We start from the raw sequence: 53,676 nt of genomic DNA, 5'->3' as shown, positions 1-53,676 counted from the left end.
TTCTCTCTCTCTCTCTCTATCTATCCTCCCTCTCCTTCTCCTCTCTCTCTCTTCCCTCTCTCCTCTCTTCCCTCTCTTCTCTCTTCCCTCTCTTCTCTCTTCCCTCTCTATTTTCTCTCTTCTCTCTTTTCTCTCTTTATCTTCCTCTCTTTATCTTCCCTCTTTCTCTATCCCCTCTCTCTCTCTCTTCCCTCTCCCCTCTCTTCTCTCTTTCCTCTCTTCTTCTCTTTTCCCTCCTCTCTTCCCTCTCTCTTTTCCTCCCTTCCCTTTCTTTTTATTTCTTCCCTCTCTTCCCTCTCTTTCTCTCTTCCCTCTCTTCTCTCTTCCCTTTCTTCTCTCTTTCCTCTCTTCTCTCTTCCCTCTCTCTTTTCCCTCTCTCTTTCTCTCTTCCCTCTCTCTCTCTTCCCTCTCTTCTCTCTTCCCTCTCTTCCCTCTCTTCCTCTCTGTCCTCTCTCTTCCTCTCTTCTCTCTTCCCTCTCTTCCTCTCTGTCCCCTCTATTCTCTCTCCCATCTCTTCCCTCTCTCTTTCTCTCTTCCCTCTCTCTTTCCTCTCTCTTCCCTCTCTTCCTCTCTTTCCTCTCTCCCCCCCCTCTCTCTTCTCTTTTCTCTCTCTCCCCCCTCCCTCTTCCCCCCTTTTTCTCTCTCTTACCCCCCCCCTCTCTCTTCCGTATCTCTCCCCCCTCTCTTCCCTCTCCCTCTCTTCCCTCTCCCGCCTCTCTTCTCTTTTCTCCTCTCTCTGTTCGCTCTCCTCTTCCCTCTCCTCTCTTCTCGCATCTCTTTCACTCCTCTCCTCTTTCTCTTCCCCCTCTCTTGTCCCTCTCTCTCTTCCCTCTCTCTCTTCTCTCTTTTCTCTCTCTCTTCTCTCCTTTCTATCTTCCCTCTCTCTCTTCTCTCCTCTTTCTCTTATCTCTTTTTTCTCTTCTCTCCTCCCTCTGTTTCCTCTTTCTCTCCTCCCTCTCTCTTCCCTCTCTCTCTCTTTTCTCTCTTCTCTCTTCTTTCTCTTTCTCTTCTCTCTTCCCTCTCTCTCTCTTCCCTCTCTCTTCCTCTCTTTCCTCTCTCTTCCCTCTCTCTCTCTTCCCTCTCTCTCTCTTCCCTCTTTTCTCTCTTCCCTCTCTTCTCTCTTCCCTCTCTTCTCTCTTCCCTCTCTTCTCTCTTCCCTCTCTTCTCTCTTCCCTCTCTTTCTCTTTTCCCTCCTCTCTTCCCTCTCTCTTTCTCTCCCCCCTCTCTCTCTCACTCTGTATCTCTCTCTTCCCCCCCCTCTTCTCTTCTCTCCTTTTTCTGTTCGCTCTCCTCTTCCCTCTCCTCTCTCTTGTCTCCTCTCTTTCCGCCTCTCTTTCTCTCCTCTCCTCTTTCTCTTCCTTCTCTCTCTCTTCACTCTCTCTTCTCCCCTTTCTCCTCCCCCATAAACCTCTCTCTCTTCTCCCCTCTTCCCTCTCTCTCTCCTCCCTCTCTCTTCCCTCTTTCTCTTTTCTCTCTTCTCTCTTCTCTCTCTCCTCTCTCTCTTCCATCTCTCTCTATCTTCCTTCTTTCTCCCCCCCCTCCTTTCTTTTATCTTCCGTCTCTTTTCTCTTCCCTCTTTTCTCTCTTCCCTCTCTCTTTCTTCCCTCTCTCTTCCTCTTTTTCCTCTTTCTTTCTCTCTTCCCCCTCGCTCTCCCCCTCTCTCTGACCTCTCTCTCTTCCCTTTCTCTCTTCTCTCTCTATCTTCTGTCTCTCTCTCACTTCTCTGTCTCTCTCTCACTTCTCTGTCTCTCTCTGCTCTCTCTTACCCCTCTCTTGCCGCTCTCTCTTCCCCCTCACTCTCTCTTCCCTCTCCTCTCTCTCTCTTTGCTCCCTCTCTTCTTTCCTCTCTCTTCTCTCATCTTCCCCTAACTCTCTTCCCTCTCACTCACTTCCCCTCCCTCTCTTCCTCTCTCTCTCTTACCCCCTCTCTCCCTCTCTCTCTTCCCTACCCCCCTCTCTCTCTTCCCCTCTCTCTCTTCCCTCTATTTCTCTTCCCTCTCTCTCTCCCCCCTCTCTTCTCTCTTCCCTCTCCTCTCTCCTCTCTCTCTTCTCTCCTCTCTCTCTTCTCTCTGTCTCTTCCCTCTTTCTTTCTCTCTTCCCCCTCTCTCTCTTTCCCCTCTCTCTTCCCTCTCTCCCCCCTCTCTTCCCCCCCCCCCTCTCCTCTTTCCTCTCTCTCCTCTTTCCTCTCTCTTCCCTCTCCCCTAACTTTCTTCCCTATCTCTCTTCTCCTCTCTCTCTCTCTCTCCTCTTTCCTCTCTCTCCTCTTTCCTCTCTCTTCCCTCTCTTTTCTATCTCTCTTCCCTATCTCTCTCTTCCCCCTTCCCTCTCTCTTCCTTCTCTCTCTTCCCCCTTCCCTCTCTCTTCCCTATCTCTCTCTTCCCCTTTCCCTCTCTCTTCCTTCTCTCTCCCCTCCCTCTTTCTTCACCCTCTCTCTTTTCTCTCTTCCCTCTTTTTCTTTTCTCTTTTCCATCTCTTCTCTCTTCCCTATCTCTCTCTGACTTCTCTCTCTCTTCCCGCTCTCTCTCTTCACTCTCTAACTTCTGTCTCTTTCTCAATTCTCTCTCTCTCTCTGCTCTCTCTTCTCCCTCTTTTGCCACTCTCTCTTCCCTCTCTTCTCTTCTATCTCTCTCCTCTCATCTCTCTCTCTTCTCTCCCCCCCTCCTCTCTTCCCTCTCTCTCCTCTTTTCTTCCTTCCCTTCTCTCCTCTCTCTCTTTCCTCCCTTCTCTCTTTCCTCTCTTCTCTCTTTCCTCTCTTCTCTCTTTCCTCTCTTCTCTCTTTCCTCTCTTCTCTCTTTCCTCTCTTCTCTCTTTCCTCTCTTCTCTCTTCCCTCTCTCTTCTCTCTTTCCTCTCTTCTCTCTTCCCTCTCTCTTCTCTCTCTCTCTCTCTCTTCTTCTCTCTCTTTCCTCTTCTCTCTCTCCTCTTCTCTCTCTTTACTCTTCTCTCTCTGCTCTCTCTTCCCCCTCTCTTGCCGCTCTCTCTTCCCCCTCACTCTCTCTCCTCTCTTCCCTCTTCCTCTCTCTCTCCTCTCTCCCCTCTTCTCTCTTGACGGCCCTGCATGGCTCTGTCCACCGCTGCTCAAAAGGTCCAAGTCAACCAGTGCGCAGCTTCTAGACTTCTCCAGTGGACTGCTAGCAGCACAGTGTGGTGGGGGCTACCATTACATTAGTCCACCAGGTGTATAGTGCTACTGGTCCCATTTGTGATTTTAAGTTGCTCTTCTGTGGCCCCTATGGAATGTACTGTGGCCATGTTTGGTCAATGTCAGTGACCATACTTGGGCAGTGGTGTCACTGCTATCCCAGTCTCTTGGGTTAGGTAGCCGAGGATTCCCAGCCATGTAGCCCAGTGATGTCCCTGCTATTGCAGCCCCTTTTACTTACGTGGCCTCGAATTCCTAGTGGTTTTTCTGAATTTCTCTCCATAGATCACAAAGAAATTCGAATCCTTGGATATTTGCTATATCAGCAAAATTGCTTATTTCAGATTCCTCATATTTGTCCCGCTCTATTAAGCTTTTCATGTCGATCTCCGATGACAATTTTACCTCCGGGCTCTGTGGAGAGGAGAAAAACTGTTAATGATTTTAGATAATGCCTTATTGTCACTATATTGAATATTATTATTGGGCAGGTTCTATTATTTGCTATGTGCTGAGTTAAAATCCTTTTAATAGGACCAGTCACGATGGACATATTCATCAACATGAATAATCATTATATTGTTATCACTGTACAGGCATGCTTATAAATGATTTTTTAAATACTTCACTGATTCTAAATTCTGTGCAGGAACTTGTCAGTAGAAGCATAAAGCTGCCTATGAAATGTTGATAGGTTTCATGCTTTATAGATGCATGACTTATAAATGGTCCGCTGTGGATTGTTTTTCCATCCAAAAGTGCAATCTATTAGATAACACTTGCACAACCGCAAAATCAATTCAGCTCCTCATTCATGCCAGAGGGGGGCAGAATAGAGAATGCAAACCAGCAGACATTGCAAAATTACAGTCGTGACCCCATTTCCTGGTCATATACTTACAGGTTCCATGATGTATGGTGGACTTATTCTCCCAGCTTCCAGTTCATCCCAGTTTATCGTTGAGAAGAATGCGTGGTGTCGCAGATTTGCGAACGAAGACGTGGGATCAGGAAAGGTTGAAATCTATATATACAAATAAAATAGATCATTAACATCCCAAAAGTAATAACTAAACAATTTAATTTAGCCAATTTTATAGAACAAATAAACTTTTTCTATCTCTGGCTAAAGTAGGGCATTTACTTACCTCTCCTATGAAGTCCCGGAGCTGGAAATTTTTGCCAGTGCATCTATCTACATTGTCAAGGAGCAGACAGCCAAAGTTGAGGTAGTCGCTGCGAAAGGCTCTCGGTGTATTCTGATAGACCTGGAATAGTTAAAAAATATTTTATAGCCCAAAGCATGTTAACATAAATAGAAAAATACAATATTTTTATTTCAATTCCTAAAGCAATTAAAGCGGAATTCAACTCATTACGTTAATAGTTTCCAAAAACAGTTACATTCAAGGCATGCCATGATTGATGACTGTCACAGTTGCTTTTGCTCTCAAGTGAACTGTCAAGCCATCAAATGGCTGGTGTCATAACTGATCTGATGTGCAACACCGTGGCAGCAACAGATCAAACAGAGGCTAAGATGGCAGCTTCCTTGGCTGTAAAGGATAGGAAGGATTAGTTCCCCTTTAATTTATATACATCATAACAGCAGTTGACTGTGTCATAATTCTGCAACACCAAGCAGAGGTCTAGGCAAAGTTTCATTTTTTGTCACTTTTTATTGCATTATTAATCTATTCAGCCCTTTTGATTGTATCTGGTACATCCAAAATCTGAAGAAGTTAAACAAGCTCAAGGCTGTTTCTGTCTTTACCAGCCAGTTTCTGACTTTACTATAAGAATGATCTGGGTGGCTGTAGACCTGCCTGATCACTTTTATGTGGCTCACAGGTGATTTCCAAGGGTGCGCACATGTGCGTAAATATCATTTGCGCAACCCAAGTTGGGTCTCATTGTGCACACCACAGACCAATAATTCTAGGTGCCTCATTTCCATTTAACTCTACACTGATGAGCTGTCTGCACATGATCATGTCGGGCACCGTACTTCTTCACAATTTCAGGGGCACACACAGTTTTTCAGTCCGACATGTTTGATGTCTATTTATTCAACAGAACCTTGTCTTTTTTTCTTTACAAAATAATGAGCATTATCTAGTGTCTGTGTGCATTAAATTCATTTTAGTGTATTTTTTCCTGAAAATATAGATTTTATAACATTTGTGCAGAAAATGAAAAAAAGTTGCTCTATGATGGAAGAGGTTAAGCACCTCTCGGTGGCCAGAAAAATACAGCATAGTCAATTGATGGACAGCGTGTCTCTTACCTCTGATTGCATAAACCTGCCTGGGCAGGGTGCCATTTGTACTATAGATGCCAATCCACAGTCGATAATCTTGATATGTCCGGTGCTATCCATGAGGATGTTGCTAAAATGCAAGTCACTGTAAAGAAGAAGAAAAAAAAAAGTAAGCTGTCTGCTCCAAACCTTTTTATGAGCTAGAATATTAATATCCAAACTTTCAAAACACAGGGCCAGATTACTGTTCTTTACATGCAGGAGGGTGAACCGTGGCTGTGAGAGTATACAATGCCTCAGGCTTCGTTGTCATTGGGAATAAGACTATTACATAGCATCTGTGGTCAGTAAGAGAAGGAATAGGGTCCCTTCATTGGTATTACCAGGAGGAAAAGTACCCTATTGTTGGTATCAATGGAGAGAATAGTGACCTATTGTTTGTGTCAGTGAGAGGAGTAGTGCCCCATCATTGGTGTCAGTGGGAGTAATAGTGCCCCATCATTGGTGTCAGTGGGAGTAATAGTGCCCCATCACTGGTGTTATTGGGAGGAATAGTGCCCAATCATTGGTGTTATTGGGAGGAATAGTGTCCCATCATTGAAGCCAGTGGGAGGAATAGTGCCCCATTATTGATGTCAGTGGGAGGAATAGTGCCCCATCATTGGTGTCAGTGGGAGGGATAGCGCCCCATCATTGAAGCCAGTGGGAGGAATAGTGCCCCATTATTGATGTCAGTGTGAGGAATAGTGCCCCATCATTGGTGTCAGTGGGAGGAATAGCGCCCCATCATTGAAGTCAGTGGGAGGAATAATGTCCTAAAGTTGGTGGCAGTGGGAGGAACAGTGCCCCATAATTGGTGTCAGTGGGAGGAATAATTCCCAATTGTTGGTGTCAGTGGGAGGAATAGTGCCCCAGGGCCTTTATAAAGGCAAGCTAAGGACCACATCTGACCTGCAGGCCACAGTTTGGAGAACATTGAGTTAAAACTATAAAATATAATGGATAATAACTTACTTGTGTGCGAAGCCTCTGGAATGAAGAAATTGAAGGCCACACAGGAGCTCCGCCGCAATAAATCTGATGGAAAAAGAAGAAAAGATTTGTTAGTGATAAACTTACAGTAACTAGATCCCTGATTAATATTACCCCATCCTAATTCTAGAAGAAATAGGTATATTTTTGAATACATCTTGTATATTGTTAAATCATTTTAACAAAACATTGCCATAGGGGGGTCTTTATTTGTTTATATGCATAATGCTTTTTTATTTGGCTATAAGCAAACCCCGATGGGTTTTCATTAAGGTGTTATTGCCGGTTTTAAAGTACTAATGAAACGAATGTTGTCCAGCTAAGGACACAACCAGGAATGTATTCATTATACCAATCTCTTATTAGTTAGATATTCCCGAATCCTATCCCATAGGTAATGTCAGTCTAATGCTACCCATGGATATTCGAGTATATTGTTGGAAAGAGTGAACTACGATCTGAGACGCATGAGTCCCTCCCATTACTTTTGGCAGACTACTATTGTCAGGGTATGAATTCTGGCCCAGTATCTAACTTTTCTTCCCCCTATAAGAGATATAGGAAATGTCTGGCATCTTAGCTATCCTCTTTTCCTATTCCTTCTGCATTGTCTAATTAAAAATGTTGAATCAATCTAAACATGGCATTTAAGAGCAAGGCACCTGACAAGTGTACCTGGGGGTGGTTAGGTAAAGCAGGCACATCCAATCATCCCCTTTAATATGGAGGCCTCATAGCTTAAAGGTGATCTGTCTACAATTGGCATTGATTCTGCCTCCCTCCCCAATCCTAGTGAGCCCCATTATAGTACTTACCTTATGGTGTTAATATGCAGTCGATTCCTCTCTTTGATGAATTCTTCCAGGGTGCCACCATTCACAAACTCCATGACATAGAAAAAGAAATCCTAAAAGATAAAACAGAGAAAAATTATAATGCATTCATTATTCACTATGAGAGTCCATATTCAACCCTTCACCTTTGTCTTCTCTAATTTGGAGACTTTCAGTGAAAAATTAAGCAACATGTCTGTGAAGAGTCTCATTCATTTGGGTTATTTTATAGCTAAAAATAGTCACATTTACTGGGCTTGTTCTGTGATGATGAAGATGTTATGCTCCTTTTACAAGCAGCAAGAACTGAAGAACCTGCTTGGAGGACCATCAAAAACTCTTCAAGGTTACAGAACCAGTCCGGTTAACTAACATTTACCAACATAAGTGATTAAAGAGCTATAAGGGGTCGGAAAATGTCATATTCTAATTGATTTGGACTCTTCTAAAACTGCACCAAATAATTAAAGGATAACGATACTTACTCTTGTCTGGAAAGTAGCAAATAATTGCGGGAAGAACCTGCAACCCTCCGTCGCTACCATGGCTTGGCACTCTATCAAAAGTCTATCGGGAGGCCACAAAAGTTTTTTGGCCATTTTTATTGCCAGCAGCTGATCGACAGCAGGATGTGATGCCAAAAATACCTGAAGAAGAAAGAAGAATAAGATATTAGTATTGTCAATTTAGGGTCAGCTCACCCACCCATGATATTTATTTTTTGGGTTAGATGTAAATAAGCCAATCACCAGGTGACCCTCTAAATCTCACATGGTCTCCGGTGTTGAAATGTACCCACCGGAGCTCCCATCTGCACCCTCCCTTTTTTCTGATGGCTTACAAATTCTGTTCAATAGAAATTCAATGGAAAATCCACCAGGGAGAGTGAAACCCCTTCCTGCCCATGGAAATTCAATAGAAAATCCACCGGGGAGAGTGAAACCCCTTCCCGCCCTTCCCTATCTTGTGTTAAATTAAAACATGGCATCAGTGCTTTTGGCTGGATTCACACTGTTTTAGAGCATTAAATTGCTTTCCATTATAGTGTTTGTAAACCCCAAAAATTTAATTGAATAAATCTTTTCCTTTGTGTATTTCATAAGCATCTATGTTAGCGTGGTCAGTTTGCACCCCCTGTCACTACGTTCTGAGATACAAGCAAGCCGTTCAAGCGCACAGCTTGCCTATATCTCCCATGGTCACTGCAGTTAGGACCAACCCCAACCCCCACCTATCCCTCCTTTAATTGCGGCTTCCCGAGTCAGCAACAAGGGGAAGCTGGAGTATCCAGTGATATGTAATCCTAGGCAGACATGCCCACCTGCAGGTCCGTGATGTGCTCAGCAAGGAAGACCGATCACATGACCTTCAGATTAGAGCAACGGAAAAGTCAGCATAGGTGTTAGGAGGGGCGAGGGGACATTATTAAGGGTACTGAGATTTAAGCTGGAGTTCTACTTTAATGGCACTCAACACACCTTACTAATGCACCTATTATGGCGAATCTTGGAGAATTAGGCTGCCTATTTACATGAATGGGCTGCCTCAACATGATGCACTTCTTGGCACAAATATAACTGGTGGTAAAACACTACAACTGTGTGAATCCAGCCTTGAGTTATCACGCCTCCCTTCTATACAGGATCCCTATCTATTATATGGGTATGAATAAGAACATTTGTGAATCTGATCACTTACTTTTCCATACTCTCCCTCTCCAATAAGTTTATGATAATCGAAGCTTTCTACTGTCAAAGGGACATCAAGCAGGATCTGGCTGACTTCTAAAGAGGAAAAAAATGGGGGTTAGTTTATCTCCACCTACGTTTGTTTCAATGATATTTCTTGAGGTTTTCCAAATATACAATATAAAGTTAACTGAACAAGTGTCTGAAACATCTCTAAATAATGGATCTTGTTCAGCTAACTTACATTGTTCATATTGTTTACAATCCTTACTTTTTGAAGTAGTTTCTTCTTTCTCTCTGTCTTGCTCTTCATTTTTTTCCTCTCTCTCTTCGGTCTCTCTTTCTCTCTCTTCTTTCTTGAAGAAAAAGGCCCAGACCTTGCTGAAGAATGACTGACCATTGCCTGCAGGGGTGGAAGTCTGCTGGGCAGATTGGACAGATTCCTCGCTGGTGGTTGACTTGGAGGTTCTCTCGAAAATGATGATCTGAAAACCACTTGGGCTGCTTGTGGCCTCGGGTTCTATCTTCATTTCCCATTTAAATTTTAGCCACCCTCCTACAGACACCGTCTCTGTGCAGATTCTCATGTTCATCCCATCTTTTATATTAGCCACAGACTTTGCAAGTACAGTTTCAGTGTCATCTGTTGGGGTGTCTTCTGCGTCAGACTCATTGCCTGTAGCAGAAGGGATTTCAATCACAGTATCTGAGATAGACACAGACTCTGTAGGGATGCTGATCCCTATGCCATCTTTTAGCTCAACCACAGTCTCTACAGCTGTGCTAAACTGTTCATCTGCAGAAACATAGGTACTGTCTGAGCTTGGATCCCTCTTTGTTGTGTTTGTGGATTCAGTCCCATCTGCGGGGGTGGGCACAGTCTCCACAACATCTTTGGCATTGGTGGATTGGATCTCACTTCTTTGGTCCAACTCATGGTCCATAGTAGCATTGATCTCAATCCCGCTTTCTGGGATAGATTCAGTCTCTGTAGGGATGCTGATCTCTATACTATCTTTTGGCTCAGCCACAGTCACTACAGTTCTGGTGAATTCCTGTTCACCTGCTGGAACATAGGTAGTGTCTAAGCGGGGATCCTTCTTTGTTATGGTTGTGGATTCAGGTCCATCTTCGGGGCTGGGCACAGTCTCCACAATGTCTGAAGGATCGGTGTATTGGGTTGTGTCTTCTGAGTCAGTTTCCTTGCTTGTAGAAGAAGGGATCTCAATCACCGTATCTGGTACATAGGTACCAGTTGAGCAGGATTCCCTCGTTGTTGTGGATTTAGTCTCATCTGTCAGGATGGACACAGTCTCTGTAGGGATGCTGATTTCTAGCCCATCCATTGGTGCAGCCACAGTCTCTGCAGATGGGTTGAACACCAGCTCTTCTGCGGTCTGTTGGTGGGCACTGTTTGTGCCTCTGGTAGTCTCCGTTTCTGAGACGGTCACATTGTCATCAGTGATAGCCAAAGGGATCACATTTACTTCTGTAGAAAAAAAAATAGATTAGCTTCCATTCATGTCTTTGTTTTCCTAGACTATCAAATAGTACAGAACTAACCAAATAAATCACAAGACTGGCTGAGCAGAATTAAAGCACAAATGTCCAGTTGCCTTTTTTAAAAATCATTTTCTATTGTTTTTTTTATTTTTAGTAAGGTACGGGAAGTGAGAGGAAATCCCTCCAAAGTGAGAAGAAATTCCCATCTTGTGAGTTGTTACTGGAACTAGTATCCCTACTTAACCTCTTCAATAGCGGGCACTTTCACCCCCCTCCTTAACAGGCCATTCTTCAGCTTTCATTGCTTTTGCACTTTGAATGACAATTGCGCAGTTGTGCCACACTGCAGCCATATAAAAATTTTATCATTTTTCTAAAAAAAAATAGAGCTTTGTTTTGGGGTATATAATCAGTACTGGGCTTTTAATTTTTTTGCTAAATAAAAGAACATTTTGAAAAAAACCCAAATTTTTCATTGTTTCTGTTATAATATTTTGCAAATAAATAATCTTTTTCCTAAATTTAAGCCAGAATGTATTGTGTTACATTTTTTTCATTAAAATAATCCAAATCAGTGATCAATATTCTAGTCTGTAGGAAAGATATAGAGTTCACAAACTTTGGTGTACTTATATCTGAAAATCAATCAATTCTGATGTATTGATGACCAATCGAATTTTTTGAGGCCCTAAAATGCCAGGACAATACAAATACCCCCCAAAATGACCTCATATTGGAATGTAAACAATTTGAGGTATTTAGTAAATTTTTGATGTTTTAGTTTTTTGTCATAACTTTTTGAAAAATGTTAATTTTCACTTTTTTTTAAAATATTGTCTCCAGTGCAGTACAGCATCATCCTATAACTAGTGTGGCGGTGATAAGGAGCACTAACTGGTGACAGTATAAAAAAAAAATAAAAAAAGTTTATAATTTTTTTCTTTTGTATTATATATATTTTTCTTTTTTTTATGTCACACTGTTACCAAAGCAATATAATTTGACCATAGTGACATTGTACTACTCTGGGGAAATGATCAGGTTTTTTTTCTTGCGCATTATAATTGCTTATACCAGTGAATTGCACAGGTAAAAACAACCATAATTACTGAATGAAATTGATTCATTCAGTGTCTACTATTATGATTTGCTGTGATTGGCCATAGGTACCATGTGATCAATCTCAATAGTATACATTGGATGGCATGAATGAATGCCATCCATTGTATACCATTGTTATGTGATCTGCTGTGATTGGTCACAGCGATCATATGGAACTGGCAGTGGCTGGTACACTGATCGGCCAGATACAGAGGGCAACAAATCTCACTGCAGTGTGGACTGTGGCGGCGCGCACAAGGCGCATTCCAGAAGGACATCATATGAATTTAATGCCAAATGATGAAAGTCCCACCTGGTCAATTGTCAAGTGACGGCCAGGCGAGACTTTCACCAGTCCGGGTGGATGTCATAGGATGTCCTCCCAGAACGCTCCTCTGGGTTGGTGAGATCTGTTACCCACTGTGTCCGACCGATCAGTATACTGGCTGTTAAAAACCTACCCTGATCCCTAGTTCTGGTGGCAAATACAATAAAGTATTTATGGATGAAATGCCCAGTAATAATATTTTGACGGCTTCTAACCCATCACTGCTCTTTCGTAATAAAAACAAATACGTTTAGGCTCCAAATACGACTAAATCTGCCCAATCTAACAATGCTACATGTAATACGACACTGTCAGAGCTTCAACTAGGAAAGGAAGAAGATGGGATGCTGTCAATAAACCCCTTCTGTGCCACCTTTCCCTTGTTCTAACGATCAGTGCGGCTGGGAATTTAATGAAAAGGAGTGCTACAGCAGCTTACAGTATACAGATTGTGGATTTTTTTCTTATAATGTGAATGCAAAACAAGCTATTTGAAAGGTAAATGTACTTCCAACTGTCACTTCCCCTGTGCAGGTTTTAAATGTATAGGAAGGCTGTGATTGGTTGCTGCTGGAAGGTGTGGACTCAGCTCTGACACCTGCCCCCCCCCCTATGGAACAGAGAAAGCCCTCATGCTCACTTGACGCTTTTACAGCGGCTGTACGTTTTTTTCTACAGCCCGTAACCCCCTAGCATGTTATCCTATGTGTCCATACATACATAGACTGCAATCAGCATTTTTTGGCAGGAAAAAAAACCCAAAACTAGTGGGTTTCTAGAGGAGTTTTTCAGCTGTAAAAACGCTCTATCAGTGAAAAACGCGGTAAAACTCTGCAAACTAGCATTTCGGGACTTTTTTTTAACAAAAAAAAATTTTTTTTTTGCTCAAAAAAAAACGCTAAATAAACACAAAAGCGGGAAAATGCCGCTAACCGCTAATGCAAAAACGCTAAAATAAAGCTGAAAAACTCACGTTTGTAATGTGGCTTTACACAGCTAGATTTTGGAGGATTTTTCCTTATAATGTGAATGCAAAACAAGCTATTTGAAAGGAAGATGTACTTCCAATTCCCCCCCCCGCTTTATGGAACAGAGTAATTGTAACACTTCTGCTAGTTTGGATGACACCTCACTTTCTATATCTGGGGTAATGGCCTCCAGGACACATACAGGGGTCGGGCAATAAAGATACCACAGGGCTTCTAACCCCTCAACATGCTTTCTTAACCTACAAAATACATTTGGGCTTTAGATGCACTTTAACCGCTTGAGTATGAGCCGGAAAATCTCCAGTTTGACTGACAATTACTCCGCCATGCAGCACTGAGCACAAATTAATGTTATATATTTTTTAGACAGATATGCCTCATTTACGCAGGTGGCATGGGGGTTGGTAAAAATCGGCAATTGAGCCACGATCCCCCCTCTCAACTACCAAGCTGCAAATTAACATGGCTAACTGGCAGGAAAAACGTATAGCTGCATTTGGCAGATGGTGCCATTGCCAAGCACAACCCATTAAATGACACCAGGTGGGGGAGGTCAGATAGAAGAGATCACCAGCCCTGGACTGATGGGTTATAGGGTGTCTGATACTTGTGGTGCCCTGGAGAAGATGGGAGCGCTGGGGAGTTGGGTACAATGCCTCGGCCCCTAAACTCCTGCCTTTGTCTCTGATAAAGAGAATAACTTGCAGAGTATAGTCAGTGATCAGTGATTGGGTGTAATATAAGCCACTGGCCACCAATAGGAATAGGGGGATATAATTAGGGGTGTGGTCTGTAATCTGCTTTTCATTAATAGGAAGATACAATGTAACAAAAATAAAATGGATCAGCCAGCTTGTATGTTGTACCGATCATAAATCTTACCTTCTGGATCCCTATCTGCTCTCTTCTTCTTCTTACGACGGAACAGACGACGGAAAAAAGCCCTAACCCGGCCAATAAATGGCCGACGCTTGCCCTCAGGGGTGGGATTCTGATGGGCAGGCTGGGCAGAATCTCTGCTGGGGTCGGGCCTAATTTCCATATCCTGTCTGTTCAATGTTGGTTCCTCTCTGATGGTAAATGGAGTAACAAATGTTTTCTTTTCAATCATGCGGGTCATCATGCGATTTATTCTCCAAAATATGAAGTTCTCTCTGGATACACAAGAATCACAATCTCCTCCTTCCTCCGTAGTCTATAGACTGACTGACCAGTTCAATCACTTGTTAATTCCCCTGCAGCCTGCACTGTGCACTGTGATGTCATCACCTTTCTGGGCATGCTCAGTAGATTTGCACTGTGATGTCATCACCTGGCCAGGCTGGCTAGCCGCACACTTTTCCGCAGCAAGGATTTGAACTGTCTAGGAGAGTGCTTATTGGCTGATCGGTTGCTCTGGATCGATTGCTCAGGTCTGACAACTGCCTGTGATCCCTGATGGACAGGAGAAAGCCTCACACAGAACTGACATCAGCCTATTGATTTGGTCATCATTTCGGTGTTATATAAGATAACAAAACGATTTCTTGTGGTGATATTGTCATAGGATTTTTTTCTAAATGATTTTTATGCAATTTACAGACAAAAAATAAAACAAAATCCTAGAATGATTTATAATTCTGTATTTATTTATTTTTATAAACATCACATTCCCCACAAAGAAGGGGATTTCGATGTCATTCTGTCTATGGATGTCTCTGTGGGGGATATGATTCTCCTATATATGTATTGTACATTCAGTCTGCTGTGTACTATGGGAATGACTTGTGTTGTTGCTAGGAGCTGGGAGCGGTTGCTATGGGCTCTCCATGGTGGGTTTCTAGTATTGGGTCGGTGTCTCTGTAACTTCATCTATATTCAGCACCGGGCCAATGTTCTCCATATGTGTGTGTATACTTCTGTATGATACATGATTGGATTCACACTGGATCTAAGGACTGTCAATGGTTGCTATGGGGTGTGCATTGTTATTATGGGATGTGTAGAGGTGGCTTTCTAGTAATGGGTTGATGTCTATGTAACTGTATATATTGTACAATAACAACTCAGCACTGTTACTATGGAGATATATATATTATTATTTTATTTTTATTATTATCTTTATTATTAGTATTTTTTTTTTCAACACCAGGGCAATGTTGTTCTTATATGTGTGTATATATAGACTGTGTATTGTATTATTTATATATATATATATATATATTAAGCTGTGGACTTATATACAGTATATTCATCACTGGGGCAATGTTGTTTTTATGTGTGTGTATATATATATATATATATATATATATAGTGGTGGCAAGGCGTTTTTTCTGTACCATGACATGTGAGTGGGCATTTTAATTGATTTTATATTTAATAATAAACATGTTACACTATGGAGAATGCTCTGTTTTATCTCTTTGACCGTGTGGCTCTGTGGGGAGTGTGAACCAGCATCCTGTGCAACATCTTGATCTGGACGTGTCCTCGTGGGGGGAGTTTTAAGGCTAGCTGGCCCTTGTGGTCACTTCTTGAAGGTGAGGGGGCATTACAGCCATTAAGGATTCCTATCACCCAGCTTGGAGATCACCTATCACGAGCACCTACGTGTTTGTTTGGAGTTTTTTTCTGCAGTTTGGGACTTTAATATATATATATGTGCAGCTGTATGTCGACCTACGGTGCTGTCTGGACATTTAGTGTTTGTGCATATGTTTACACCTATAGAAGGGAGAGTCTTTCACGGTTTTATTGCACAGTTGTTGTGTTTTTTCCTTTGAGGGGTCACCTATATATATACATTTATTATTAGTCCCCTATGTGGACAGGGGGAGGTTGGCTTGCTCTTCGGTTTTCCATTTGGAAAACGGGTCCATGTTTTTTTTCCACAGGATTCACCTGTTGCACGTTTTGTCACTTTTTGATTGATCTGATTTCAGCAGCACTTATATGTTCACCTCACCTTTTTATATATATATTGTTTGCTTATTAATCTGATTGTTAGCGCTTCACCATGTTTTATTTATTTATATATATATTACGCTGTGGACTTATATATACAGTATATTCATCACTGGGGCAATGTTGTTTGTATGTGTTTATATATATTACACTGTGTGTGGCACCCTGTTGCTATGGACAATGAGTGGTTGCTATGGGCTCTCCATGGAAGTGTAAAGGTAGGTTTCCTAGTAATGGGTTGGGATCTCTGTGACTATATATGATGTACATTGGGGTTATGGGGTATATACTGTATGTTGTACACCGTGGGCCAGGCGGGCGCCATGTTTATGGAGGGCTCTGCTGATGTAGAGGTTGGGGCCTCCTCACTGACAGGACTGATTACAGCTGAACAGAAGATTTGGCGTTGTCATCCCTCCAGCCAGCAGGGGGAGATAGAGAGCCTGTGCTGTGGAGTGAGGGCAGATGCCCTTCTTCCTGTATCTTTTCCCATTGTCAACTGTCAGATGACAGAGGAGAAACTGAAGCTGCCTGCAGAGGACAGGGGTGTTATCTGTGAGTACATGGAGGAAGGTGGGGACAACTCAGCTCCCCAGAGTTCTGCTGACCCCCCCCCCCCTCCTCCACAGACCACCATCTCTATTCTTCAGCCCCCATATCTCCCGTTTTCCTCTGCCCTCCCATATCCTGTTCAGCCCCACCAGATCTCTCCTCCTTAGACCCCCCCCTCTTTCCTCTGTCAAACATGATGGGGGATCATTTTTGCTGCACATGTGTATACCCCATACGGCTTCTTTTGCATCTCGGGAAGTGAGTTGGGGGCAATTGGGAGCCAGTAGAAGTATGGCTCAGCCTCTAGTTTTTACCACCCCAAACTGCAATTGTAAACAAGGCCTTAGTGTTCGTTCTCATAGGCGGATGGAGGGCGGTAAAACCATCTTCCGCCCCCTGACCACCCACGTGTACAAAGAGATGCAGCTGCCCAGTGCTGTACATCCGCCATGGCCTGATACTTTGCTTTACAGCCACATCAATAATGAATTGATATGGAGCCACCCTGTCACTGTGCAACACATTGTGCCATTGGGTTAGTAGTATCTCCTCCCCACTGCCTACCAAACATCCTCTGAAAAGTGATCTGCACTATATACACACAGCGGGTAAAGTAGATGTGAACCCAAAATCTCATGTAGTATGTTTGTCATGGGGCCGTACTGTGTACAGGTTTCCCCAGGATTTTGTTTGATTTTGTGAATCTGGAGATCCTGCCAGTAACAGCACTTCCTGCTTCAGGCTGACAACACCAAGCCAAGGGTTTTGTTGTGTAGTCAGTCCAATAAATGAATGAACCTCCTCAATACAACACATGTCCATGACGGATCAGTGTCCTGTATGCCGGGTGTAATTCTCAGTGTATGTTCTTATTCGGCATGTATGGTCTCTGCACAGTCCCACTTCTCCTGTGACCTCCACATTCCCCGTATCTGTTCTTATTTGCTCGGAGCTCTGCACTCCTTCCTGTATCTCAATACTTCCTTTTCTGATGTCCGCTTTACACGTCTGCATGGAGTTGGCCAGGGATCTGTAGTGCTCTGTTGGCTACATGGAGGAGGTCAGTGGCGGTATTGGAATGTTACACTTCCTCCTCCCACATGCAGCCGCTATAGTGCTACAGTCTCTCATCCCCATCTATGTAGTCTGTCTGGGAAGGGAGAGGCGCTGCCATCTTGGATATGGGAAACAGGAAGCCTGCTCCCTGCTGCGCATGCATGAGCTTGTGTGGTGCTTTGCCAATGGCCTCCTGGCTGTCATGTGACATGTCACATGGTGTGATGATTGGAGAGGAGAGCAGAGATGGACCTTGACAGTTCTTCCCTTTTTATTTGTGGGGGGGGTGAAGAGAGGACTCCACTGTATTCCTTAAAGCTGAAGTTTAATCTGCTATATTTTGCCTTACCTGGTTCCTCCTTTCCCTGCTCATCAACATGCTATTGGAACTAAAAGAAACTTACATATCTTCTTTTTATTATGTCATCACTGGGTCTATGTGCTTCTTTATGCAATGCAAGCAGATCATGGCTGGTGAGAGCCATAGAACGAAAAAAAAGAAATAACATAACACAATTCCGCTTGCTGATGGGGGGGAGGGGAGTGTTAAAGCTGAACAAATCTTTGTAAGTTTATTTCCGCTTTAAAGGCTCCACCTTACACATGACTTCTAATATTTCTCCATTCATTCGTTTTAGGCCTTATACAGGTGCAACGTGTAAAGTCGTACAAAGTGCGGGAACATGACGAACTGTCACCGGAGAAGGCCGACACCCTGATAGTGACATAGAACAGCGATGACGGTAAGTGACGCTGACTTCACAGCACCGTGGTAGTTCATTGAGGACTACAAGCTGACAGTCGTGTGAGCCCCACACGGCCACTTTGTTTTTAAATTTGACAGCTAACGAGGGGAGAGAAGATCCCCCACTAGCTGTCAGTGGGGATCGGGGGGCGGTCTGAACACAACATGTTACACCCCGAATATGGGTGTAATATGTTACGAAAGGTGAACTTAGCCTTCATCCGCTTCCGACCGCCCCATAGGAGAGATACTGCTACAGGGCGACACGGGTGCACAAAATCACTAACAGTTCTCCTCCCTGTCAGCTCGGGTACACTGCTGTGGGCGCCGCCCCCTAGTAAAACACTCCCTGCACACAGTAAACCCTTTGATCGCCTCTCATGTTAACCCCTTCCTGCCCAGTGCCATTAGTACAGTGTCAGTGATGTTTTTTAGCACTGATCACTGTATTGTTGTCACTGGGGATATCAGTGACAGTTAGTCAGTACCTCCCCCCAGTGTCAGAATGCCTGCCGCTGTCCCGCTATAAGTCGCTGATTGCTGCCATTATTAGTAAAAAAAAAAAAAATCCCAGTGTATATATACTGCTATTTGTAATCGGAATCCATTCCATTATGCTCCTCAATCTGCTGATAACTTTCAAGTAAACCAATTAATTTACACATATTGGGATGTTTTTTTTAGCAAAGACATGGAGCCGAATACATTTTGGCGTAAATTGATGAGGAAATTTGATCTTTTAAATTTTTTTACTGGACATGTTTAATAGCAAAAAGTCAAAAATATTGTTTTTTTTCTCAAAATTGTCAGCGTAAGAAAAAACGCACAGGTGATCAACTACCACCGAAAGAAAGCTTTGTTGGTAAAAAAGGACGTAAATTTCATTTGGACGCAGTGTTGCATGACTGCGCAATTGTCAGTTAAAGTAACGCAGCGCTGTAATGCCAAAAATGGCCTGGTCAGGAAGGGGGGTAAATCCTCTGGAGGGCGAGTGATTAATAAGGACACAGGCACAGTTTAAAAAAAAAAAAATATCTGGCCCTTTAAGCCGGGTTCATGGACATGATGGATGAGAGGTAGCCTGATGTATACAGACACAAGTCTGCCAACCATAGATCCAATATGGGTCCACAAAAAGTGACCTCAGTCCTGTTCTGCTCCAGTTCAGCGGGGGATGGGTTCATGGATTCCCTGTGTATCGGATCAGATGACGCCGCTAGAAAGAGCCTTTACAACTTTTATTTGTTTCTCTAATTGGACTTTGTATAAGCGAGACATGATTTTGCTGGGAAAAAAAATGTGTGTGTATATATATATGTATATATATGTGTGTATATGTATTATTTTTTTATAAATAAATTCCACCCATCAAGGCATTTTGATATTTGCATAAATCCTCCCAAGATCCAGCTCAGGGATGTCCATTTCCTATCGCCCAACACCCGGGACATGTAGTTCCAGGCGCCGGGCAGGTAGTTTTTTTTTTTTTCTCCCTTAGCCCTGCTGTGGGCAAGCAGCAGGGCTCACCTGTCAGGTGGAAGTAATCGGACAGCAGCGCTGCTGCCGATAGCTTCCATACAGCCTACAGTGCCAGCCTCTCCCCCGCCCCCGCTATATGTCCCGGGCTCCGCTTGCCCATCTGCAGGCCCGAGACTGGTTCAGCGGGTGCCACGGGATGTGGTATAGGGGAGGTAAGAGGAGCACGGACACATCTGCTCCCCTCCCCTTCTTCTACTGATTCGGAAGTGATGTGACATCACTTCCGGGTCCCGGTGCGATGTGCACTGCATTACATTTGGTGTAGTACAAGGGAGACATGCAGGGTCTTTTAGACCTGGTTTGCCCTTCTATATTATAAAGTTTTGAAAGACAATTGTACAATGTATGGCCAGCGTTAGACTCAATATCAAAAAGTTGAACACCTGAGACAGTAAATCCAGCTGTTAAAGTTAGTGTTCCGGGGCAGGTTAAGATGAGCAATTAAAGTGTTCGCTTACAGCCCCACTCTGGTCTCTGCCCCCTTCCCCAGCAGTGTTTTAGGCATTTTATTATTATTCTAAGCATTTTATTGCTTATTCTTTTTAGATGTTTTTAGGCCGGTCACATGATGTGCGGGGTCTTCTATGCCTTGTCTCTGGGTCGGGTGGTCCTCAGCAGTCCAGTTAGCACTGATCTGCATTATAAGGGCACCATGGTTTTGCACCAAAGCCGTTTTGTAGATAGAGGAGGGCATGACAAATTTGCTTTGCATCTAGGAGCCAGCTAAAAAAGTTAGGAGTCAGTTTTTTTTAACCCCTTGCCTACTGGTTACTTTCACCCCCTTCCTGTCCAGGCCAATTTTCAGCTTTCAGCGTTGTCACACTTTAAGCCCTGGTTCACATCTGTGCGGTCATGCAGGCTGCGATTTGCGCGGGCAGGAGAGCCTATGCATTTGTATGGACTCCTGTACTCCACACAAGAACTGAGGTTCCCAGTACGGTTGCCATTTCCAGTACGGGCGGTGTGCCATTAGAAATAATGGCACCTGCCTGCGGGTCCCGCATTCCTCTGTGTGGGTGGTGCGGCTGCAGGTATTTGTGTGGGTCCGGCAACGGCACCACACACACAGATGTGAAGCGAGGGTAAACGACAGTTTCACAGTCATGCAACACCACACCCAAATTATATTTTTATCTTCTTTTTTTTTAGATAGAGCTTTCTTTTAGTCGATTTTAATCACCAATTGATTTTTTATTTGTTACTAGATACACAAAGAAAAGACTGAAAATAACCCCCAACCCCTTTTTCTTCAAATAAGTAATTTTTTTTCACTGATGTGCGGTGATGAGGCTGCATCGCTGGGGCACTGATGAGGCAGCACTAATGGGGCAATGATGGGGCTGCACTGATGAGGAACTGATGAGGCTGCACTGATGAGGCACTGGTGAAGCTAAAGATGATCATATACTGGGGGATTGTGATGTATTATATCACTAAGGAGATTCGGATCTCTGCTGTATACTGTCACTGTACTAATGACACTGGCTGGGAAGGGGTTATCATCTTGAGTAATCAAGGGGTTAAATGTGTGCCTAACAAGTGTTAATGTGTGTAATATGTGCTGCTTTGTACTAAAAATCTCTTTGTTTCTTATCCCTGAAACAGAGAGATTGTTCCCTCTGTACAGAGCCCAGCGTTGACTGCCAACACAGGGCTCTGGGCTGTGATTGGACACAGCCGATCAACAGGTCCTTGCTATGAATCATTGGCCAGGACCTGTTGAGAAACTCCCACGGAGTCAGCAGGCAGGTGTGCGTACCTGGAAGAGGCCAGCGATGCACAGGTATATCACTGTGCCTGTACGGGCCGCCCGTCTGCAGTACACTTGTGGGCACGTGGTCCTGAAATGGTTCTACAATTGAAAGCCAGTCGAGGTAACTAGAATTGTCACCAATAACACTGAATGTTGTGCTTTTCCCATAGTTCACATTGTCCTCCATCTGAGCTATAGCGACATCTGCTGGCTGAGAGCAAGTGTTACACATTACCAACACAACCCAACAGGTTTGCAGTTGCATTCACCGGTCATTTTAACCACTTGCCCTCCTGAGGATTTACCCCCCTTCCTGACCAGGTCATTTTTTGCGATACGGTGCTGCGTTACTTTATCTGACAATTGCACGGTCATGCAACGCTGCACTTTTCCCACAAATAGAGCTTTCTTTCGGTGGTATTTGATCACCTGTGCAGTTTTTTTTATTTTTTGCGCTATAAACAAAAAAAGACTGACAATTAAAAAAAAAGCAATGTCTTTGCTGAAAAAAAAATCCCAATACGTGTAAATTAATTGGTTTACATGAAAGTTATAGCGTCTACTAATGGCGGTATATATACTGGAATTTTTATTTTTTTTATATATTAGTAATGGCAGCCATCAGCGACTTATAGTGGTATTCAAAACTACTGGGTCTCCGATTTGTAAAAGGAAAAAAAAAAAAGCGCCGGTGACCATGTTATGCTGCTGCTGGCTGCATGTCAGAGGCCCCTGATCACCTGCTAATTTTACACATCAGTCTTGCTGGGCATCATTCAACCAGGAAGATTGAGGACACCTTGTGGGGGAGAAGTGGTACTGCAGGGGATGGAGGTGAGTATTGCAGCCAGAGATTCATTTTTGGTTTTCCAAGCTACTGGGCCTCCGATTTGTAAAAAAAATAGAAAAATTGGCAGAAGAAATGGTTGGGCTTTGAACATAACTGCTTTAACCATTTGTCTACTGAGGAAATTTTTACATTTTTTGTATACAGGCTTGTAGGTAGGTGTGGTTTGTTTTCTCCATTGCAGGTGGCACTCAAATTGAGTGCCACCTCAGCTTGGAAAGGAAGTCCATGAGAAATGATGTTCTATGGTTTCCTGAGTCAATGGATCTGCTTTCTGGTTGCCTACGCTGTGTCCATGTGACCCTCGGCGGCCATCTTGGGTCAGTAGGGTCTTTTTAAGTCTCTGCCCCTGGGTTTTGGAGTGCTTCTGGCGTGTGGCTAGTACAGGGAGAGAAACCCCCGCTTGTTAGGGAAAGTAACTACTGGTAGGGAGAGGTTCCTGATTAGAAGGGAAAGGAGCTTCCCTTTTGGGACTGGACCGCCAGGCCATGCTTCATCCTCTGAGACAGACGCTGTCAGCACCTCTCTACCGCCACATCTGACTACAATGAACTGTAATTTCCCAGCAGTAAATTCTTCCAACTGGGTGTTTGTAACGTTGGCATTCTGTTTAATACAAGTACCAAGTTTTACTGGAACTCTGTGTATTTACTAGCTGCACAATGCTGCACCTCCTCACATGCTAAAATCTTTTTTTTTTTTTGCCCTAGGCAATACAAAAGTTTTGTGCGCCCCCCCCAATTAGAGAGCAAGAGAGTCAATAAGTGTGCAGATGTATATATGATTCTCTCTCTCCCTTACTTTCTCTTCCCTCTCTCTCTCTCTCTTTGTCCCCTCTCTCTCTCTCTTTCCCGCTCTCTCTCTTTCCCGCTCTCTCTCTCTTTCCCGCTCTCTCTCTTTCCCGCTCTCTCTCATTCCCCCCTCTCTCTCATTCCCCTCTCTCTCTCTTCCCCCTCTCTCTTTCCCTCTCTCTCTTCCCTCTCACTCTCTCTTACTTCTCTCTCTCTGTCTGCTCTCTCTCTGTCTTCTCTCTCTCTCTCTCTCTCTTGGGGGGGATAGAGAGGAAAGAGAGAGGGAGAGGGAGGGAAGAGAGAGAGAGGAGAGAAAAAAGGAAGAGAGAAGAGGGGGGGGGTGGAAGAGATAGAGGTGGGGGAGTGGAGATAGAGGGGGGAAGAGATAGAAAGAGGGGAGAGGAAAGAAAGAGAGGGAAATGAAAGAGAGGGAATAGAAAAAGGTTGGGGGGGAAGAGAGGAGGGGAAGGATAGATAGAGAGGGGAGAGAGAGAGGATAGAGAGGGAAGAGACAGAGGGGGGGGGGAGAGTATAGAGAGGGGAGAGAGAGAAGAGAGGAAGAGGAAGGGAAGAGAGAGAGGGGTAGGGAAGAGAGAGAGAGGGAAGAAAGAAAAGAGAGAGGGGGGGAAGACAGATAGACAGAGAAGAGAGAGGGAGAAGAAATAGAAGAGAGAGAGAGGATAGAGAGAAAGGGAAGAGAGAGACAATTTTAATTTGTATGCAGTCAGGCCGGCCCTTCCACTACAAGGGAAGGCTAAAGGAAAACACTGATGGGCACTGATGGCGCTACACTGATAATTAGTGCTCTGATGATCAGTGTAGATGTCCCCTCTGAGAAATGCTGCTTACCAGCTCTCCTCTCCTCTCCTCATGTGCTTTGAGCGGGAGGAAAGGACTGCCAATATCCAGCATTTCTGATTTACACTGTGATCAGCTGTGATTGGACACAGCTGATCACATGGTAAAAGGCTGCTCAGATTGGCCCTTTTCCTGGACATATGATCAGCTGTTTCTGAATGACACAGCGATCAGAGAAATCTTCATTTTATTGTATTTGCTTCTCACCTACAAATAATAAATATATATATTATTTCCATTTCTAATACTATTATTGCCATTACTATTAGGATTATTATCTTTATAAATATTATTTCTATTATTAATATTATTATCATGATAGTTGTCGATATTGTGATAGTTGTCGATATTGTTGGAATTATTATTATCATTGCTATAAATAATATTAGTATCAGCATTATCATGGCAATACTAAGGAGGCGAAGCAGCCATCTTGGATAATGCGTTGGCTGGGAATCGAACCCAGGTCAGCTGCTTGGAAAACAGCTATGCTTACCACTACACCACCAACGCAAGTTTGCCCTTTTTTGGGGTGTGGGAGGAAACCGGAGTACCCGGAGGAAACCCACGCAGGCACAGGAAGAACATGCAAACTTCATGCAGATAGGGTCCTGGTCGGGATTTGAACCAAGGACCCCAGTGCTGCAAGGCTAACCACTAAGCCACTGTGCTGCCCATATTTTTACCTCTGATGTATAAGGCCCTCCCTCTCTTCCCTCTCTCTCTCCCCTCTCTCTCTCCCCTCTCTTCTCTCTCTTTCCCTCTCTCTCTCCTCTGTCTCTCTCCTCTTCTCTCTCTCCCTCGCTCTTCCCTCTCTCTCTCTCCTCCCTCTCTCTCTTTTCTCTCTCTCTTCCCTCTCTTCTCTCTTCCCTCTTCTTCTCTCTTCCTTTCTCTCTTTCTCTTCCCTTTCTCTCTTTCTGTTCCCTTTCTCTCTTTCTCTTCCCTTTCTCTTTCTCTTCCCTCTCTCTCTCTCTCTTCTCTTCCTTCTCTCTCTTCTCTCTTTTTCTCTTCTCTCTTTTTTCTCTCTCTCCTCTCTTCTCTATTTTTTCTCTTCTCTCCTCTTTCTCTTCTCTCTTTTTTCTCTTCTCTCCTCTTTCTCTTCTCTCTTTTTTCTCTTCTCTCCTCTTTCTCTTCTCTCTTTTTTCTCTTCTCTCCTCTTTCATTTCTCTCTTTTTCTCTCCTCCCTCTCTCTCTCTTCCTCTCTCCTTTCTCTCTTCCTCTCTCTCTTCTCTTCCTCTCTCTCTCTTCTCTCCTCTTTCTCTTCTCTCTTTTTTCTCTTCTCTCCTCTTTCTCTTCTCTCTTTTTCTCTCTCTCTCCTCTCTCTCCTTTCTCTCTTCCCCCTCTCTCTTCTCTTCCTTCTCTCCTCTTCCTCTTCTCTCTTTTTCTCTTCTCTCCTCTTTCTCTTCTCTCTTTTTTCTCTTCTCCATCTCTCTCTTCTCTTTTTTCTCTTCTCTCCTCTTTCTCTTCTCTCTTTTTTTCTCTTCTCTCCTCTCTTCCCTCTTTTCTCTCTTCCCTCTCTTCTCTCTTCCCTCTCTTCTGTCTTCCCTCTCTTCCCGTCTTCCTCTCTTTTCTCCCCTCTCTCCTCCCTCTCTCTTCTCTCTCTCCCCCTCTCTCTCCCCCCTCCCCCCCTCCTCTGTCTCTCTCTTCCTTCTCTTCTCACTTCTCTCTTTCCTCTTTCTTATACTTCTCTCGCTCTTCCTTCTCTCTCTCCCCTCTTTCTTCCCTCTCTCTCTCTTCCCTCTCTTCCCTCTCTCTCTTTCTCTTCCCTCTCTTCCCTCTCTCTCTTTCTCTTCCCTTTCTCTCTTTCCCCCCTCTCTCTTCCCTCTCTCTCTTCCCTTTCTCTCTTCTCTCCTCTCTCTCTCTTCTCTTCCTTCTCTCTCTCCTCTCCTCTTCTCTTTTTTTTCTCTTCTCTCCTCCTTCTCTTCTCTCCTCCTTCTCTTCTCTCTTTTTTCTCTTCTCTCTTCTGTCTCTTCTCTCTTTTTTCTCTTCTCTCCTCTTTCTCTTCTCTCTTTTTTTTCTTCTCTCCTCTTCCTCTTCTCTCTTTTTTCTCTTCTTTCCTCTCTCCTCTCTCTCCTTTCTCTCTTCCCTCTCTCTCTTCTCTTCCTTCTCTCTCTTCTCTCCTCTTTCTCTTCTCTCTTTTTTCTCTTCTCTCCTCTTTCTCTTCTCTCTTTTTTCCTCTTCTCTCCTCTATCTCCTCTCTCTCTTCCCTCTTTTCTCTCTTCCCTCTCTTCTCTCTTCCCTCTCTTCTCTCTTCCCCATCTTCCCTCTGTTTTTCTCTCCTCTCTCTCTCTTCTCTCTCTTCCCCCTTTCCCCCTCCCCCTCCCCCCTCTCTCCTCTGTCTCTCTCTTCCTTCTCTTCTCACTTCTCTCTCTCCTCTTTCTCTTACCTCTCTCGCTCTTCCCTCTCTCTCTATCTTCCCTCTCTCTCCCCCCTTTCTTCCCTCTCTTCTCTCTTCCCTCTCTTCTCTCATCATCTTCCCTTTCTATCTTTCCCCCCCTCTGTCTTTCCTCTCTCTCATCCCTCTCTCTTCTCTCTTTTCTCTGTTCCCTCTCTCTCTTCTCTCCTTTCTCTCTTCCCTCTCTCTCTCCTCTTTCTTCCCTCTCTCTCTCTCTCTTCCCTCTCTCTCTCTCTCTCTTCCCTCTCTCTCTTTTCTCTCCTCTCCTCTCTCTTCCCTCTCTTCTCTCTTCCCTCTCTCTCTCTTTATCTTCCCTTTCTCTCTTTTCCCCCCTCTGTCTTCCCTCTCTCTCTCGTCCCTCTCTCTCTTCTCTCCTTTCTCTCTTCCCTCTTTCTCTTCTCTCTCTTTTTTCTCTTCTCTCCTCTTTCTCTTCTCTCTTTTTTCTCCTCTCTCCTCTCTTTCCTCTCTCTCTTCTCTCCTCTCTCTCTTCTCTCCTCTCTCTCTTCTCTCCTTTCTCTTCTCTCCTCTCTCTTCCCTCTCCTCTCTTTTCCCTCTCCTCTCTTTTCCCTCTCCTCTCTTTTCCCTCTCCTCTCTCTCTTCCCTCTCTTCTCTCTTCCTTCTCTTCTGTCTTCCCCCTCTTCTCTCTTTCCTCTCTTCTCTCTTCCCCGGCGTCACTCTCTTTTTCTCCTCTCTCTCTTCCTTCTCTCTCTTCCCTCTCTCTCTTCCCTCTCTCTCTCCCCCCTCTCCCCCTCCCTCTCTCCCCCCTCTCCCCCCTCCCTCTCTCCCTCCTCTCTCTTCCCTTCCCCCCCTATCTTCCCTCCCTCTTGTTTTTCTCTCTTCCTTCTCTTCTCTCTTCCCTCATTTCTCTCTTCCCTCTCTTCTCTCTTCCCACTCTTCTCTCTTCCCACTCTTCCCTCTCTTCTCTCATCCCTCCCTCGCTCTTCCCCCTCTCTCTCTCTTCCCCCCCTCTCTCTCGTTTCCCTCTCTTCCCCCCCCCTCTCTTTCTTCTCTCTCCCCTCTCTTCTGTCTTCCCTTTCTCTATCCTCTCCCCCCCCTCTCTCCCCCTCTCTTCCCTCTCTTCTATCTTCCCTCTCTTCCCTCTTCCCTCTCTTCCCTCTTCCCTCTCTTCTCTCTTCCCTCTCTCTCTTTCTCTTCCCTTTCTCTCTCTTCCTCTTCCCTTTCTCTCTCTTCCTCTTCCCTTTCTCTCTCTTCCCCCCCTCTCTTCCCTCTCTCTCTTCCCTCTCTTTCCACCTCTCTTCCCTCTCTCTCCCCTCCTCTCCGCTCTCTCTCTCCTCTCTTCCCTCTTTCTTCTCTTCCCTCTCTCTCTTCTCTTCCCTCTCTCTCTTCTCTCTCTTCCTCCTTTTCCCTCTCTCTTTCTCCTTTCTCTCTTCCTTCTCTCTCTCCTCTCTCTCTCCTCTCTCTCTCTCTCCTCACCCTCTCTTCCCTCTCTCTTTCTCTCTCTCCCCTCTCTTATCTCTTCCACCCTCTCTCTCTTCTCTCCTTTCTCTCTTCCCTCTTTTCTCTCTTCCCTCTCTTCTTTATTCCCCCTCTCCCCTCTCTCTTCTCTCTCTTCTCTCTCTCCTCTCTCTTCTCTCTCGTTTCTCTTCTTCCCTCTCTCTCTTTTTCCTCTCTCTTCTCTCCTCTCTCTCTTTCCTCTCTTCTCTCTCTTCTCTCCTCTCTCTCTCTCTCCTCTTTCTCTCTTTCTTCTCTCCTCTCCTCTCTCTTTCTTCCCTCCTCTCCTCTCTCTTTCTTCCCTCTCTTCTTCCATCTCTCTCTCTCCCTTTCTCAGATCGTATGGGGCTGCACACACTCACCTCTTCCAAGGGCTGCTTATCTCCAGGTAGCAAGAAGGAGAGAGGGGGGAAGATGTGTGCAGTCCCATACAATCTGTCAGTGTAGGGAGGGAGATCACACAGAACACAACACAGCTCACCTCCTCCGGGCTCTTACATCTCCGACACTTCTCCTCTCCCCTCTCCCCTCTCCAGGCTGTCCCCTGGTCCTGGCTCGCCAGCTGTTGGAGGGAGAGGTATATGAGCATCGCTCTGCAACTGCCCTCCTCCACATTGATCCTCCTGCTGTCTGGGCCACTGCAAGAGTACCGAAGGTACCCCACTGATAGCAGCCCTGCATGTCTCTGTCCGCCGCTGCTCAAAAGGCCCAAGTCAACCAGTGTGCAGCTTCTAGACTTCTCCAGTGGACTGCTAGCAGCACAGTGTGGTGGGGGCTACCATTAAACTAGTCCACCAGGTGTATACTGCTACTGGTCCTTTTTGTAATTTTAGGGTGCTCTTCTGTGGCCCCTATGGAATGTACTGTGGCCATGTTTGGTCAATGTCAGTGACCATACTTGGGCAGTGGTGTCACTGCTATCCCAGTCTCTTGGGTAAGGTAGCCGAGGATTCCCAGCAATGTACAGTTGCAAGAAAAAGTATGTGAACCCCTTGGGATTACGTGGAGTTTTGCATGAATTGGGCATAAAATGTGCTCTGAACGTCATCTAAGTCACAACAATAGAAGAACACAGTCTGCTGAACATAATACTACACAAACATTAGACTTTGCCATGGTGTAATTGCACATAACATGTAAACATTCACAGTGCAGGGAGGAAAAAGTAAGTGAAGCCCTAGCTTAATGACTTCTCCCAGAGCTAATTGGGGCCAGGAGTGAGCCAACCTTGACTCCAATCAGTGTGATGATATTGGATGTGTTGCTGACAGCTGTCCTGCCCTTAAAAGACACACACCTGTTTTGGGTTTACTGGTTTCGAGAAGCACTGTCTGATGTGAACCATGCCTCGCAGAAAAGAGCTCTCAGAAGACCTACGATCAAGAATTGTTGACTTGCATGAAGCTGGAAAGGGTTACCAAAAGTATCTCCAAAAGCCTTGATGTTCATGTGTCCACGGTAAGACAGACTGTCTACAAATGGAGAAAGTTTAGCATTGTTGCTACTCTCCCTAGGCGTGGTCGTCCTGTAAAAATGACTGCAAGAGCACAGCGCAGAATGCTGCATGAGGTAAAGAAGAATCCCAGAGTGTCAGCTAAAGACCTACAGAAATCTCTGGCACATGCTAACATTTTTGTTGACACATCTACAATAAGGAAAACATTAAACAAGAATGGAGTACATTAGAGGACACCACGGAGGAAGCCATTGCTGTCCAAAAAGAATTTTGCAGCACGTTTGAAGTTTGCAAAAGAGCACCTGGATGTTCCACAGCACTAGTGGCAAAATATGCTGTGGACAGATGAAACCAAGATTGAGTTGTTTGAGAAGAACACACAACACTATGTGTGGAGAAAAAAAGACACAGCACACCAACATCAAAACCTCATCCCCACTGTAAAACATGGCAGAGGGAGCATCATGGTTTGGGGCTGCTTTGCTGCCTCAGGGCCTGGACGGATTGTTGTCATTGATGGGAAAATGAATTCCAGAGTTTATCAAGACATTTTGCAGGAAAACGTACGACCATCTGTCCGCCAACTGAAGCTCCGCAGAGGATGGGTGATGCAACAGGACAATGACCCAAAGCATACAATTAATTCAACAAAACAATGGCTGCAACAGCACAGAATACGCCTTCTGGAGTGGCCCAGTCAGAGTCCTGACCTCAACCTGATTGAAATGCTGTGGCATGACCTTAAGAGAGCGATTCACACCAGACATCCCAAGAATATTGCTACACTGAAACAGTTTTGTGAAGAGGAGTGGTCCAAAATTACTCCAGATCATTGTGCAGGTCTGATCTGCAACTACAGGAAACGTTTGGTTGAGGTTATTGCTGCCAAAGGAGGGTCAACCACTTATTAAGTCCAAAGGTTCACATACTTTTTCCTCCCTGCACTGTGAATGTTTACATGTTATGTGCAATTAAACCATGGCAACATCTAATGTTTGTGTGGTATTATGTTCAGCAGACTGTGTTCTTCTATTGTTGTGACTTAGATGACATTCAGAGCACATTTTATGCCCAATTCATGCAAAACTCCACGTAATCCCAAGGGGTTCACATACTTTTTCTTGCAACTGTAAGTAATGTGCTGGTGACGGCGGCAATTGCTAAGGACTCAGCAGATGCCAGCATCTGCTGCTTCGTTAGGAATCATTGCCACCAGAAAGCTGGTGGTAGAAATGTCCCCGGATGTAAATCCGCTGTCAGTTACGATACCCGTTGTTGATTGTCATTGCCCAAATATGGCCAGTGACCATATTTTGGCAGTGATGTCCCTGCTATTGCAGCCCCTTTTCTTACGTGGCCTCGTATTCCTAGTGGCGTTGCTGCATTTCTCTCCATCGCTCACTGAGAAATTCGAATCCTTGGATATTTGCTATATCAGCAAAATTGCTTATTTGAGATTCCTCATATTTGTCCTGCTCTATTAAGCTTTTCATGTCGATCTCCGATGACCATTCTACCTCCGGGCTCTGTGGAGAGGAAAAAAAAATGTTAATGATTTTAGATAATGCCTAATTGTCACTATATTGAATATTATTATTGGGCAGGTTCTATTATTTGCTATGTACTGAGTTAAAATCCTTTTAATAGGACCAGTCACGATTGGACATATTCATCAACATGAAAAATCATTATATTTGCTTTATAGATGCATGACTTATAAATGGTCCGATGTGGATTGTTTTTCCATCCAAAAGAGCAATCTATTGGATAACACTTGCACAACCCTAAACAACATATTCATCAACATGAATAATCATTATATTGTTATCACTGTACAGGCATGCTTATAAATGATTTTTTAAATACTTCACTGATTCTAAATTCTCTGCAGGAACTTGTCAGTAGAAGCATAAAGCTGCCTATGAAATGTTGATAGGTTTCATGCTTTATAGATGCATGACTTATAAATGGTCCGCTGTGTATTGTTTTTCCATCCAAAAGAGCAATCTATTGGATAACACTTGCACAACCCTAAAATAAATGCAGCTCCTCATTCATGCCAGTGGGGGGCAGAATAGAGAATGCAAAACAGCAGACATAGCAAAATTACAGACGTGACCCCATTTCCTGGTCATATACTTACAGGTTCCATGGCGTATGGTGGACTTATTCTCCCAGCTTCCAGGTCATCCCAGTTTATCGTTGAGAAGAATGCGTGGTGTCGCAGATTTGTGAACGAAGACCTGGGATCAGGAAAGGTTGAAAGCTATATATGAAAAAAAAATAGATCATTAACATCCCAAAAGCAATAACTAAACAGTTTAATTTAGCCAATTTTATAGAACAAATAAACTTTTTCTATCTCTGGCTAAAGTAGGGCATTTACTTACCTCTCCTATGAGGTCCTGGAGTTGGGTATTGTTGCCAATGCATTTATTTACTTTGTTGACGAGCAGATTGCCAAAACACGAGTAGTCGCTGTGAAAGGCCATCGGTGTATTCTGATTGACCTGGCAGTGTGCAGTTTGTACTATAGATGCCAATCCACAGTCGATAATCTTGATATGTCCGGTGCTATCCACGAGGACGTTGCCAAAATGTAAGTCACTGTAAAGAAGAAGAAAAAAAAAGTAAGCTGTCTGCTCCAGACTTTTTTATGAGCTAGAATATGGGTATCCAAACTTTCAAAACACAGGGCCAGATTACTGTCCTTCACTTTCAGGAGGGTGAACCTTTGCTGTGAGAGTATACAATGCCTCAGGCTTTGTGGTCATTGGGAATAAGACTATTGCATAGCGCCTGTGGTCAGTAGGAGAAGGAATAGGGTCCCATCATTGGTATTACCAGGAGGAAAAGTACCCTATTGTTGGTATCAATGGAGAGAATAGTGACCTATTGTTTGTGTCAGTGGGAGGAGTAGTGCCTCATCATTGGTGTCAGTGGGAGGAAAAGTGTCCTATTGGTGGTGTCAGTGGGAGGAATAGTGCCCCATCACTGATGTCAGTGGGAGGAATAGTGCCCCATCATTGGTGTAAGTGGGAGGAATAGCGCCCCATCATTGATGTCAGTGGGAGTAATAGTGCCCCATCATTGAAGTCAGTGGGAGGAATAGTGCCCCATCATTGAAGTAAGTGGGAGGAATAGTGCCCCTATCATTGGTGTCAGTAGGAGGAATAGTGCCCCATCATTGGTGTCAGTGGGAGGAATAGTGCCCCATCATTGGTGTAAGTGGGAGGAATAGCGCCCCATCATTGATGTCAGTGGGAGTAATAGCGCCCCATCATTGATGTCAGTGGAAGTAATAGCGCCCCATCACTGAAGTCAGTGAGAGGAATAATGTCCTAAAGTTGGTGGCAGTGGGAAGAACAGTGCCCCATAATTGGTGTCAGTGGGAGGAATAATTCCCAATTGTTGGTTTCAGTGGGAGGAATAATTCCCAATTGTTGGTGTCAGTGGGAGGAATAGTTCCCCAGGGCCTGAATAAAGCAAGCAAAGGACCACATCTGACCTGCAGGCTGCAGTTTGGAGAACATTGAGTTAAAACTATAATATATAATGGATAATAACTTACTTGTGTGCAAAGCCTCTGGAATGAAGAAATTGAAGGCCACACAGGAGCTCCGCCGCAATAAATCTGATGGAAACAGAAGAAAATATTTATTAGTGATAAACTTACAGTAACTAGATCCCTGATTAATATTACCCCATCCTAATTCTAGAAGAAATAGGTATATTTTTGAAGACATCTTGTATATTGTTAAATCATTTTAACAAAACATTGCCATAGGGGGTCTTTATTTTTTTATATGCATAATGCTTTTTTATTTGGCTATAAGCAAACCCCGATGGGTTTTCATTAAGGCGTTATTGCTGGTTTTAAAGTACTAATGAAACGAATGTTGTCCAGCTAAGAAAACAACCAGGAATGTATTCATTATACCAATCTCTTATTAGTTAGATCTTCCCGAATCCTATCCCATAGGTAATGTCAGTCTAATGCTACCCATGGATATTCGAGTATATTGTTGGTAAGAGTGAACTACGATCTCAGGTGTATGAGTCCCTCCCATTACTTTTGGCAGACTACTATTGTCGGTATGAATTCTGGCCCAGTATCTAACGTTGCTTCCCCCTATTAGAGATATAGGAAATGTCTGGCATCTTAGCCATCCTCTTTTCCTATTCCTTCTGCATTTTCTAAAGAAAAAAATGTTGAATCAATCCAAATATGGCATTTAAAAGCAAGGCACCTGACAAGTGTACCTGGGGGTGGTTAGGTAAAGCAGGCACATCCAATCATCCCCTTTGATACGGAGGCCTCATAGTTTAAAAGTGATCCGTCTACAATTGGCATTGATTCTGCCTCCCTCCCCAATCCTAGTGAGCCCCATTATAGTACTTACCTTATGGTGTCAATATGCAGTCGCTTGTTATCATATAAGAAATATCGCAGGGTGTCACCATTCACAAACTCCATGACATAGAAAACGAAATCCTAGAAGACAAAACAGAGAAAAATTATAATGCATTCATTATTCATTATGAGAGTCCATATTCAACCCTTCACCTTTGTCTTCTCTCCTTTGGAGACTTTTAGTGAAAAATTTAGCAACATGTCTGTGAAGAGTCTCATTTATTCAGGTTATTTTATAGCTAAAAATAGTCACATTTATTGGGCTTGTTCTGAGATGATGAAGATGTTATGCCCCTTTTACAAGCAGCAAGAACTGAAGATCCTGCTTGGAGGACCATCAAAAACTCTTCAAGGTTACAGAACCAGTCCGGTTAACTAACATTTACCAACACAAGTGATTAGAGAGCTATAAGGGGTCGGAGAATGTCTTATTCTAATTGAGTCGGACTCTTCTAAAATTCCACCAAATATGTAAAAGATAAAGATACTTACCCTTGTCTGGAAAGTAGCAAATAATTGCGGGAAGAACCTGCAACCCTCCGTCGCTACCATGGCTTGGCATTCTATCAAAACTATATCGGAACGGTGCAAAAGTTTTTTGGCCATTTTTATTGCCAGCAGCTGATCGACAGCAGGATGTGATGCCAAAAATACCTGAAGGAGAATGAAGAAAAACATATTAGTATTGTCAATTCAGTGTCGGCTCACCCACCCATGATATTTCTTTTGTGGGTCAGATGTAAATAAGCCAATCACCCGATGTCTCTTTACATCTCACATGGTCTCCAGTGTAGAAATGTATCCACTGGAGCTCCCATCTGCACTCTCCCTTTTTTTCTGACAGCTTACCCATTCTATTCGATAGAAATTCAATGGAAAATCCACCAGGGAGAGTGAAATCCCCTTCCTGCTCATGGAAATTCAATGGAAAATCCTCCGGGGAGAGTGAAACCCCTTCCTGCCCATGGAAATTTAATGGAAAATCCACCAGGGAGAGTGAAACAGCTTCCTGCCCATGGAAATTCAATGGAAAATCCACCAGGGAGAGTGAAACCCCTTCCTGCCCATGGAAATTCAATGGAAAATCCACCAGGTAGAGTGAAACCCTTTCCTGCCCATGGAAATTTAATGGAAAATCCACCAGGGAGAGTGAAACCCCTTCCTGCCCATGGAAATTCAATGGAAAATCCACCAGGGAGAGTGAAACCCCTTCCTGCCCATGGAAATTCAATGGAAAATCCACCAGGGAGAGTGAAACCCCTTCCTGCCCTTCCCTATCTTATGTTAAATTATAAAATGGCATCAGTGGTTTTGGCTGGATTCACACTGTTTTTGAGCATTAAATTGCATTCTATTCTAATTATTGTAAACCCAAAAAATTTTCTTTGCCTTTTTGTATTTCATATTTGCTTTTTACATAAAGATTTTACTTGTTATTGTAAGCCCCATTTAAACCACTGCAACTTGTCCTGTGATTTGACAGTTCCACATTGCATGGCAAGTCTTCCATGAAGTGGCACAGATGTCAGGCAAGCCGCATGTGAAATTGCATCAGGTCCGCAGCTTCGAAATCACTCTACTTCAAGTAAAGTAGCACGATTTCAATATCGCATTCCTCTGAATTACCTGGGTGATATTGCCAGTTCCCCACGTAATGGTTGTAAACTGACCACGCTAAGCATCTGTGTTAGCGTGGTCAGTTTGCATCCTCTGTCACTACGTACTGAGATACAAGTAAGCCGTGCAAGCGCACAGCTTGCCTATATCTTCAATGGTCAATGCAGTCAGGACCACCCCCGACCCCCACCTATCCCTCCTCCTTTAACAGTGACATGTAATCTTAGGCAGATGCGCCCACCCGCAGGTCCGTGATGTGCTCAGCAAGGAAGAACGATCACATGACCTGCAGATTAGACCAGCGGAAAAGGTATAATATTTTTTTTTTTACAAATACATATGTGCAGTACCTATTTACCTATTTAAATTTGAATTCTGACTAGCTTGCAATTACAACTACTTTAAGTCAGCCCTTTCTTTTTAATGGGCTGCATAATGCACCATGTGCAACCGGAAATGGTGCATGCATTATATTTGGTAACACAGAGGTAGCGCCGTACCGTGAGCTGTGATGTGCTGGAGCTCACATGCATTGAGGTGCCATTTAGAATGAATGGCACCGCAATGCCCAAATGCAAATACAGTGTGACCCAGTCTTTAAAAAAGATACTTTCTCTTCACAAAGAAGCTGCTTTTCAGCTATTTGCTTGAACTCCGTTGCACACTGTTGCGCTGAGGCAAATTCCATGTGCAAAAACACGTTATATGCATTTGTGAGCCGCAGTTCATTCTTAATGTAGAACTCCAGCTTAACCCTAACTGGCTTTAAAAATGCTCCCTCCCCCTCCTAACACCTATGCTGTTTATCCTGTGTAGAAAAGATGCGTATGCTTCCCTTTTTTTCAGCCCATTCTGGTCCGGTCATGTGATCCGACTCCTCTGAGTCAGCCAGTAGTGGCTGCAGGGGAAAGGAGGGGGCATTGACAATGGCTGGGACTTTGGTGCCAATAGGTGACATCACTGCTCCAGGGTTTACCAGTCTTTGTTGATTGCTCTATCCTCTCCCCACATGATGGGACCAGAGCGGGCTGCAAATAGGTAAGTATATACTTCTTTCTTACACAGCTTAGTCAGCATAGGTGTTAGGAGGGGCGAGGGGACATTATTAAGGGTACTGAGATTTAAGCTGGAGTTCTACTTTAATGGCACCCAACACACCCTACTAATGCACCTATTATGGGGAATCTTGGAGAATTAGGCTGCCTATTTACATGAATGGGCTGCCTCAACATGATGCACTTCATGGCACAACTATAACTGGTGGTAAAACACTACAACTGTGTGAATCCAGCCTTGAGTTATCACGCCTCCCTTCTATACAGGATCCCTATCTATTATATGGGTATGAATAAAAACATTTGTGAATCTGATCACTTACTTTTCCAAACGCTCCCTCTCCAATAAGTTTATGATATTTGAAGCTTTCTACTGTCAAAGGGACATCAGGCAGGATCTGGCTGACTTCTAAAGAGGAAAAAAAAGGGGGTTAGTTTATCTCCACCTACGTTTTTTTCAATGATATTTCTTGAGTTTTTCCAAGTATACAATATAAAGTTAACTGAACAAGTGTCTGTTGTGAAGTGACTACATACTACCCAATTATTCCTATGGGTGAGACGTATCCGGCAGAACAGTATTCAGTACAAGAGCTGCACTCAAGGGGCCGGGTGATTTATTAGTGGACAAGTTCTTTAAAAGTTAGCTTATCCTTCAAAGGAATTTTTTTCTGATACCAAAGTAACTTTATTGCAATAGAAAAGAGTCACCTTAGTTAGAAGGGACTTATATTAGGGGATACCAGACACCCATCAGCAGTGCTGGGTTATAGTAGATACTATATATGGTGACCATTAAGACAGTATATTATAAGTCCCCACTGCCAATAAAGGCTATAATTAGGGATATGCTATATTAACTGCTTTTCAGCCCCTAGTGGGGGGCTGGGGGGAGGAGCCTCCATCAAAAATTTCCTTTGGGGTCCTGTGTCATCTATTTAGATGTGTAATAAGTTCCCGCCAATATGAAACATCTCTAAATAATGGATCTTGTTCAGCTAACTTACATTGTTCATATTATTTACAATCCTTACGTTTTGAAGTAGTTTCTTCTTTCTCTCTGTCTTGCTCTTCATTTTCTTCCTCTCTCTCTTCGGCCTCTTTGGTATCTTTTAGCTCAACCACAGTCTCTACAGCTGTGCTAAACTGTTGATCTGCAGAACCATAGGTACTGTCTGAGCTTTGATCCCTCTCTGTAGTGGTTGTGGATTCAGTCCCATCTGGGGGGATGGGCACAGTCTCCACAACATCTTTGGCATTGGTGGATTGGATCTCACTTCTTTGGTCCAACTCATGGTCCATAGTAGCACTGATCTCAATCCTGCTTTCTGGGATAGATTCAGTCTCTGTAGGGATGCTGATCTCTATCCTATTTTTTAGCTCAGTCTCCACAATGTGTGCAGGTTCGGTGTATTGGGTTGTGTCTTCTGAGTCAGTTTCCTTGCTTGTAGAAGAAGGGATCTCAATCACCGTATCTGGTACATAGGTACCATTTGAGCAGGATTCCCTCGTTGTTGTGGTTGTGGATTCAGTCCCATCTGTCGGGATGGGCACAGTCTCCACAATGTCTTTTGCGTCGGTGGATTGGATCTCGCTTCTTCGGTCTGACTCATTGTCCGTAGTAGTGGTGATGTCAATCCCACTTCCTGGGATGATCACAGCCCCTGTATGGACACCCATATATATCGTATATATTAGCTTAGCCACAATCTGTGCAGCCCTGGGGAAGACCCGTTCACCTGCTGGTACATAGGTAGTGTCTGAGCTGGGATCCCTCTCTGTAGTGGTTGTGGATTCAGTCTCATGTGCCGGGATGGACACAGTCTCTGTAGGGATGCTGATTTCTAGCCCATCCATTGGTGCAGCCACAGTCTCTGCAGATGGGTTGAACACCAGCTCCTCTGAGGTCTGTTGGTGGGCACTGTTTGTGCCTCTGGTAGTCTCCATCTCCATTTCTGAGACGGTCACATTGTCATCAGTGATAGCAGAAGGGATCACATTTATTTCTGTAGAAAAAAAAAATAGATTAGCTTCTATTCATGGATTTGTTTTCCTAGACTATCAACTAGTACAGAACTAACCAAATATATCACAAGACTGGCTGAGCAGAATTAAAGCACAAATGTCCAGTTGCCGTTTTAAAAATCAATTTCTATTATTTTTTTTTTTTTTTGCAAGGTGTATGTATAGTCCAAAAGTAGAGTAGGGAAAAGTTAAAACCAATATCAGGCTATCTTTTGCCATCTGTGTCCCGCTGAGGAAATTCCCCTTCTCTTCCTGTCCTGGCCATGCAACAGGAAGTGAAAGGAAATCCCTCCAAAGTGAGAAGAAATTCCCATCTTGTGCAGTTATAACATTGTTCTACTCTGGGGAAATGATCAGGTTTTTTTTTTTTTTTTCTTGCACATTATGATTGCTTATGCCAGTGAATTGCATAGGTAAAAGAAACCTTAATTATTGAATGAAATTGATTCATTCAGTGTCTACTATTATGGTTATCTGTGATTGGCCACAGCTAATCACATGGTACAGATGGGCCATGATTGACCCTGTATGTACCATGACCAATCACAATAGTATACAATGGTTGGCATGAATGAACGCCATCCATTGTATACAATTGTAATGTGATCTGATGTGATTGGTCACAGCAATCATATGAAACTGGCAGTGGCTGGTACATTGATGGGCCAGATACAGAGGGCAACAAATCTCACTGCAGTGTGGACTGTGGCGGCACGCACAGATCGCGTTCCAGAAGGACATCATATGAATTTAATACCGAATGGTGAAAGTCCCACCTGGCCGATTGTCAGGTGACAGCCAGGCGAGACTTTCACCATTCCGGGTGGATGTCATAGGATGTCCTCCCAGAACGCTCCTCTGGGTTGGTGAGATCTTTTACCCACTGTGTCCGACCAATCAGTATACCGGATGTTAAAGACCTACCCTGATCCCTAGTTCTGGTAACAAATACAAAAAAAATATATATGGATGAAATCCCCAGAAATAATATTTTGACGGCTTCTAACCCATAACTGCTCTTTTGTAATGAAAACAAATACATTTTTGCTCCAAATACGACTAAATCTGCCCAATCTAACAATGCTACATGTAATATGACACTGTCAGAGCTTCAACTAGGAAAGGCAGAAGATGGGATGCTGCCAATAAACCCTTCTGTGCCACCTTTCCCTCGTTCTAACAGTCAGTGCGGGCATCCTCTCCAAGAGCCTGATTTGGAATTTCAGCCGGTGTGCAGAGGATGCTGTGAATTTAATGAAAAGAAGTGCTACAGCAGCTTACAGTATACAGATTGTGGATTTTTTTTCTTCTTATAATGTGAATGCAAAACAAGCTATTTGAAAGGTAAATGTACTTCCAACTGTCACTTCCCCTGTGCAGGTTTTAAATGTATAGGAAGGCTGTGATTGGTTGCTGCTGGAAGGTGTGGTCTCAGCTCTGGCACCTGCACCCCTCTCATAAGCCCTCATGCACACTTAGCGTTTTTACAGCGGCTGTTTTGGAATTTGACGTTTTTTTTCTACAGCCAATAAACATCCCATCATGTTATCCTATGTGTCCATACACACATAGACTGCAATCAACGTTTTTTTTTAGCAGGGGTGATTTTTGGCTGGAAAAAAAACCTCAAAACTAGCGGGTTTCTAGAAGAGTTTTTCAGCTGTAAAAACACTCTAACAGTGAAAAACGTGGTAAAATGCCGCAAAACGGCATTTTTTGACCTTCTTTTCCAAAAAAAAAAATTTTTTTTGCTAAACAAAGCTAAATAAACCTAACACGGGAAAACGCCACTAATGCAAAAACGCTTAAAAAAGCTGAAAAACTCATGTTTGTAACGTGACTTTACACAGCTAGATTTTGGATTTTTCTTCTATAATGTGAATGCAAAACAAGCTATTTGAAAGGCAGATGTACTTCCAACTGTCACTTCCCCTGTGCAGGTTTTAAATGTATAGGAAGGCTGTGATTGGTTGCTGTTGGAAGGTGTGGTCTCAGCTCTGGCACCTGCACCCCTCCCCCCCCCTCCCTATAAAACAGAGTAATTCTAACACTTCTGCTAGTTTGGATGACACCTCACTTTCTATATCTGGGGTAATGGCCTCCAGGACACATACAGGGTCGGGCAATAAAGATACGACAGGGCTTCTAACCCCTCAACATGCTTTCTTAACCTACAAATACATTTGAGCTTTAGATGCACTTTAACCGCTTGAGTATGAGCCGGAAAATCTCCAGTTTGACTGACAATCACTCCGCCATGCAGCACTGAGCACAAATTAATGTTATATATTTTTTAGACAGATATGCCTCATTTACACAGGTGGCATGGGGGTTGGTAAAAATCGGCAATTGAGCCACGATCCCCCCCCCCCAACTACCAAGCTGCAAATTAACATGGCTAACTGGCAGGAAAAAATTATAGTTGCATTTAGCAGATGGTGCCATTGCCAAGCACAACCCATTAAATGGCACCAGGTGGGGGAGGTCAGATAGAAGAGATCACCAGCCCTGGACTGATGGGTTATAGGGTGTCTGATACTTGTGGTGCCCTGGAGAAGATGGGAGCGCTGGGGAGTTGGGTACAATGCCTCGGACCCTAAACTCCTGCCTTTGTCTCTGATAAAGAGAATAACTTGCAGAGTATAGTCAGTGATTGGATGTAATATAAGCCACTGGCCACCAATAGGAATAGGGGGCTATAATTAGGGGTGTGGTCTGTAATCTGCTTTTCATTAATAGGAAGATACAATGTAACAAAAATAAAATGGATCAGCCAGCTTGTATGTTGTAGCGATCATAAATCTTACCTTCTGGATCCCTATCTGCTCTCTTCTTCTTCGTATGATGGAACAGACGACGGAAAAAAGCCCCAACCCGGCCAATAAATGGCCAACGCTTGCCCTCAGGGGTGGGATTCTGATGGGCAGGCTGGGCAGAATCTCTGCTGGGGTCGGGCCTAATTTCCATATCCTGTCTGTTCTCTGTAGGTTCGTCTCTGTTCTCTGTAGGTTCGTCTCTGGTCTCTGTAGGTTCCTCTCTGATGATAAATGGAGAAACAAACGTATTCCTGGTAACCATGCGGTTTATCATGCGGTTCATCATGGGATTCATTTTCAAAAATAAAAATGTTCTCTCTGGACACACAAGACGCACAACCTCCTCCTTCCTCCGTAGTCTATAGACTGACTGACCAGTTCAATCACTTTTTTTACTCCCCTGTGCACTGTGATGTCATCACCTTTCTGGGCATGCTCAGTAGATTTGCACTGTGATGTCATCACCTGGCCAGGCTGGCTAGCCGTACACTTTTCCGCAGCAAGGATTTGAACTGTCTAGGAGAGTGCTGATTGGCTGATCGGTTGCTCTGGCTCGATTGCTCAGGTCTGCCAACTGCCTGTGATCCCTGATGGACAGGAGAAAGCCTCACACTGAACTGACATCAGCCTATTGATTTGGTCATCATTTCGGTATTATATAAGATAACAAAACGATTTCTTGTGGTGATATTGTCATAGGATTTTTTCTAAATGATTTTTATGCAATTTACAGACAAAAATAAAACAAAATCCTATAATGATTGATAATTCTGTATTTATTTATTTTTATAAACATCACATTCCCCACAAAGAAGGGGATTTCGATGTCATTCTGTCTATGGATGTCTCTGTGGGGGATATGATTCTCCTATATATGTATTGTACATTCAGTCTGCTGTGTACTATGGGAATGACTTGTGTTGTTGCTAGGAGCTGGGAGCGGTTGCTATGGGCTCTCCATGGTGGGTTTCTAGTATTGGGTCGGTGTCTCTGTAACTTCATATATATTCAGCACCGGGCCAATGTTCTCCATATGTGTGTGTATACTTCTGTATGATACAGGATTGGATTCACACTGGATCTAAGGACTGTCAATGGTTGCTATGGGGTGTGCATTGTTATTATGGGATGTGTAGAGGTGGCTTTCTAGTAATGGGTTGATGTCTATGTAACTGTATATATTGTACAATAACAACTCAGCACTGTTACTATGGAGATATATATATATTATTATTATTTTATTTTTATTATTATCTTTATTATTAGTATTTTTTTTTTTCAACACCAGGGCAATGTTGTTCTTATATGTGTGTATATATAGGCTGTGTATTGTATTATTTATATATATATATATATATATATATTACGCTGTGGACTTATATACAGTATATTCATCACTGGGGCAATGTTGTTTTTATGTGTGTATATATATATATATATATATATATATATATATATATATAGTGGTGGCAAGGTGTTTTTTCTGTACCATGACATGTGAGTGGGCATTTTAATTGATTTTATATTTAATAATAAACATGTTACACTATGGAGAATGCTCTGTTTTATCTCTTTGACCGTGTGGCTCTGTGGGGAGTGTGAACCAGCATCCTGTGCAACATCTTGATCTGGACGTGTCCTCGTGGGGGGAGTTTTAAGGCTAGCTGGCCCTTGTGGTCACTTCTTGAAGGTGAGGGGGCATTACAGCCATTAAGGATTCCTATCACCCAGCTTGGAGATCACCTATCACGAGCACCTACGTGTTTGTTTGGAGTTTTTTTCTGCAGTTTGGGACTTTAATATATATATATGTGCAGCTGTATGTCGACCTATGGTGCTGTCTGGACATTTAGTGTTTGTGCATATGTTTACACCTGTAGAAGGGAGAGTCTTTCACGGTTTTATTGCACAGTTGTTGTGTTTTTTCCTTTGAGGGGTCACCTATATATATACATTTATTATTAGTCCTCTATGTGGACAGGGGGAGGTTGGCTTGCTCATCGGTTTTCCATGTGGAAAACGGGTCCATGTTTTTTTTCCACAGGATTCACCTGTTGCACGTTTTGTCACTTTTTGATTGATCTGATTTCAGCAGCACTTATATGTTCACCTCACCTTTTTATATATATATTGTTTGCTTATTAATATGATTGTTAGCGCTTCACCATGTTTTATTTATTTATATATATATTACGCTGTGGACTTATATATACAGTATATTCATCACTGGGGCAATGTAGTTGTTTGTATTTGTGTATATATATATATTACACTGTGGACTGCACCCTGTTGCTATGGACAATGAGTGGTTGCTATGGGCTCTCCATGGAAGTGTAAAGGTAGGTTTCCTAGTAATGGGTTGGGATCTCTGTGACTATATATGATGTACATTGGGGTTATGTGGTATATACTGTATGTTGTACACCAGGGGCCAGGCGGGCGCCATGTTTATGGGGGGCTCTGCTGATGTAGAGGTTGGGGCCTCCTCACTGACAGGACTGATTACAGCTGAACAGAAGATTTGGCGTTGTCATCCCTCCAGCCAGCAGGGGGAGATAGAGAGCCTGTGCTGTGGAGTGAGGGCAGACGCCCTTCTTCCTGTATCTTTTTCCCATTGTCAACTGTCAGATGACAGAGGAGAAACTGAAGCTGCCTGCACAGGACAGGGGTGTTATCTGTGAGTACATGGGGGAAGGTGGGGACAACTCAGCCCCCCAGAGTTCTGCTGACCCCCCCCCCCCCCTCTCCTCCACAGACCACCATCTCTATTCTTCAGCCCCCAGATCTCCCCTATTTTCCTCTGCCCCCCCATATCCTGTTCAGCCCCACCAGATCTCGCCTCCTTAGACCCACCCCCCCCCAGACCTCCTCTCCCCTCCTCAGATCCCCCTCTTCCCTCTGTCAAACATGATGGGTGATCATTTTTGCTGCACATGTGTATACCCCATACGGCTTCTTTTGCATCTCAGGAAGTGAGTTGGGGGCAATTTTGAGCCAGTAAAAGCATGGCTCAGCCTCTAGTTTTTACCACCCCAAACCGCATTTGTAAACAAGGCCTTAGTGTTCGTTCTCATAGGCGGATGGAGGGCGGTAAAACCATTTTCCGCCCCGTGACCACCCACGTGTACAAAGAGATGCAGCTGCCCATTGCTTTACATCCGCCATGGCCTGATACTTTGCTTTACAGCCACAGCAATAATGAATTGATATGGAGCCACCCTGTCACTGTGCAACACAGTGTGCCATTGGGTTAGTAGTATCTCCTCCCCACTGCCTACCAAACACCCTCTGAAAAGTGATCTGCACTATATACACACAGCGGGTAAAGTAGATGTGAACCCAAAATCTCATGTAGTATGTTTGTCATGGGGCCGTACTGTGTACAGGTTTCTCCAGGATTTTGTTTGATTTTGTGAATCTGGAGATCCTGCCAATAACAGCACTTCCTGCTTCAGGCTGACAACACCAAGCCAAGGGTTTTGTTGTGTTGTCAGTCCAATAAATGAATGAACCTCCTTAATACAACACATGTCCATGACGGATCAGTGTCCTGTATGCCGGGTGTAATTCTCAGTGTATGTTCTTATTCGGCATGTATGGTCTCTGCACAGTCCCACTTCTCCTGTGACCTCCACATTCCCCGTATCTGTTCTTATTTGCTCGGAGCTCTGCACTCCTTCCTGTATCTCAATACTTCCTTTTCTGATGTCCACTTTACACGTCTGCATGGAGTTGGCCAGGGATCTGTAGTGCTCTGTTGGCTACATGGAGGAGGTCTGTGGCGGTATTGGAATGTTACACTTCCTCCTCCCACATGCAGCCGCTATAGTGCTACAGTCTCTCATCCCCATCTATGTAGTCTGTCTGGGAAGGGAGAGGCGCTGCCATCTTGGATATGGGAAACAAGAAGCCTGCTCCCTGCTGCGCATGCATGAGCTTGTGTGGTGCTTTGCCAATGGCCTCCTGGCTATCATGTGGTATGTCACATGGTGTGATGATTGGAGAGGAGAGCAGAGATGGACCTTGGCTGTTCTTCCCTGTTTATTTGTGGGGGGGGGGGGGGTGAAGAGAGGACTCCACTGTATTCCTTAAAGCTGAAGTTTAATCTGCTATATTTTGCTTTACCTGGTTCCTCATTTCCCTGCTCATCAACATGCTATTGGAACTAAAAGAAACTTACATGTCTTCTTATTATGTCATCACTGGGTCTATGTGCTTCTTTATGCAATGCAAGCAGATCATGGCTGGTGAGAGCCATAGAACGAAAAAAAAAAAAAGTAACATAACACATTTCCGCTTGCTGATGGGGGGGGAGGGGAGTGTTAAAGCTGAACAAACCTTTGTAAGTTTATTTCCACTTTAAAGGCTCCACCTTACACATGACTTCTAATATTTCTCCATTCATTCGTTTTAGGCCTTATACAGGTGCAACGTGTAAAGTCGTACAAAGTGCGGGAACATGACGAACTGTCACCGGAGAAGGCCGACACCCTGATAGTGACATAGAACAGCGATGACGGTAAGTGACGCCGACTTCACAGCACCGTGGTAGTTCATTGAGGACTACAAGCTGACAGTCGTGTGAGCCCCACACGGCCACATTGTTTTTAAATTTGACAGCTAACGAGGGGAGAGAAGATCCCCCACTAGCTGTCAGTGGGGATCGGGGGGCCGGTCTGAACACAACATGTTACACCCCGAATATGGGTGTAATATGTTACGAAAGGTGAACTTAGCCTTCATCCGCTTCCGACCGCCCCATAGGATACTGCTACAGGGCGGCACGGGGGCGCAAAATCACTAACAATTCTCCTCCCTGTCAGCTCGGGCACACTGCTGTGGGCGCCGCCCCCTAGTAAAACACTCCCTGCACACAGTAAACCCTTTGATCGCCTCTCATGTTAACCCCTTCCTGCCCAGTGCCATTAGTACAGTGTCAGTGCTGTTTTTTAGCACTGATCACTGTATTGTTGTCACTGGGGATATCAGTGACAGTTAGTCAGTACCTTCCCCCCAGTGTCAGAATGCCTGCCGCTGTCCCGCTATAAGTTGCTGATTGCTGCCATTATTAGTAAAAAAAAAAAAAATCCCAGTGTATATATACTGCTATTTGTAATCGGAATCCATTCCATTATGCTCCTCAATCTGCTGATAACTTTCAAGTAAACCAATTAATTTACACATATTGGGATGTTTTTTTTAGCAAAGACATGGAGCCGAATACATTTTGGCGTAAATTGATGAGGAAATTTGATCTTTTAAATTTTTTTACTGGACATGTTTAATAGCAAAAAGTCAAAAATATTGTTTTTTTTTCTCAAAATTGTCAGTGTAAGAAAAAACGCACAGGTGATCAACTACCACCGAAAGAAAGCTTTGTGGGTAAAAAAGGACGTAAATTTCATTTGGACGCAGTGTTGCATGACTGCGCAATTGTCAGTTAAAGTAACGCAGCGCTGTAATGCCAAAAATGGTCTGGTCAGGAAGGGGGGTAAATCCTCTGGAGGGCGAGTGGTTAATAAGGACACAGGCACAGTTTAAAAAAAAAAAAATATGTTGCCCTTTAAGCCGGGTTCATGGACATGATGGATGAGAGGTAGCCTGATGTATACAGACACAAGTCTGCCAACCATAGATCCAATATGGGTCCACAAAAAGTGACCTCAGTCCTGTTCTGCTCCAGTTCAGCGGGGGATGGGTTCATGGATTCCCTGTGTATCGGATCAGATGACGCCGCTAGAAAGAGCCTTTACAACTTTTATTTGTTTCTCTAATTGGACTTTGTATAAGCGAGACATGATTTTGCTGGGAAAAAAAAGTGTGTATATATATATATATATATATATATATATGTGTGTATTATTTTTTATAAATAATCTCCACCCATCAAGGCATTTTGATATTTGCATAAATCCTCCCAAGATCCAGCTCAGGGATGTCCATTTCCTATCGCCCAACACCCGGGTCATGTAGTTCCAGGCACCGGGCAGGTAGTTTTTTTTTTTTTTTTTTCTCCCTTAGCCCTGCTGTGGGCAAGCAGCAGGGCTCACCTGTCAGGTGGAAGTAATCGGACAGCAGCGCTGGTGCCGATAGCTTCCATACAGATTACAGTGCCAGCCTCTCCCCCGCCCCCGCTATATGTCCTGGGCTCCGCTTGCCCATCTGCAGGCCCGAGACTGGTTCAGTGGGTGCCACGGGATGTGGTATAGGGGAGGTAGGAGGAGTACGGACACATCTGCTCCCCTCCCCTTCTTCTACTGATTCGGAAGTGATGTGACATCACTTCCAGGTCCCGGTGCGATGTGCACTGCATTACATTCAGTGTAGTACAAGGGAGACATGCAGGGTCTTTTAGACCTGGTTTGCCCTTATATATTATAAAGTTTTGAAAGACAATTGTACAATGTATGGCCAGCGTTAGACTCAATATCAAAAATTTGAACACCTGAGACAGTAAATCCAGCTGTTACAGTTAGTGTTCCGGGGCAGGTTAAGATGAGCAATTAAAGTGTTAGCTTACAGCCCCACTCTGGTCTCTGCCCCCGTCCCCGGCAGTGTTTTAGGCATTTTATTATTATTCTAAGCATTTTATTGCTTATTCTTTTTAGATGTTTTTAGGCCGGTCACATGATGTGCGGGGTCTTCTATGCCTTGTCTCTGGGTCGGGTGGTCCTCAGCAGTCCAGTTAGCACTGATCTGCATTATAAGGGCACCATGGTTTTGCACCAAAGCCGTTTTGTAGATAGAGGAGGGCATGACAAATTTGCTTTGCATCTAGGAGCCAGCTAAAAAGTTAGGAGTAATTTTTTTTTAACCCCTTGCCTACTGGTTACTTTCACCCCCTTCCTGTCCAGGCCAATTTTCAGCTTTCAGCGTTGTCACACTGTAAGCCCTGGTTCACATCTGTGCGGTCATGCAGGCTGCGATTTGCGCGGGCAGGAGAGCCTATGCATTTGTATGGACTCCTGTACTCCACACAGGAACTGTGGTTCCCAGTACGGTTGCCATTTCCAGTATGGCCGGTGTGCCATTAGAAATAATGGCACCTGCTTGCGGGTCCCGCATTCCTCTGTGTGGGTGGTGCGGCTGTAGGTATTCGTGTGGGTCCCGCAACGGCACCACACACACAGATGTGAAGCGAGGGTAAAGGACAGTTTCACAGTCATGCAACACCACACCCAAATTATATTTTTATCTTTTTTTTTTTTAGATAGAGCTTTCTTTTAGTCGATTTTAATCACCAATTGATTTTTTATTTGTTACTAGATACACAAAGAAAAGACTGAAAATAACCCCCAACCCCTTTTTCTTCAAATAAGTAATTTTTCTTCACTGATGTGCGGTGATGAGGCTGCACCGCTGGGGCACTGATGAGGCAGCACTAATGGGGCAATGATGGGGCTGCACTGATGGGGAACTGATGAGGCAGCACTAATGGGGCAATGATGGGGCTGCACTGATGGGGAACTGATGAGGCAGCACTAATGGGGCAATGATGGGGCTGCACTAATGGGGCACTGATGAGGAACTGGTGAGGCTGCACTGATGAGGCACTGGTGAAGCTAAAGATGATCATATCAACCTCTCCAAAACCGAGCTTCTCATCTTCCCCCCAGCCCGCGCCCCCCCCCATCCTCTCCATCACTACCAACAACACCACCATCAATCCCGCCCAGCAAGCCAAGGTCCTTGGCATCATTCTGGACTCAAACCTTTCCTTTCAACCTCATATCAAATCTCTCACAAACACATGCAGGCTCCACCTCCGGAACATCTCCAAGATACGCTCCTTCCTTACCCCAGACACCACTAAACTACTAGTACACTCCCTGATTATCTCACGCCCTGGACTACTGCAACTCCCTCCTCACCGGCCTACCCCAGTGCAGGCTCTCCCCGCTTCAGACCATCCTGAACTCAGCGGCCAGACTCATCCACCTCACCAGCCGCTCCACCTCTGCCACCCCACTCTGCCTCTCCCTCCACTGGCTCCCCATTGCCCAACGCATTAAATTCAAATTGCTCACCCTGACCTATAAGGCCATTCACAACACTGCCCCTAACTACCTCACCGACCTGATTCCCAGGTACCACCCCTACCCGTACCCTTCGCTCTTCACAGGACCTCCTTCTATCTTGCTCCCTGGTCTCCTCCTCCCACGCACGACTGCAAGACTTCTCCAGGTCCTCCCCCATCCTCTGGAACTCACTACCCCAATCCATCAGACTGTCACCTTCCCTCCTCACCTTCAGGCGCTCCCTGAAAACCCACCTCTTCAGGGAAGCCTACCCCACCCTCACCTAACAGCCGCTGCCCTTCCCTCCTCCTACCACTCCATCCCCCACAGCCGTTTCCTCCTGTGCCTCTACCCCCTCCCTCCTAGATTGTAAGCTCGAAAGAGTAGGGCCCTCTTACCCCTTGTGTACTGTTTGATGTTACTGTTCTGTTTCATGTATTGTCCCCCCTTTATTGTACAGCGCTGAGCAAACCCTTTGGCGCTATATAAACTCGATAAATAAATAAATAAATCATATACTGGGGGATTGTGATGTGTTATATCACTAAGGAGATTCGGATCTCTGCTGTATACTGTCACTGTACTAATGACACTGGCTGGGAAGGGGTTATCATCTTGAGTAATCAAGGGGTTAAATGTGTGCCTAACAAGTGTTAATGTGTGTAATATGTGCTGCTTTGTACTAAAAATCTCTTTGTTTCTTATCCCTGAAACAGAGAGATTGTTCCCTCTGTACAGAGGCCAGTGTTGACTGCCAACACAGGGCTCTGGGCTGTGATTGGACACAGCCGATCAACAGGTCCTGGCTATGAATCATTGGCCGGGACCTGTTGAGAAACTCCCACGGAGTCAGCAGGCAGGTGTGCGTACCTGGAAGAGGCCAGCGATGCACAGGTATATCACTGAGCCTGTACGGGCCACCCGTCTGCAGTACACTTGTGGGCACGTGGTCCTGAAATGGTTCTAAAAATGAAAGCCAGTCGAGGTAACTAGAATTGTCACCAATAACACTGAATGTTGTGCTTTTCCCATAGTTCACATTGTCCTCCATCTGAGCTATAGCGACATCTGCTGGCTGAGAGCAAGTGTTACACATTACCAACACAACCCAACAGGTTTGCAGTTGCATTCACCGGTCATTTTAACCACTTGCCCTCCTGAGGATTTACCCCCCTTCCTGACCAGGTCATTTTTTGCGATACGGTGCTGCGTTACTTTATCTGACAATTGCACGGTCATGCAACGCTGCACTTTTCCCACAAATAGAGCTTTCTTTCGGTGGTATTTGATCACCTGTGCAGTTTTTTTATTTTTTGCGCTATAAACAAAAAAAGACTGACAAAAAAAAAGCAATGTCTTTGCTGAAAAAAAAATCCCAATACGTGTAAATTAATTGGTTTACATGAAAGTTATAGCGTCTACTAATGGCGGTATATATACTGGAATTTTTTTTTTTTTTTAATATATATTAGTAATGGCACCCATCAGCGACTTATAGTGGTATTCAAAACTACTGGGTCTCCGATTTGTAAAAGGAAAAAAAAAAAAAGCCCCGGTGACCATGTTATGCTGCTGCTGGCTGCATGTCAGAGGCCCCTGATCACCTGCTAATTTTACACATCAGTCTTGCTGGGCATCATTCAACCAGGAAGATTGAGGACACCTTGTGGGGGAGAAGTGGTACTGCAGGGGATGGAGGTGTGTATTGCAGCCAGAGATTCATTTTTGGTTTTGCAATCTACTGGGCCTCCGATTTGTAAAAAAAATAGAAAAATTGGCAGAAGAAATGGTTGGGCTTTGAACATAACTGCTTTAACCATTTGTCTACTGAGGAAATTTTTACATTTTTTGTATACAGGCTTGTAGGTAGGTGTGGTTTGTTTTCTCCATTGCAGGTGGCGCTCAAATTGAGTGCCACCTCAGCTTGGAAAGGAAGTCCATGAGAAATGATGTTCTATGGTTTCCTGAGTCAATGGATCTGCTTTCTGGTTGCCTACGCTGTGTCCATGTGACCCTCGGCGGCCATCTTGGGTCAGTAGGGTCTTTTTAAGTCTCTGCCCCTGGGTTTTGGAGTGCTTCTGGCGTGTGGCTAGTACAGGGAGAGAAACCCCCGCTTGTTAGGGAAAGTAACTACTGGTAGGGAGAGGTTCCTGATTAGAAGGGAAAGGAGCTTCCCTTTTGGGACTGGACCGCCAGGCCATGCTTCATCTTCTGAGACAGACGCTGTCAGCACCTCTCTACCGCCACATCTGACTACAATGAACTGTAATTTCCCAGCGGTAAATTCTTCCAACTGGGTGTTTGTAACGTTGGCATTCTGTTTAATACAAGTACCAAGTTTTACTGGAACTCTGTGTATTTACTAGCTGCACTATGCTGCACCTCCTCACATGCTAAAATCTTTTTTTTTTTTTTGCCCTAGGCAATACAAAAGTTTTGTGCGCCCCCCCCCCCCCCCCAATTAGAGAGCAAGAGAGTCAATAAGTGTGCAGATGTATATATGATTCTCTCTCTCCCTTACTTTCTCTTCCCTCTCTCTCTCTCTGCCCCCTCTCTCTCTTTCCCGCTCTCTCTCTTTCCCGCTCTCTCTCTCTTTCCCACCCTCTCTCTTTCCCACCCTCTCTCTTTCCCACCCTCTCTTTTTCCCACCCTCTCTCTTTCCCACCCTCTCTCTTTCCCACCCTCTCTCACCCCCCCTCTCTCTTTCCCTCTCTCTCTTCCCTCTCGCTCTCTCTTCTCTCTCTCTGTCTGCTCTCTCTCTGTCTTCTCTCTCTCTCTTGGGGGGGGGGGGTAGAGAGGGAGGGAAGAGAGAGGAGAGAAAAAAGGAAGAGAGAAGAGAGGGGGGGTGGAAGAGATAGAGGTGGGGGAGTGGAGAGAGAGAGGGGAAGGAGAAAGAGAGAGGGGGGAAGAGATAGAGAGAGAGGAAAAGAAAGAGAGGGAAATGAAAGAGAAGGAATAGAAAAAGGGGGGGAAGAGAGGAGGGGAAGGATAGATAGAGAGGGGAGAGAGAGAGGAGAGAGAGGGAAGAGACAGAGGGGGGGGGGGGGGAGTATAGAGAGGGGGGAGAGAGAGAGGAGAGGAAGAGGGAGGGAAGAGAGAGAGGGGGGAGGGGGGAAGAGAGAGAGAGGGAAGAAAGAAAAGAGAGAGGGGGGGAAGATAGATAGATAGAGAAGAGAGAGGGAGAAGAAATAGAAGAGAGAGAGAGGATAGAGAGAAAGGGAAGAAAGAGACAATTTTAATTTGTATGCAGTCAGGCCGGCCCTTCCACTACAACGGAAGGGAAAGCTAAAGGAAGGCACTGATGGGCACTGATGGCGCTACACTGATAATTATTGCTCTGATGATCAGTGTAGATGTCCCCTCTGAGAAATGCTGCTTACCAGCTCTCCTCTCCTCTCCTCTCCTCATGTGCTTTGAGCGGGAGGAAAGGACTGCCGATATCCAGCATTTCTGATTTACACTGTGATCAGCTGTGATTGGACACAGCTGATCACATGGTAAAAGGCTGCTCAGCTTGGCCCTTTTCCTGGACATATGATCAGCTGTTGCTGAAGGACACAGCGATCAAAGAAATCTTCATTTTATTGTATTTGCTTCTCACCTACAAATAATAAATATATATATTATTTCCATTTCTAATACTATTATTGCCATTACTATTAGGATTATTATCTTTATAAGTATTATTTCTATTATTAATATTATTATCATGATAGTTGTCGATATTGTTGGAATTATTATTATCATTGCTATAAATAATATTAGTATCAGCATTATCATGGCAATACTAAGGAGGCGAAGCAGCCATCTTGGACAATGCGTTGGCTGGGAATCGAACCCAGGTCAGCTGCTTGGAAAACAGCTATGCTTACCACTACACCACCAACGCAAGTTTGCCCTTTTTTGGGGTGTGGGAGGAAACCGGAGTACCCGGAGGAAACCCACGCAGGCACAGGAAGAACATGCAAACTCCATGCAGATAGGGTCCTGGTCGGGATTTGAACCAAGGACCCCAGTGCTGCAAGGCTAACCACTAAGCCACTGTGCTGCCCATATTTTGCCTCTGATGTATAAGGCCCTCCCTCTCTTCCCTCTCTCTCTCCCCTCTCTCTCTCCCCTCTCTTCTCTCTCTTCCCTCTCTCTCTCCTCTGTCTCGCTCTCCCTCGCTCTTCCCTCTCTCTCTCTCCTCCCTCTCTCTCTTTTCTCTCTCTCTTCCCTCTCTTCTCTCTTCCCTTTCTCTCTTTCTCTTCCCTTTCTCTCTTTCCCCTTTCTCTCTTCTCTTCCTTCTCTCTCTTCTCTCTTTTTTCTCTTCTCTCTTTTTTCTATTCTCTCTTTTTTCTCTTCTCTCCTCTTTCTCTTCTCTCTTTTTTTCTCTTCTCTCCTCTTTCTCTTCTCTCTTTTTTCTCTTCTCTCCTCTTTCTCTTCTCTCTTTTTTCTCTTCTCTCCTCTTTCTCTTCTCTCTTTTTTCTC

The 53,676-nt window shown here is 44.3% G+C and overlaps 1 long non-coding RNA gene across 3 annotated transcripts; it reads left to right on the top strand.

Annotated features, from left to right (window-relative positions):
- Positions 1-4,040: 4,040 nt before the first annotated feature.
- LOC149430913 (uncharacterized) lies at positions 4,041-31,901 on the top strand. Of its 3 annotated transcripts, none has more exons than XR_016309378.1 (3): positions 4,041-4,156; positions 18,064-18,168; positions 31,407-31,901. It is a non-coding gene; the product is annotated as an uncharacterized LOC149430913 (long non-coding RNA). The 3 variants fall into 3 exon arrangements; XR_016309379.1 differs by lacking the exon at positions 4,041-4,156 and adding an exon at positions 16,312-16,372; XR_016309377.1 differs by lacking the exon at positions 4,041-4,156 and having other exon boundaries at positions 17,752-18,168.
- The last annotated feature ends 21,775 nt before the right edge of the window (positions 31,902-53,676 follow it).

This window comes from Staurois parvus, unplaced genomic scaffold (genome assembly GCF_062004578.1).
Source record: "Staurois parvus isolate SC_StPar_1 unplaced genomic scaffold, SC_StPar_1.0 ptg002412l, whole genome shotgun sequence".
Lineage (NCBI taxonomy): Eukaryota > Metazoa > Chordata > Amphibia > Anura > Ranidae > Staurois > Staurois parvus.
Note: the sequence above shows the minus strand (reverse complement) of the source record. Positions and strands in the feature narration are given on the sequence as shown.